The 72,089-nt window shown below is 41.9% G+C and overlaps 2 protein-coding genes across 5 annotated transcripts; one reads left to right on the top strand and one right to left on the bottom strand.

Annotated features, from left to right (window-relative positions):
- Positions 1 to 13,219: 13,219 nt before the first annotated feature.
- LOC139405999 (anterior gradient protein 3-like) lies at positions 13,220 to 18,248 on the bottom strand. Of its 2 annotated transcripts, XM_071148457.1 has the most exons (9): positions 18,200 to 18,237; positions 17,553 to 17,623; positions 17,123 to 17,233; positions 16,703 to 16,766; positions 16,051 to 16,103; positions 14,548 to 14,624; positions 14,272 to 14,335; positions 13,839 to 13,922; positions 13,220 to 13,401 (listed from the first exon to the last, which is right to left on the bottom strand). In XM_071148457.1, exons 3-9 carry the CDS (start codon positions 17,226 to 17,228, stop codon positions 13,352 to 13,354), a joined length of 498 nt encoding a protein of 165 aa, XP_071004558.1. In that variant the 5' UTR covers positions 17,229 to 17,233; positions 17,553 to 17,623; positions 18,200 to 18,237; the 3' UTR covers positions 13,220 to 13,351. The 2 variants fall into 2 exon arrangements, with proteins under 2 accessions (XP_071004558.1, XP_071004557.1); XM_071148456.1 differs by lacking the exon at positions 17,553 to 17,623 and having other exon boundaries at positions 18,200 to 18,248.
- Positions 18,249 to 19,800: 1,552 nt separating this feature from the next.
- On the top strand, positions 19,801 to 56,831 carry LOC139396562 (TRAF3-interacting protein 1-like). Of its 3 annotated transcripts, XM_071143528.1 has the most exons (18): positions 19,819 to 20,027; positions 26,836 to 26,904; positions 31,662 to 31,823; positions 33,458 to 33,586; positions 34,818 to 35,228; positions 35,340 to 35,414; positions 38,456 to 38,476; positions 39,150 to 39,173; positions 39,479 to 39,502; positions 39,652 to 39,730; positions 39,839 to 39,856; positions 40,049 to 40,133; positions 40,927 to 41,013; positions 41,301 to 41,421; positions 43,091 to 43,127; positions 43,503 to 43,579; positions 54,089 to 54,312; positions 54,686 to 56,831. In XM_071143528.1, the coding sequence occupies exons 1-18, from the start codon at positions 19,905 to 19,907 to the stop codon at positions 54,849 to 54,851; spliced, it is 1,932 nt and encodes a 643-aa protein (XP_070999629.1). In that variant the 5' UTR covers positions 19,819 to 19,904; the 3' UTR covers positions 54,852 to 56,831. The 3 variants fall into 3 exon arrangements, 2 of the variants coding, with proteins under 2 accessions (XP_070999630.1, XP_070999629.1); XR_011630790.1 differs by lacking the exons at positions 38,456 to 38,476; positions 39,150 to 39,173; positions 39,479 to 39,502; positions 39,839 to 39,856 and having other exon boundaries at positions 19,806 to 20,027; positions 40,016 to 40,133; positions 54,686 to 54,910; positions 55,532 to 56,831; XM_071143529.1 differs by lacking the exons at positions 38,456 to 38,476; positions 39,150 to 39,173; positions 39,479 to 39,502; positions 39,839 to 39,856 and having other exon boundaries at positions 19,801 to 20,027; positions 40,016 to 40,133.
- Positions 56,832 to 72,089: the final 15,258 nt, after the last annotated feature.

Below are 72,089 nucleotides of genomic sequence, written 5' to 3'. Positions count from 1 at the left end.
AGGTTAGACTGTTAACTCTCCTTCCAGACTCACATTAAGCATCTCCAATACAAAGTTAAATCTAGAATCGGCTTCCTATTTCACAACAAAGCCTACTTCATGCTGCCAAACATACCCTTGTAAAACTGACCATCCTACCGATCATTTACTTGGCGATGTCATTTACAAAATAGCCTCCAACACTCTACTCAGGAAATTGAATGCAGTCTATCACAGTGCCCTCTGTTTTGTCACCAATGCCCAATATACTACCCACCACTGCGACCTGTATGCTCTCGTAGGCTGGTCCTCGCTACATATTCGGCGCCAAACCCACTGGCTCCAGATAATCTACAAGTCTTTGCTAGTTAAAGCCCCTCCTTATCTCAGCTCACTGGTCACCATCGCAACACCCACCCGTAGCACGCGCTCCAGCAGGTATATTTCACTAGTCATCCCCAAAGCCAACACCTGCCTTGGCTGCCTTTCCTTCTAGTTCTCTGCTGCCAATGACTGGAACGTACTGCAATAATCGCTGAAGATGGAGACATATCTCCCTCACTACCCTTCAGCGTCAGCTGTCAGAGCAGCTTTCCGATCCAACCAACTACCTACCTCATCCCAATATTTGTTTTTGTTTTCTGCTCATTTGCACACCAGTATTTGTACTTGCATGTCCTCATCTGCACATTTTTCACTCCAGTGTAAATTGCTAAATTGTAATTACTTCGCCACTATTGGCCTACCTACTTACTATTGGCCTACCTACTTGCCTTACCTCCTTACTTCATTTGCACACACTGTAGACATTTTTTTTATTGTGTTATTGACTGTACGTTTGTTTATCCCATGTGTAACTCTGTTGTTTTTGTCGCACTGCTTTGCTTTATCTTGGCCAGGTCGCAGTTGTAAATGAGAACTTGTTCCCAACTGGCCTACCTGGTGAAATAAAAACGTTGGTCTTGCTCACATCTGCTATGTAGCGCGTGATCACACAGTGGTCTGGAACAACTGATTCTCTCATGCATGCTTCAGTGTTGCTTGCCTCAAAGCGAGCATTAAAGGCATTTAGCCCATCTGGTAGGCTTGCGTCATAATAGTTTGCAAGTTTATAGTTTGCAAGCCCTGCCACATCCGACGAGCATCCGAGCCGGTGAAGTAGGATTCATTCTTAGTCCTGTATTGACGCTTTTCCTCTTTGATGGTTTGTCTGAGGGCATAGCAAGATTTCTTATAAGCTTCTGGATTAGTGTCCCGCTCCTTGAAAGCGGCAGCTCTAGCCTTTAGCTCGGTGTGGATGTTGCCTGTAATCCATGGCTTCTGGTTGGGATATGTACGTATGGTCAATGTGGGGACAACGTTGTCAATGCACTTATTGATAAATCCGGTGACTAATGTGCTATACTTCTCAATGCCATTGGATGAATCCCGGAATATTCCAGTCTGTGTTAGAAAAACAATTCTGTAGCATCCGGGTCATCTGACCACTTCCGTATTGAGTGAGTCACTGGTACATCCTGCTTTAGTTTTTGCTTGTAATCCGGAATCAGGAGGATAGAATTATGGTCAGATTTGCCAAATGGAGGGCGGGGGAGAGCTTGGTACGTGTCTCTGTGTGGCGTAAAGGTGGTCTACAGAGTTTCTTTTCATTTGTTTGCACATGTTACATACGTCTGTCTGAATCTACAACAGGATGCTAAGTAATATGTCTATCTGGTTCCCAATAATAACATTTTGTAACAATAACAATCTGCTAGTTGCAGCAGAGAATGAACCTGTACAACGGATAAAATAAAGATTATATAAACATCTTGGGAACAACACTAGAAGCATTGAGTGCAACTCAAGGGAAAGCAAATGACTTAAAAGCAGAGCTAGAGAGATGGAGAGACTTAATAATTCAATCAATGTCATTGATGGTACATTTTGGGGGGGAAAAATCTCCACAGTATGAAATGTTATTTTCCTATTCCAGGGAGACATTTTCCCTCAGCAACATTTTTATTTCCTCTGCACAGCTAAATGACCCACCAAATGAACGTGATCTGGAAGGCACATTTCCTTATTAAACACATTTTTATGAACACATGTTGATTATCGTGCTTCCTCTGAAAATGTTACTTCCACAAATTTTGATGGCTACCTTTAGTGGTTTTCTATTTATTTTTTGTTTTATTTCACCTTTATTTAACCAGGTAGGCTAGTTGAGAACAAGTTCTCATTTGCAACTGTGACCTGGCCAAGATAAAGCATAGCAATTTGACACATACAACAACACAGAGTTACACATGGAATAAACAAAACATACAGTCAATAATACAGTAGAAAAAAGAAAGCAAAAAGTCTATATACAGTGAGTGCAAATGAGGTAAGATAAGGGAGTTAAGACAATAAATAGACCATGGTGGCGAAGTAATTACAATATAGCAATTAAACACTGGAATGGTAGATGTGCAGAAGATTAAGTGGTTATGTTAATCAAATATAGCTTATTTACCGGTAATATATTTGTAGATCTGTAAATTAGAATTTGTGGCAAGGCTGAGTCTTGTATGGTATAGTATATGTACTGTGTTACAATACTGTGGTTAGGGAGAGCATTACATGTACTACAAACAGTTTTCACAAAAGGCAGAAGAGTGCTTAGCATCAAAGGTGCTTTTCATGGATTGAGAAGTGTAACATTAAAGCTTTTCTAAGTCCTTAAGGGTTTACAAAAGTAAGATACCACTTTAAATGGGAAAATAATCATTTCAAAGTGCATTATATTATTTTTCAATATGATATATCTTGCAAATAATCCCCATATACTGAGGTATCTATGTGAATACACCTAATTCAACCGCAACAATAAAAGTAGCAGTGGAGAGCACTGTCACTTGAGCCTCTTCTTTTGTATCACATTGCCATCTAGCGGATAAAACAGATAATTACATCTAACGAGGTTTTGTATGAGGTTAAACCTTGAATCGTTAATGGTGAAAACTATCACATCCGTTTGCAATATTACAACAACAAAGAGTTATCGCAAACAATGAACACAGTTCACATACTGTATTCACAGAGCTCATTATAATATCTAATCTCTACGACTACATTGCATTTCGTCTGGACAATGATGATTTCTGTTTTTTGATTTAAGATGTGTTAACTTTTTAAAGATGTTTATTTTTTTCTCCCCAATTGGTCATTACAGTCTTGTCCCATTGCTGTAACTCCCATACGGACTCGGGAGAGACGTGCGTCCACTGAAACACAACCCAGCAAAGCCGCAATACGTCTTGACACAATGCTCACTTAACCCGGAAGCCAGCCGCACCAATGTGTCGGAGGAAACACCGTACACCTGGCGACCATGTCCGTGCGCCCGGCCCGCCACAGGAGTTGCTAGAGCGTAATGGGACAAGGACATCCCTGCCCTCCAAACCCTTCCCTAACCTGGACGAGGCACCATGGGTCTCCCGGGTTGAGGCCGGCTGCAAAAGAGCCTGGACTCGAACCAGGATCTCTAGTGGCACGGCGATGCAGTGCCTTAGACCACTTGGGAGGCCTGTTGTGTACTTGTTTGACATTTCTACTGCATCGTTAGGAGTTAGTAACGTAAGCATTTCACTGCACCTACTATAAGATCTGCTAAACTGTGTACGCGACCAACAAACGTTGATTTGAATATGCACTGCTATTTTCTTTTACCACTTTGTGATGCTCCTTAGCTCCCCCTTTGTCAAAACAATGAAACAACAGCGGTGGGGCGGACAGTGGCGCTTTCCTCTACTGGGTATTCAATCTTTAACCATTCCAACCCACTGAACATCAGCGTTTATAGGTTGAAATGTACAGGTCATTACATTTCTGAGAATCACAGATGTTAGAGTGGTCAAAACCTTTTGGACCGGTATATTCTTAGACTTGCACTGTATTTTGAATCAATTGGTTCTAAGTATCAAATCCTAGAAACTTGATTCTTATAGGGAAGCACTGCATTTTTCTTCATGTTGATGTTGTGATTAACCCTCCGCCATGGCACGTCGCTCACACAAAAGTCCGGAGTACATCTCCTCACACTCGCACCCCCTGTCACACAGGCAGTTTCCATGGTTACCGAGGTTTCCATTTAGATCCCGGCAACGGTCCATCTCTGAAGAGCATTCGCATTCAGAACCCATAAACCCCTCCTCAAAAGCACAGTGGTTGCAGTCACACCGCCCGTGACCTGGCAACCAAACAAACAAAACAAATCCTGCAGTTAAAGTGCCTTCAGAAAGTATCAAATTGATTAAATTGAGGTTGTGTCACTGGCTACCTCATCTCTGTACCCCACAAATACAATTCTCTGTAAAGTCATTCAGCCGAGCAGTGAATTTCAAACACAGACTCAACCACAAAGACCAGGGAGGTTTTCCAATGCTTTGCAAAGAAAGGCAACTATTGGTACATTGGTAAAGATAAAAAAGCAGAAACTGAATATCCATTTGAGCATGGTGAAGTTATTAATTACACTTTGGATGGTGTATCAATACACCCAATCCCTATAAAGATACAGGCGTCCTTCCTAACTCAGTTGCCGGAGAGGAAGGAATCCTCTCAGGGAGTTCACCATGGTGGCTTTAAACAATGGTTGCTTTAAAACAGAGTTTAAAGGCTGTGATAGGAGAAAACTGAGGATGGACTAGGCAAGTCATTTAAGTTAAGAACAAATTCTTATTTACAATGATGGCCGACGCTGGACCAATAGCACTGCCCTATGGGACTCCCGATCACGGCCAGTTGTGATACAGCCCAGAATCGTACCAGGGTCTGTAGTGATGCCTCAAGCACTGCAATGAATAGAACATATTTCAAAACATGCATCCTGTTTGCAAGAAGACAGCAAAGTAATACAGCAAACAATGTGGCAGTGGTGAAAGTGCAAGGTGATCTTGATTGTCCTTTCCAATAAATATGAACAATCTTATTCTGGTGACATGATGATCGATGCTTGACTGCCGTTTGACAAATCAAAATCGTCTCGCTCTTACACATGACAATCTCAGAATGTAGACTAGCCTACCTGCGCAGCCTACAAGCACTGTATCTGCGACCTTTTGGCTAGAGCACACGAGCCAAGACCAGAGTAAGGCACATTTGTTATTTAACGCAACAGTTTGTGACAACTATCGGTAGAGTTCAAAATGTGATGGAAACACAGCGAATTTAAGATTTCTATTCAGTACATAAAAATATAAGCGAAAAAGTAAATTTTGTGTGTACTACGTCAGCATGCACAGATGTTTTTCTTCTGCAACAAGTCGGTTTTTAGAATATACTCATTAAAATCTGTCACCAATTGGATGGAAACCTAGCTATTGTCAGCTACCTCACCGATGGGTCAACCTCACACATACAATTAGAGCAGGGCAGTGTGGTGCCAGGACAACAACCTCTCCCTCAATGTGAGCAAGACAAAGGAGCTGATTGTGCACTACAGGAAAAGGCAGGCCGAACAGGCCCCCATTAACATCGACGGGAATGTAGTGGAGCGGGTCGAGAGTTTCAAGTTCCTTAGTGTCCACATCAGCAACAAACTATCATGGTACGAACACACCAAGACAGTCATGAAGAGGGTACAACAAAACCTTTTTCCCCTCAGGAGACTGAAAAAATTTGGCATGGGTCCCCAGATCCTCAAAACGTTCTACAGCTGCACAATCGTGAGCATCCTGACAGGTTGCATCGCTGCCTGGTATGGCAACTGCTCGGCATCTAACCGTAAGGCGCTAAAGAGGGTCCTGCCATCCAGGACCTATATACTAGGCGGTGTAAGAGGAGAGCACAAAAAAATTGCCAAAGACCCCAGTCACCCAAGTCATGGAATGTTTTCTCTGCTACCACACGGCAAGCGGTACCGCAGCGCCAAGTCTAGGATCAAAAGGCTCCTTAATAACAGCTTCTACCCCCAATCCATAAGACTACTGAACAATTAATCAAATGGCCACCTTACTATTTATATTGACACCCCCCCCCCCCCCCCACCCTTCCCTCATTTGTTTGTTACACTGCTGCTACGCTGTTTATTATTTATGCATAGTCACTTCACCCCTACCTACATGTACAAATTACCTGGTCTAACCTGTACCCCCGCATATTGACTCAGTACCGATTCCCCCTGTATATAACCTCGTTATTGTTATTTAATTGTTATTTTTTATAATTTTTTACTTTAGTTTATTTGGTAAATATTTTCTTAACTCTTTCTGGAAGTGCACTGTTGGTTAAAGGGCTTGTGACTAAGCATTTCACGGTAAGGTCTTCTGTACCTACACCTGTATTTGGCGCATGTGACAAAGTTAGATTTGATTTGATGTACTGGCTGGCAATTGGAGTCACACTCATTGGAGTTATAGATATAGATAGGGTAGTATGAGTTGAGCTCTTGGTAGCATGGCTTGGTTGTCGATGGCAGCTTGCTGGGATGTCTCTTGCAATGAACTGGGCCTGCTGGGTTGTAGCGTTGGGTGTAGCCTCTCACAGCTGCGTCATGCGGGTCCCCTGTGTATGTAGTCACCCTGAAGGTAAATTCCAGGTCTTTTATACTCTAGACTAGTTCTTGGGCGTGTTTAGCAATTAGTTTGGAGAAGGAAGAGGTAATAGGGAATTCTCAATAGCTGTCTAAACATCACTTTAGTCTATTTTAATCTGTGGAATCACAGCACACCATACAAGCAAGGAAAATAGTCCATGCGATTCAATTCGAATTCACTCGTGAGAATGTAAGGAGTTAAATGAAAGGAAATCGTTGTAAACTACACACAGCACACATGATTAAAAGGCACTCATACATTACTATGAGTAGGCATTGACTGAAGCTCAATGTTCAATTAAAATCTCCTTATGTCACGTCCTGACCATAGAAAGCCTTTATTTTCTATGGTAGAGTAGGTCAGTGCGTGACTCATATTATGGCAAGAACAGCTCAAGTAAGCAAAGAGAAATGACAGTCCATCATTACTTTAAGACATGAAGGTCAGTCAATATGGACAATTTCAAGAACTTTGAAAGTTTCTTGCAGTCGCAAAAACCATCAAACGCTTTGATGAAACTGGCTCTCATAAGGACCGCCACAGGAATGGAAGACCCAGAGTTACCTCTGCCGCAGACGATAAGTTTATTAGTTACCAGCCTCAGAAATTGCAGCCCCAATAAATTCTTCACAGAGTTAAAGAAACAGACACATCTCAACATCAACTGTTCAGAGGAGACTTTGTGAATCAGGCCTTCATGGTCAAATTGCTGCAAAGAAACCACTACTAAAGGACACCAATAAGAAAAGAGAAATATGAGCAATGGACATTAGACCGGTGGAAATGTGTCCTTTGGTCTGGAGTCCAATTGGGAGATATTTGGTTCCCACTACCATGTCTAGGTGAGATGCGTTGTGGGTGAACAGATGATCTCTGTATGTGTATTTCCCACCGTAAAGCATGGAGGAGGAGGTGTTATGGTGTGGGGGTGCTGTGCCAGTGGAATTCAAGGCACACTTAACCAGCATGGCTACCACATCATTCTGCAGCGATACACCATCCCATCTGGTTTGCGCTTAATGCGACTATCATTTGTTTTCAACGGGACAATGATCCAACACACCTCCAGGCTGTGTAAGGGCTGTTTTACCAAGAAGGAGAGTGATGGAGTGCTGCATCATCTACCTCAACCAAATTGAGATGGTTTAGAATGAGTCGGACCGCAGATTTAAGGAAAAGCAGCCAACAAGTGCTCAGCACATGTGGGAACACCTTCACAACTGTTGGAAAAGCATTCCACGTAAAGCTGGTTGAGAAAATTCCAAGAGTGTGCAAAGCTGTCATCAAGGCAAAGGGGGGCTATTTGAAGAATCTCAAATATAAAATATATTTTGATTTGTTTAACACTTTTTTGGTTACTACATAATTCCATATGTGTTATTTCATAGTTTTGATGTATATACGTTTTACGGACACAGTGTGTTTTACATTAGTTATCTTGTTGTTATTAATCCCATTCAACCCCTCCCATCTATACCTCAACACCATCCATATTGGATTTCTATTTACCATATATTTTTTAACTGTGCTGTGATGTTTCACAAAAATTCTGAACCTTTCTATTCTCGATTGAAAGTTGAAATTAAACATTTTTGCCAAAGGTATAATAAAGTATATCTTATTATACTTTTTCATTTATCACAATTTTCTTTAACCAATTATGGTCTTTAATGCAGGGCCAACAGTTCATTACTTTTCCCCCGTCCACTTTCCTCTTCCATTTTTGCGGTAATGCTGCAATTTTTTGGTTGTAATTTTGGGTAGAGAAGACATTTCCATATGTTTTAGTTAGCTGCATGTATGACATAACTCCACCAGCCGTCTTTGTGATATCATTTACGAAGATTATACCTTTGTTTTTAATGTTTTATTATCCATTAGGTTAACCATAATATTTGTTGTATTATTTGTTCTCTTTTCTGGTGGATTAAATAGAAATTGCAACCAACTTTCTATGGCTTGTTTTAAAAATAGTGATATTTGGGAGATTTCCTTTTCAAATAACTGAAAGTGAGAGGTTTGTAGTCTGAATAAAGGGAAAAAGGCCTTTCTTGAACATAGGGTGAGACATTCAAACTAATTTGCTAGAGAACCAGTTCGGATTTAAGTATACATTTTGCATGACTAAAGCATTTATATATTAATGATATACAGTGGGGCAAAAAAGTATTTAGTCAGCCACCAAGTTCTCCCACTTAAAAAGATGAGAGGCCTGTCATTTTCATCATAGGTACACTTCAACTATGACAGACAAAATTAGGAAAAAAATCCAGAAAATCACATTGTAGGATTTTTTATGAATTTATTTGCAAATTATGGTGGAAAATAAGTATTTGGTCACCTACAAACAAGCAAGATTTCTGGCTCTCACAGACCTGTAACTTCTTCTTTAAGAGGCTCCTCTGTCCTCCACTCGTTACCTGTATTAATGGCACCTGTTTGAACTTGTTATCAGTATTAAAGACACCTGTCCACAACCTCAAACAGTCACACTCCAAACTCCACTATGGCCAAGACCAAAGAGCTGTCAAAGGACACCAGAAACAAAATTGTAGACCTGCACCAGGCTGGGAAGACTGAATCTGCAATAGGTAAGCAGCTTGGTTTGAATAAATCAACTGTGGGAGCAATTATTAGAAAATGGAAGACATACAACACCACTGATAATCTACCTCAATCTGGGGCTCCACGCAAGATATCACCCCGTAGGGTCAAAATTACCACAAGAACGGTGAGCAAAAATCAAAGAACCACACGGGGGGACCTAGTGAATGACCTGCAGAGAGCTGGGACCAAAGTAACAAAGCCTACCATCAGTAACACACTACGCCGCCAGGGACTCAAATCCTGCAGTGCCAGACGTGTCCCCCTGCTTAAGCCAGTACATGTCCAGGCCCGTCTGAAGTTTTCTAGAGAGCAATTGGATGATCCAGAAGAAGATTGGGAGAATGTCATATGGTCAGATGAAACCGAAATATAACTTTTTGGTAAAAACTCAACTTGTCGTGTTTGGAGGACCAAGAATGCTGAGTTGCATCCAAAGAACACCATACCTACTGTGAAGCATGGGGGTGGAAACATCATTATTTGGGGCTGTTTTTCTGCAAAGGGACCAGGACGACTGACCCGCCGTGTAAAGGAAAGAATGAATGGGGCCATGTATCGTGAGATTTTGAGTGACAACCTCCTTCCATCAGCAAGGGCATTGAAGATGAAACGTGGCTGGGTCTTTCAGCATGACAATGATCCCAAACACACCGCCCAGGCAACAAAGGAGTGGCTTCGTAAGAAGCATTTCAAGGTCCTGGAGTGGCCTAGCCAGTCTCCAGGTCTCAACCCCATAGAACATCTTTGGAGGGAGTTGAAAGTCCGTGTTGCCCAGCAACAGCCCCAAAACATCACTGCTCTAGAGGAGATCTGCATGGAGGAATGGGCCAAAATACCAGCAACAGTGTGTGAAAACCTTGTGAAGACTTACAGAAAACGTTTGACCTCTGTCATTGCCAACAAAGGGTATATAACAAAGTATTGAGATAAACTTTCGTTTTTGACCAAATACTTATTTTCCACCATAATTTGCAAATAAATTCATAAAAAATCCTACAATGTGATTTTTTTTCTCATTTTGTCTGTCATAGTTGAAGTGTACCTATGATGAAAATTACAGGCCTCTCATCTTTTTAAGTGGGAGAACTTGCACAATTGGTGGCTGACTAAATATTTTTTTGCCCCACTGTAAATAGGCCCGTTTAATTTTGTCTGGCTTGCCATTCCAAATAATGTTTTTTTTTAAATTCTCATATAATAAAAAAAAAACTGTTCGCTAGGTGTAGGCAAGACCATAAGCAAATAGGTAAACTGCGATATGACTAAAGAGTTAATCAGGATGATTTTTCCACAAATAGAAAGGTATTTACCTTTCCATGGTAGCAAGATCTTATCTTTTTTTGCTAACTATAAGGGCACAAGGCGAGATCAAGACACAGGAGGCAGATGGTTGGAGTTCAAGATGTTTATTAACAATCCAAAAGGGGTAGGCAAGAGAATGGTCGTGAACAGGCAAAAGGTCAAACCCAGTTCAGAGATCCAGGGGTACAGATTGGCAGGCAGGCAGGCTCGAGGTCAGGTCAGGCAGAATGGTCAGGCAGGCGGGAATAGAGTCCAGAAAGCAGGCAAAGGTCAAAACTGGTGTAATGCTCCGGGTGTCGTGGGTGTGGAGTCAAATGCAGGAGACAGAGAGTTCAATGCTGCGCGTCTTTTAATCGCACCAATGCACCACAGGGTGCTCACAAAAACGTTACGTTCCCAAAACACATGTACAATGGGAAACAATCCCGACCGGACACTAACACGTGCCTATACCACAGAGCCGAAGGTTACATAGAAATAATCCCGCACAACAACCAGGCGGGCCGGCTGTCTAATAAAGACAAACTAATTAAACATTCACAGGTGCTACCACTCAACATACAAGGAGGGGAAGGAAAAACAATCAGTGGCAGCTAATAGGCCGGTGACGACAACCGCCGAGCGCCACCTGCCCGGGAAAGGGAAACACCCTCGGTTGGACTCGTGACAACTGGGGGGAACTAGTACAAGAGAATAGAAAAGTAGGCGCACGGGAAAAACTTTCTGAGAAGTATCCATTATTTACTGTTTTACACCTAGAGTTACTATACATTATTTTAACCCATTTTCTCCAAAATTCCCTTCCAGGCATCCCTTCCACAAGCAAACAAAGCAAGAGAAACAAAAACATACATTTAGCCGTCCAATTTTTAAATGTATTTGTAATTTTTTTAACCTTTATTTAACTTGGCAAGTCAGTTAAGAACAAATTCTTATTTTCAATGATGGCCTAGGAACAGTGGGTTAACTGCCTGTTCAGGGGCAGAACGACAGATTTTGTACCTTGTCAGCTCGGGGGTTTGAACTTGCAACCTTCCCGTTACTAGTCCAATGCTCTAACCACTAGGCTACCCTGCCGCCCCATTCATTCATCAGTTGGTGTGTGTAAGTGTGTGTGTTGCGGGGTTAAAGCTACGAACCCATAGGCTTGGCTCTCTCATCCCTTCCAGGCTTTTCGGAGGAAGGGTGAACAATGAGGCAGTCATTCGAATGTAAGCAATGTCCCCACGTGCTCTGGCAGCTTTCATGGCCGGGATAAGTTATTTTCTCTTCTGGCGCACAGCTTCAGGATAGTCCTCAATGAGGAAGATGTACATTCCCCTCAAGTTCTTGACTCATTCCAGAACCACTACCTTGTCCTTGAACCTCAGGAACTTGACGTCACGTGGGCTGGTGGTGGGTTTTCCAGTATTTTGGGCGTGCTCCAACTCAATCTCCATCTTCAGTTTCTTCAAGATCATTTCCCTCACTTTGTCCACCATCCAGGTCTCATGTGGAGTTATTCCCTCAAGATAATCTGATTTATTTGTCGTTGTTATCATGGATTCACATACAGAACTAATGTCCTCTCAATGATTTACAGATTGTCTTCTTGCCGTTTTCCTGTATAAACTCATCGAGCGGACCCTGGGAGAACTGCAAACTGTTCTTCAGGTCCTGGACCTCTCTGGTCAGGTCGTCCATTTTTTAAATTAGTTTATTCCACCAGTATTTGGACACAACAGTTGAAGCTATTTTCTTGTTGTAACAACTGCTTGTAGAACTGCGATAGTGACGTCACTGTCCTCCACGGTACTCCCACCGGCTTTGGTCTTTGTCATGGTAGCAACGTAGGCTACGCTGTTACTCCCCACAATTCCAGACAGGGCAGGTCACAGGGAAGATGGGAACAGCAACAAACAGTATGGATCTAGACAGCCACGAGCCCGGGAAAATCCGCGCTCAAAGCCACAAGGGCTAACTGCGTCTCAGGCTGCATTCAAGCCCTCAAGGAAACCCTGCTTGCTTTATAGACAGCTAACCCTCGGACGGAATGATCCGCGAACAGACCGCAGCGATCCCAGCATCTGATGCCAACGGTGCAGCGGGATCCAAAATCAAAAGGTATCTAGCTAGTAACCAAATTTTTCCAATAGAACACTTTCAGACACTTCCAAAACCGAGCGCTGTCTCATTCCGCATTCAACAGGAAATTATGTGATTAATGGATGGCATCAAGCTTGTGAATGGTAAATAATGTATTGTGTCATTTTGGAGTCACTTTTATTGTAAATAAGAATATAATATGTTTCTAAACACTTCATCATTCATGTGGATGCTACCCTGATTACAGATAATACTGAATTAATCATGAATAATGATTTGTGAGAAAGTTAGACACACAAATATAATATTCCCCCCAAAATGCTAACCTCCCATGTGATTGTAATGGTGAGAGGTCAGCATGTCTTGGTGGTATGATATTTGTGCATCTGTAACTTTCTCACTCATCATTATTCACGATTCATTCACCTCATGGAGTACAGAGCCAAAAGAAAAAATGCTTCACTGTCCATGCCCTCATTGTAAATCTATTAAGCACTGAGCCGATAAGTCTTCAATCTATTAAATTCATATTTGAATATGTTTGTATCCTCTTGCATTCTGCAACAATTAAGTCATGTCAACAACCCTCACAGAGAATGTCCATATAACGTTAAATGTACTGTATATATTTTGTCTGTTTAAGTAAGCTTTTTGAGTCAAAAGCAAATGAACATCAACAAATTCAGTACACTGCACACTGTCATTCATCTTTATTGATCATCTATTGTATACATTTTGTGTAAACAGATGGATGTCCAAGACTCAGTGAACCACTCTGGTTGTTGCTCTATTGGTACAGAGTTTATAAGGCTGTGAGGTCACAGTTCAGTGTGCAGTAGAAGCTTGGCTTTTTTCATGTTCTTGGCCACTATGGAGAGAGGGACAAGAAGCTTGGGTAAGAATCTGTTTACCAGGGAAGTGGTCAATTCCATTTCATGTCAGGAAGAGAATTGGGAATTCAATTCGGGAATTGACTGAAGTTAAATGGCCCAACCTTGCTTTATGTTGTTCTGATAGTAGTGGACCAAGCAATTAATTTTTTTACACTTTGAGCCATTAGCCGCTAAGAACTGTCCTTATACATTCTCATTATTTTGCAGTTGCATCTCCCAAATTTCTCCTCTCAACTAGTTAGTGAATTAGGTGAAGGGGTGGAAGAAAGAGTAGAACCAAGTAAGTGCAGTCTGTGTTATTGGAAAACGTGTGTGTGTGTGTGTGTGTGTGTGTGTGTGTGTGTGTGAAGGAGGCAACAGAATGATATCTGACTCTCATAGGACCTCATTAGGGAAGAAGAGGGACACTCACAGTATGGGATGTCGCTTGGCTTGTAGGTGTACAGGCGATTACTGTACTTCCCAACAAGGTCTAAACGGACAGTCATGGATGGATCTGTGGGCGGAGAGATATTTTGGAGGACTTTGCCAACGCTTCAAAACATAATGCATCATTATGTAGGTATAACAACATTGTAATGCTTTATTCATGCTATTCCATTTCTAACACTATGACGACCCATAAATGACATTGATCCCTTGATCAAGACCCACACATGTACTGTAAGTTATTTGGTGGTTCTTAGGCAAATTGCTACTGATTCAAATAAATGTATGAGAGGCACTGAATACAGTTACATCAAAGATCTCACAGCAAGCGTTGGACCTGAGTGATGTGTTGGGGATTCAGAATAAGTGGTGGTTTATTTCCTAAGTCAGATGGCATGGTAGAAGAAGAGGCCCACCAACAAAGATGATTCTTGGAACATAGTTGCCATCTGCTGCCAGATTCGTGTCTGTAGTCTCGTGCTGAAAAAGAAATCAAAATGACATCAAAATGTGCATTTCTAATCAACTATCATCTATTTAACATCTAAATTCAAACATTTACCTCCAAGTGATGAAATAATGAAATGCATGATGCAATGTACAATATGTGATTGGGATATGGTTACAACTATATAATTTCATTGCTTCCATTGCGTGTATGTTGATTTAGTTTTGTTTTGATGATCAATTACCATCAAATTGAGCATAACAAAATCCTTTTGGGCCATTTTCTGTACGGTTTTATCCACAGCAAACGCCTTCTTCAGAGCTGTGGAGGGAAGTGTGACAGAATGATAATCAGTGAGAACCTCACCTTTAACTTCAACACACTTTATCCTCAGAGTGGAATTTGTATGTATTGCTATTCTTTTGTCATACAAGCCTTGACAAGTGATAATGTCTAAAGAAATGTTGATACCACGAGACCAACTGTAAGGCAACAAAGACCTTGGTTGGTCCCTTGGTTAGATGAAGTACAGTACCAGTCAAGTTTGGACACACCTAGTCATTCAAGGATTTTTCTTTATTTTTACTATTTTCTATGTTGCAGAATAATAGTTCAGACATCAAAACTATGAAATAACACATATGGAAACATTTAGTAACCCCCAAAAATGTTAAACAAATCAAAATATATTTTATATTTGAGATTCTTCAAATAAAAACAGTCTTGAAGGAGTTCCCACATATGCTGAGCACTTGTTGCCTGCTTTTCCTTCACTCTGCGGTCCAACTCATTCCAAATCATCTCAATTTGGTTGAGGTCAGGTGAATGTGGAGACCAGGTCATTTGACGCAGCACTCCATCACTCTCCTTCTTGGTCAAATAGCCCTTACACATCATGAAGGTGTGTTTTGGGTCATTGTCCTGTTGAAAACAAATGATAGTCCCACTACGCACAAAACAGATGGGATAGCGTATCGCTGCAGAATGCTGCGGTAGCCATGCTGATTATGTGTGCCTTGAATTCAAAATAAATCACAAACCGTGTCACCAGCAAAGCAACCCCACACCATCCATGCTTCACGGTGGGAACCACACATGCGGAAATGATCCATTCACCTACTCTACGTCTCACAAAGACATGGCAGTTGGAACAAAAAATCTTACATTTAGACTAATCAGACCAAAGGACAGATTTCCACCGGTCTAATGTCCATTGATCATGTTTCTTGGCCCAAGCAAGTCTCTTCTTATTATTGATGTTCTTTAGTAGTGGTTTCTTTCCAGCAATTTGACCATGAAGGCCTGATTCACTCAGTCTCCTCTGAACAATTTAACCAAATAGGTCTATATTTTGTATACCACCCCTACCTTGTCACAACACAACTGATTGTCTCAAACGCATTAAGAAGGAAAATCATTCTACAAATTAACTTTGAACAAGGCACACCTGTTAATTGAAATGCATTCTAGGTGACTACCTCATGAGGCTGTTTGAGAGAATGCCAAGAGTGTGCAGCTATCATCAAGGAAAAGGGTGGCTACTTTGAAGAATCTCAAATATAAAATATATTTTGATTTGTTTAACACTTTTTTGGTTACTACACGATTCCAAATGTGTTATTTCATAGTTTTGATGTCTTCACTATTATTCTACAATGTAAAAAATAAAGAAAAACCCTTGAATGACTAGGTGTGTGTAAACTTTTGACTGGTACTCTGTGTGAGTATGAAAGCACAGCAGTATTACCTTGGCTATGAGGACAATCCTCCATGTGATGAATGACCATCAGAGGCTTCTTACTGTGGGAACATGAGGACACAGACAAAACAAGAACACATTCCACTGCAGAATAAGTAATGGGTGGATGTGCTTACAGAGAAGTCTCTGGGATTGTACCAAACTTAAGTCCCTAGTGTCATTATGGAGATAAGAAAATAAATAGGTCTGTGTCCCAAATGGCAACCTATTTCCTATTCTGTGCACTACTTTTGATAGCGCCCTGGTCAAAAGTAGTGCACTGTCTAGTGAATATGGTGCTTGCGCCATTTTGGGATGAAACCATATAATAAATATGAGGATTTTCGTTACAGTTTGATTAGTTTAATTGGACATGTTGAATTAATGGGGCGCATTGATATGTGATTCTCACCTAGTTATCTTAAGATGAATGCACCAACTGTAAGTCACTCTGGATAAAAGTGCCTGATAATTGACTGAAATGTCAATTGTAATATAATAATTGTGAGGATATGGCTGTAACATAAGCAGATAGCTTTAATGAAATGTTTCACTCTCAGACATTTGAAAAACTGCTCTAATTGTCAGACATATGCCACTAACCAAATAACACAATTGCAATTTGATGTCTTGTTGTGTATTTTGTCTAATCTTGTTTTACCTTTCTTTCATTGTCATCAGGGCTTCCTCGTAGGTCTTGACCCAGGCAATGTAATCTCCCCATCCTGAGACAAAATTGAGGATGGAAATCAGACCAAAGGATTTGGTGTTAATGTAATGGGGATGGAGAACTGTTTTCGTACACTCAGAAAAAAAGGTGCTTTCTAGAACATGAAAGAGTTATTCAGCTGTCCCCATAGGAGAACCCTTTGAACAATTTTTTTTTTGTTCCAGGTAGAATCCTTTTGGTTCTATGTAGAACCCTTTCCACAGTGGGTTCTATATGGAACTCAAAAGGGTTCTACCTGGAACCAAAAAGGTTCTCCTATGGGGACAGCTGAAGAGCCCTTTTTTTCTGAGTGTAGTAAATTCAAATAGACGTTAGGGGTGGGGCGAGGATACATTGTGACATAATTCTTACCTCTTGAGAGAGTTTGAGGGCCTTTCCTTGTTTTCTTCTGTAGGGAAACGTCCATACAGGTGACAAAGAGCAATGCAAAGAGAGACCAGCGATACATGGTTGTCATCCGTTCTGAGGTAGAGAGAAGAGGAGGCAGTCAAGTCAAACTGCTCAAAAATACTTATATGTAGTACTTATGTTTATTATTTATTTAGTTAACCTTTATTTGACCAAGGAGTCATGCTGAGACCAAGGTCTCTTTTACAGATGAGCCCTGAATTACATGCATTACAGAAAATGCACACATCAAAATAGCAAAATACAAATTGCAAGCAGAAAGAAAAACACAGTCGTAAAATGAATTGCCCTAGAGGCACCAGAACATCAAATTTAAGAACATTTTAAAGATCATTCCTCAAATAAGGTGCAAGAGAACTAAAAGCTGATTTACCTAACTCAGTAGAGACCAAAGGAATGTTCTAAGTTTGCCATCCCTGCGACCGGGTGTGGTAACTCGTATGTCTGAAGATAAGTAATGATGTTAGGTATGGATCGACTTTTTGTAAAAAGGGCTTTATAAATGAAAACGTAGCAATGTATCTCTAGCCTTGACCATATAAAAGCCAAGTGCCATAAAAAGGAACCCCTTCCAAGAAACACCTGCCTTGTGCCATTTATGGGTAGGCCTATTTCAATACAAGTGCCTAAATGAATAGTAGCGATATTCGTCTGCTTACTAAAACAGGCCAAACCTGTTTGGTTATGTGTGCCACATTTCCTCAAACTACTCCTTTTCTCAATTATGGCATTTGTCATTTGTCTATTAGTATTTTTTAAATTCTAAAATAAAACCATGTACAAGTATTTTAGAGTTTGCACAGATCATATTGATGTGTGCGTAACTTCAAACAACCGATTTTGGTGTCAGTCTGTTTCTTCTTCGGCCGAATTGCCAAAGGCAAAATGAAAGTTTAACATGATTGAATGTTGACAGAGATAGGCCTGTACACCAACCAGGTTATTCAAATGCTGCATCAAGACAACACAATAATATTACAAGTTTACACTAAGAAATGTTCAATGATTTTGATATCTTACCTATTGCACAGGCAGAGGAGGAGTGTCTGCAACCTATCTCCAAGCTGACAGTAACTTGGTTTTGATTTGCAGTTATTTTTATAGACAACAGAACTCACCAAACAGGTATGGGGAGCCAGGCCTATCCAATTATTTATTTTTTATTCTCTCTACTTGTCAGTGTAAAAACAGGACATTTTTATTTTTGCCTAAACACTTAAACACCATAAGAATTCATAGAAAGCAGTGCACTGGTTTAGTCATATTTGATAAAATATAACTGAAGAGATGAACTGGAATAACATTCACTCTCATGGAATGGGTTGCCAATAATAATTACCTGAGAGCCACATCCCCAATAAGCCAACCTCTTAAGGATAGGCAGGACGCAAATCTCTGAACTGGCCAATATGACTGCAATGACATGATATGTCACAGTGCTTCTATGGTTATATACTGTACACCATGGCACTGCCTATTTCATTTGTTAATTTAGCAAACAAGACAACTGAAAATCCAGTGCCTTTGTCACAGTCAGCACACCTACATATTTTCCTAGTCGTAGCTCATTTGTCCCGAGTTCGCAGTTGTCTTGAACTCACTAAAGTCAGATATTGCAGTTCCTAGTTAAGTTGTTTTGAGCACGTCACAAATCATGCTTCATTGACAGCATGGCCAATGTTGAATGTTTATAATTTAAACTAGGAAAAGAGACCCTTAATTTTAGACTTGGGACCACACCGCCACAGCCACACCACTGAATAGCAGGCTAGTGATTGCTTTGCAACGCTTGCAGTTAGCCACTTATTCCTTCCAAACCACTCATTGTTGAATTTGCTATTTCCAACTTGTTGTGTAATGTTTATGTCCAATGGCCGATGAGCACCGATACATTTTATCTATACGTTCTCTTCATTATTTCTCTTCACATGACAAGGATTAAAAAGGATTTGCCAGTAGATTGTCGACGTGATTCATGATGATGACTGCTAGCTGAGATTTTGAAAGTATGATGTTGACATGACAGAAAGTGATTTGATATAATTTTATCTGTGGCCAATGACCTTGAGGCTTTTTGTATCAGCACTTCTAATGTAACTCTATGGCAGAACCCAAAGGGATAGAATTTTTTTGGTCTACCCTTCGACTTGTTGGTGAAGTAGTGTCCCCATGAGTGACAGAACACTGAGCCAATCATGACGCAACACTCTGTATTTTCTGCTGGCTTGCCCCACCACAGAAAACACTGTGTTAGGCTGAAACACCTGCATTTTGGAGCTGCCTTACTCAAGAAAGCAAAAAAGAGACCATGTTTGTACGCGGCTTTATTAACTCAATGATATATTCTATATATTTTTTACATTGTTTGCAAACTGATACGTGACATGTATTAATGCCAAAATAACATGCAAAACAGGCAAGCATGCTAAAAATGTGGGGCTCAAAAGCCACACCTGCCCTGAATGACGGGTCGCCACTGCATATGACATTCCGGCAACTTTGAGAAAAAACACTTTATATCGGAGTTGTCCCGCCCCCACTGTTAGGGCTTGGACGCAAGCATCTCGCCATTATATATAGTATCTCTGATTTAGCACAAGCGCATTTCAGATTAATGATGCATTGTGGGATTGGATGCAATTGACATAGCGACAGGATTGTTGATTGAAGAACAGTCTTGTTTTCATCAATAACTTTGGGGAAATTTGTCATTTCAGCAGCTGCCATGAACGGGTCAGTGGCCAAAAAGACCCAAGACACTTTAGGGAGAGTTATAAAGAAACCGCCGCTTACTGAAAAACTGCTCAGCAAACCGCCGTTTAGGTATCTGCACGACATATTCAGTGAGGTGAGTGATTAGCTAACATTGGCTACTAGCTACAAAGAGTTCTTGCTAGTTAGATTGGATTTGATAGTTAGCTAGCATTTATCCCCTGCTAAAACCAGCCAACTAACCTTTCAGCATTGAGACTGAGGCATGATAATTAGCCAATTTACCTAACAGTAGCTAGCCATCAATCAGATTTTTTCGTTGCTAGGCACTCCTGTCTGCTTGTTTTAGTAAACAAAACCAAGTCGCGGCGCCGGGAAATGTGACTTTTCACTGTATCTATGACAAAAATATGAAATTATTTGCTAACTGTTTGGCTATTTACTCATGAAAATGTTAAACATTATCCTCCAACAAATTACATTTCTGCCACAGCACTAGTTAACATTTACTAGTTAGTTAGCAGGTACAGTTACATTTTTTTGTCACCGAAGTTTTGTGAGGGTGTCATCCCTGTTATGAAATGAGACCTCCCAACCTTCTATTCTAGGTGACGGTCAATGAGTTTATCCCTAAATGCAGCTGGATTGCTTGTTTGAATTGGGCTCTTCCCTAACTAACTAGTTAGGATGGCAACATGAAGGCATGGCACTGTGGAAGGGTGGTGCTTGCTTGTTATAGCCAAATAATATAAAAAGGAGGCCACTGATCATGGTTCTAAATCCATTGTAATTTGTATTTGACATAACAAGTATCATGATGGCAGGGCCATGGGGCAGGCAGGGACATGCCCTCATAAATGGTGCCTTCAAAGTATTTACACCCATAGACTTTTCCCAAATGTTGCCTGCATTTCAAATGGATTACACTTTCACTGGTCTACACACCAAACCATATAATCTCCAAGTGTTTTTTTTTTTTCTGTTCTTGATTCATGTATTCAACCCTTTTGTTATGGCAAGCCTAAATATGTTCAAGAGTAAACATTTGCTTAATAAATTGCATGGACTCACTCTGTGTGCAATGATGGTGTTTAACATGATTTTTGAATGACTACCTCTGTATCCCACACACACAATTATTTGTAAGGTCCCTCAGTCAAGCAGTGAATTTAACAGATTCAACCACAAAGACGAGAGGTTTTCAATTGGCTCGCAAAGAAGGGCACCTTTTGGTAGATGGGCTAAAACAAATCTGACATTGAATATCCCTTTCGGCATGGTGAAGTTGTTTATTACATTTTGGATGATCACTACAAAGATCAAGACGTTCTTCCTAAATCAGTTGCCGGAGAGGAAGGAAACCACTCAGGGATTTCACCATGAGGCCAATGGGGACTTTAAAACAGAGTTTAATGGCTGTGATATAAGAAAATTGAGGATGGATCAACAACATTGTAGTTATGTCACAATACTAACCTAATTGACAGAGTGAAAAGAAGGAAGCCTACACAGAATAAAAATATCCCAAAACATGCATCTGGTTTTCAGCAAGGTACTAAAGTAATAATGCAAAAAATGTGGCAAAGCAACTTTTTGTCCTGAATACGAAATGTTTTATGTTTCGGGGAAAACCAATACAACACATTACGGAGTACCACTCTCCATATTTTCAAACATAGTGGTGGCTGCATCATGTTATGGTTATGCTTGTAATCGTTAAGGACTGGGGAGTTTTTCAGGATAAAAATAAACTTAATGGAGCTAAGCACAGGCAAAATCCTATTGGAAATCCAGGTTGTCTGCTTTCCACCAGACACTGGGAGATTAATTCACATTTCCTAAAACACAAGGCCAAATCTACATTTCTTTCTTACCAAGAAGACATTGAATATTCCTGAGTGGCCGAGTTTTAGTTTTGACTTAGATTTTCAAGTAGATTTTAGGCAAAACCTGAAAATGGTTGTCTAGTAATAATCAACAACCAATTTGACAGAGCTTGAAGAAATTTGAAAAGAATAATGGGCAAATGTTGCACACTCCAGGTGTGGAAAACTCTTAGCGACTTACCCAGAAAGACTCCCAGTTGTCAAATGTGCTTCTACAAAGTATTAACCTAGGGGTGTGAATACTTATGTAAATGACATATTTCTGTGTTATATATAAAAAAAAAAAAAATTATGTCTAAAAACATGTTTTCACTTTGCCATTATGGGCGTGTGTGTGTGTGTGTGTGGATGAGAACAAATTTAAATAATTTTGAATTCAGGCTGTAACACATCAAAATGTGGAATAAGTCAAGGGGTATGATTCATTCTGGAAGCACTGTACGAACATAGGGTGTTATGCTTTGAGAATGGCTTCCTCGCTAGAAGGTTTGCCTGTGGCTGGGTCTGTGCCACAGGCTATACCAGGCTCAGCGAAGATTATCCAGGCAGAGCAGACTGACAGATCCACCTGCACAAGACTACAACATCTTCTGGACACAACACACTCTCTGAGCAAGTCTGACTTAAAGGTCATTCAGGTTGCTTTTGGCAACTGCTGTTCCCACGAGCAGCAGAGCTGAGTACAGTCTTAATCCCATTCAATTGGTAGTCTCTCTCTCTCCTCCTCCAGTGAAGTTTCTCACCTTTCAGTATATGCTCATGCATATTTGATATGTGTGGATGACGCAATTGACCCTTCGCTAAGCCCCACCTCAGAATTTAGGGCACCAATCTCAGTGTTCCAATGGATAGCAACTGTTGTTGAGTCCGACGTCTCGGACAAGCTCATGTTTAAATCGCATTAAAGATATTTTAGCGATTCGATTTTGAATTATAGGACCCTTTTAGGGAAATGCAAAAACGTCCCTTTTTCAGGACCCTGTCTTTCAAAGATAATTCGTAAAAATCTAAATAACTTCACAGACCTTCATTGTAAAGGGTTTAAACACTGTTTCCCATGCTTGTTCAATGAACCATAAACAATTAATGAACATGCACGTGTGGAACGGTCTTTAAGACACTAACAGCTTACAGACGATAGGCAATTAGTGTCCTAAGTTTTCATAACTGTGACCTTAAAGAGGCTTTTCTACTGACTCTGAAAAACACAAAAAAAAAGATGCCCAGGGTCCCTGCTCATCTGCGTGAACGTGCCTTTGGCATGCTGCAAGGAGGCATGAGGACTGCAGGTGTGGCCAGGGCAATAAATTGCAAAGTCTGTACTGTGAGACGCCTAAGACTTCGCTACATGGAGACAGGATGGACAGCTGATCGTCCTCGCAGTGGCAGACCACGTGTAACAACACCTGCACAGGATCGGTACATCCGAACATCACACCTGTGGGACAGGTACAGGATGGAAACAATTGCCCGAGTTACACCAGGAATGTACAATCCCTCCATCAGTGCTCAGACTGTCCGCAATAGGCTGAGAGAGGCTGGACTGAGGGCTTGTAGGCCTGTTTTAAGGTAGGTCCTCACCAGACATGACCGGCAACAACGTCGCTTATGGGCACAAACTACTGTCGCTGGACCAGACAGGACTGGCAAAATGTGCTCTTCAGTAATGAGTCGTGTTTTTTTTTGTCTCACCAGGGGTGATGGTTGGATTCACATTTATCGTCGTAGGAATGAGCGTTACACTGAGGCCTGTACTCTGGAGCAGGATCGATTTGGAGGTGGAGGGTCTGTCGTGGTCTGGGGCGGTGTGTCACCGCATCATCGGACTGAGCTTGTTGTCCTTTGCTGTCAATCTCGACCCTGTGCGTTACAGGGAAGACATCCTCTTTCTTCCCTCATGTGGTACCCTTCCTGCAGGCTCATCCTGACATGACCCTCCAGCATGACAATGCCACCAGCCATACTGCTTGTTCTGTGTGTGATTTCCTGCAAGACAGGAATGTCAGTGTTCTGCCATTGCCAGCGAAGAGCCCGGATCTCAATCCCATTGAGCACGTCTGGGACCTGTTGGATCGGAGGTTGAGGGCTAGGTCCATTCCCCCCAGAAATGTCTGGGAACTTGCAGGTGCCTTGATGGAAGACTGTGGTAACATCTAACAGCAAGACCTGGCAAATCTGGTGCAGTCCATGAGGAGGAGATGCACTGCAGTACTTAGTATCTGGTGTGGAACCAGCTGCATTGACTCTTACTTTTGATTTTGACCTCCCCTTTGTTCAGAGACACATTATCCAAATTCTGTTAGTCACATGTCTGTGGAACTTGTTATGTCTCAGTTGTTGAATCTTATGTTCATACAAATATTTAGTTAAATATATTTAGTTAATAGTTAAGTTTGCTGAAAATAAATGCAGATGACAGTGAGGATTTTTCTCTTTTTTTGCTGTTTATAAAACCAATATTTACAAGTCAAATGTTTGGACACCTACTCATTACAGGGTTTTTCTTTATTTTTACTGTTTTCTACATTATAGATACTATTGAAGGCATCAGAAATATTAAATAACGGTGTATGGAATCATGTTGTAACCAAAAAAGTGTTTAACAAATGAAAATATATTTTATGTGTAGATATTTATTTATTTAATCCATTTTTAGAACAAGGCTGTAACTAAACAAAACGTGGGAAAGGGAAGGGGTGTCTCCTATATCTAGGATATATAAGAAAGCTCAGGAAATATATACATATTTTTGACACATTTCACCCCTTATTTTTGTTGCCACAAAACTACCTCCATACTTTCAATTGTTTGTATGGGTTACCTTCAGATGAGTCCCTTGACACTTGTGGCGGTCGTAGAGCAAAACGGAGAACACAATCATGTTAGTTTATAGCTTAAACAGCTTGAACAGACATTTTCGTGAAGAACGATTTTTGGGATGTCTCATGGTCTGACAAACGCCACTATAGCTCACCCGCCTTCCACCGCATATGCGGAAGGCCGACATAGGCGGATGCAATGGATTGAGCCGCAGCCCCTGCAAAACATATACATTTCTAGCTTAAACTGATGGATTTTGGAGATTTTTTAAATTTAGTTACTTAGATTGACGCATGTGTGCGTCAATAGCCTCTTAAGGATTAATGTAACTTGTTTTCTCAATTTATTTTAGCGAGCTAATTTAGCGGTGTTATGACTACAACTCCCATCTGCTGCTGGTTATAGCTTTGACTGCATGCTGACAGTGAATTCAGTCAGCTATTTAGTGGCTAGCTACACTACAAACATTTACCAGGTTCCTGTGAAGCAATGACAAAGGTGCATAAAGATGAGTGTCCCCATGTACTTACCACAAATGCTATGTTTGCTGTATTGTACACTGCTCAAAAAAATAAAGGGAACACTAAAATAACACATCCTAGATCTGAATGAATGAAATATTCTTATTAACTACTTTTTTCTTTACATAGTTGAATGTGCTGACAACAAAATCACACAAATTATCAATGGAAATCAAATGTATCAACCCATGGAGGTCTGGATTTGGAGTCACACTCAAAATTAAAGTGGAAAACCACACTACAGGCTGATCCAACCTTCATGTAATGTTCTTAAAACAAGTCAAAATGAGGCTCAGTAGTGTGTGTGGCCTCCACGTGCCTGTATGACCTCCCTACAACGCCTGGGCATGCTCCTGATGAGGTGGCAGATGGTCTCCTGAGGGATCTCCTCCCAGACCTGGACTAAAGCATCCGCCAACTCCTGGACAGTCTGTGGTGCAACGTGGCGTTGGTGGATGGAGCGAGACATGATGTCCCAGATGTGCTCAATTGGGTTCAGGTCTGGGGAACGGGCGGGCCAGTCCATAGCAGCAATGCCTTCCTCTTGCAGGAACTGCTGACACACTCCAGCCACATGAGGTCTAGCATTGTCTTGCATTAGGAGGAACCCAGGGCCAACCGCACCAGCATATGGTCTCACAAGGGGTCTGAGGATCTCATCTCGGTACCTAATGGCAGTCAGGCTACTTCTGGCGAGCACATGGAGGGCTGTGCGGCCCCCCAAAGAAATGCCCCCAAAGAAATGGTAGCGCCTCCATGCTCTGGACACTACGCTGACAGACACAGAAAACCTTCTTGCCACAGCTCTCATTGATGTCCCATCCTGGATGAGCTGCACTACCTGAGCCACGTGTCTCATGCTCCCACTAGAGTGAAAGCACCGCCAGCATTCAAAAGTGACCAAAACATCAGCCAGGAAGCATAGGAACTGAGAAGTGATCTGTGGTTGCCACCTGCAGAACCACTCCTTTATTGGGGGTGTCTTGCTAAATGCCTATAATTTCCACCTGTTGTCTATTCCATTTGCACAACAGCATGGGAAATTTATTGTCAATCAGTGTTGCTTCCTAAGTGGACAGTTTGATTTCACAGAAGTGTGATTGACTTGGAGTTACATTGTGTTGTTTAAGTGTTCCCTTTATTTTTTTAAGCAATGTTCATTGCTCTCCATTACTCTAGCTCCAAGACGGCGGCAATTTGAAGAAACGCCGATTGTGCTGATTTACTGGCACATTGAGCCATGTTGTGAGCCGTAGTTTAAGATCTCTGTGGGTAGTGTTCAAAAACAATGCCATCTCAGAATTCTTCCGTCTTCATGCACCTTCCCCAATGTAATGACAGCCCACCACATCATACCCAGGAGTTTCCTGATTAGCAAGGGGTCATTTGTGTTTAATAGAAACACAGTTTGAGATCATTGTGAGGGGATTGTTCCAGTGGTTGAATGGGAAATTGAGCTTCCTGTGGAAATGTCAGAGGTTGCAACAGTAAACAAGGGGGCTGGGGCTTAGCAAAGGGTTAGTTACTGACCACTGAATTTAGCATACGTGTATTGAATATAACTTAACTGACTATTTATTTGGTTTTCCCTCCACAAAAAATATGCTCAAAATGAACGGCTTAAAATCAGTCATGCTGTACTGCATTGATAATTACAACCATATAGTGGCTAACCGCTGACTCATTTGGCAATGTATCCTAACCTTTTCTCCTATAGGTGATCCGGACCACTGGCTTCATGAAGGGACTCTATGCAGAGACTGAGATGAAGTCAGACAATGTCAAGGTAAGACATTTTCTCCATTTGATCACTTGGAGGAATTTGTGAAACACCAGAACAGACTGAAATCTTGAAGGCCCCCTGCCTATGAATTTGTTGCTTTGGCCTAATTGTTATACTGCACTGTGACAGATCTAATGAGTAATTGTCATTAGTCATTATAAAATAAATGATACATAGCCTAACTCTTAAGGTGTCCGCGTGCTTCCCAACTAGAACAGTTCGTTCATATATTATGCCAAAATTGTGATGTTTTGGTCTTTGGATTGTGATGTTTTGGTCTTCAGGTGGTCGTGCTCACAACAATTTCGGAGTCGAAGTCTAAGCCCCTTCATTGGTCAACAGTAGGAATTGTTCAATGAAGTGTTGGTTGTCATTCAACAATAGATGACCCGTTTACATGAAGAAAAATAATTACTTGGGAAATACTACATCAAACATCTTAGTTAGATCTCCAATGCAAAAACGTCAACTCAAAGGATCTGTCTTATCTTACATTAATTCTGACTTATTTGAGGAAGTGTGTACTGGCTACGGCGTCTCAAAATGGACAAACAGTGCTATTGCTGCTTTCATTTTCATTTTCATCATCAAGCAAAGGTCTTCTTTAAGTGTGCGAGCAGACTCGTTCGGCTAGCTGAGTTTGACTATGTGCCAGCCAAACCGACGCATGTAGAAACCTTTAGGCCTGTTTCATACAGTGATTGCTCTGATTAGCCGGGGCCTTTTTAACACTAAGTGGATAGATATCATCTCACTGAAGTGTGCTTCTGCCCATACTTATGTGTGTGTGCATCACTTCCAGCACCCTGCCTGGGTGTGGAAAAGCATCCAGCCATTACATGACATGATTAGTGTAACCCAAAACGGCTTGTGTAGTTATATAACCTGTAAGTCAAAAATGCACTCGCACGTCTGAGCTATCTTTTTTTGCAGCTGCATGGTAACAGTTGAATAAAATGAGAGAAATGTTGAAACCCGCACACTGCTCTTGATAGTTTCACTGCTCTTTAATAAGCTTTACGTATCGGCCTCAATTCTCTGAGGAAGGCCGTGAGGCCGACACGTAAAGCTTATTAAAGAGCAGTGATACTATCGAGCAGTGTACAGGTTTCTTCTTTTTTCTCGTAGTTATATAACCTAAAACTCTCAGTACTAGAGTGGGCTGTGACTCAGGCCGTATCAGAGGTGGTGTAACGTCACACTGCTGTGTTATCACACCACTGACTGACCTGGGATCAGTATCAGGGTCAGATTCTTAGCGAGGCAACCATCTTCTCACCCAATAGGGCAGGAGACTGTAAACCCATAGGGTGGCCTCGTCTGTCCTCCTAACTGACCTTAGATCAGTTTGAGAGACCACTTGTAATTTTTGGAGCTGGCACATACAATTTAGAAGAGTAAACCCATACTCACCCACATAATTACAGACACGCAACCTGTGTCGAGATCAGTTTTCAGGCGCTTTTCTCTCCAACTGGCCTTAGGTCAGTATGAGAGTCTGGCCTAAGAACAGTAGAGGAGAATAGAAACCCAGAGAGGGAACAAGGTAGGGCTGTCCCCAACCAAAACAATATGTTGGTCAACTGATTTGGTATTAAAAAAAAACAAACGTCTATTTACCCTATGTGTTTAAATAAAATCAACAATATGCTTTTAGCTTACGTTTTGATGAAATAAGACAAATGCCTCTAGGGCGCCAGAGATCTAGATAACAAGAAGAAAAAAAACTTAACCTGACCCAGCTATTCTCCTCCCACTCGTGCTAGCTTTCACAGTTTCTGCCATTACTCTCCTGAAATTACCAGTAATGGGCTACACGAGTAGTCGGCAACCTTTCTCATGTGGAATGCCAATGTATCTTACCATTTCTTCCAATCTACCAGTTATGATTTTCACATGCAAATTTTCATGAAAGTTTAATTTAAAATAGTTTAAAAAGAAAAACTCTTGAATGAGTAGGTGTGTCCAAACATTTGACTGGTACTGTAAATTGAATAGAAATTGTAACTTCTAATTACTACCGCAAAGATTGCCGCCAGTCCACCCACCGTCGAAATGTCAAATTAATTAAATGGTCATGCATGTTCAAATATCTAAAAATCTATAATACATTTTTTTTTTAACTAGGCAAGTCAGTTAAGAACAAATTCTTATATACAAATTCTTATATACAATGACGGTCTACTTCAATAGACTTCAATAGGTTTCCTATTGGGGATTGACAGTATAATTCAAACTACTGATATTCCCATTTCAAGTCAACATGCTCTGATTCATGGACCTCCAACAGTCTTTGTGATACCATTTGAAAGTTTACATTTCAATCCCATTTCGGTACATTTATCAGCCAAAACATGACACCCACCCTGTATTCAAGATCATGTTGTCTCGATCGATGGCAGGCACAACACAACCTCCGATAGGGTCAAATAGGGTCTAAGCTGCAACATATGTGAATATGAAGACAGAGTTGATGCACTTTTTAAGGATAAATTAACGATTTTACTAAACAATAAATTATAAAATGGTTTAAGTTTTTACATTATATAACCCTCAACCATTTTTTAATTTTCCAGTTATGAAGACATGGATGTCTCATGGTATCGGTTGACTTTGAACACCTATGTGTAGGGAAGGCTTCATTCTAATCAAACCTGGTGCTGTTAAAAAGTTGAAATTTACCTAGCAGCATGCATAATGAAAGGGGACACACACAAAGCCTGTAATTGGCTGGCAGCACCTGAAAGGGACACCTATCAATCAATCACCTTTATTCATAAAGCCCTTTTTACATGGGCAGATGTCACAAAGTGACATTTGGGGCGGCAGGGTAGCCTAGTGGTTAGAGTGTTGGACTAGTAACCGGATGGTTGCAAGTTCAAACCCCCGAGCTGACAAGGTACAAATCTGTCGTTCTGCCCATGAGCAAGGCAGTTAACCCACTGTTCCTAGACCGTCATTGAAAATAAGAATTTGTTCTTAACTAACTTGCCTAGTTAAATAAAGGTTAAAAAAAATAATCATAATCTCCAACACAGGCTTCCAGGGTAGGCAATTTTGGGGTTTCATCGAAATGTAGAGCTGTGTGTTGTCAGTATAGCTGTGAAAGTTGTGTTTCCGAATGACATCACCAAGAGGTAAAATATATATTGAAAACAATAGTGGTCTTAAAACGGAACCATGAGGAACACTGAAACTTACAATTGAATTGTCAGAGAACAAACCATCCACAGAGAAACTGATATCTTTCCGTCAGATAAGATCTAAACCAGGCAAGAACTTGTCCGTATTGACCAATTAGGGTTTCCAGTCTCTGTGGTGATTGATGGTGTCAAAAGCAGCACTAAGGTCTTGGAGCACGGGGACAGATGCAGGCAGACCCATGGTCTGACACCATTAAGGTATTTTACCACATTCACGAGTGCAGTCCCAGTGCTATGATGGGGTCTAAAACCAGACTGAAGCATTTCATATACATTGTGTCTTCTGGAAGGCAATGAGTTGCTGCCCAACAGCTTTTTCAAAAAACAATTGAGAGGAGTAGGAGTTCTTTTTTTGACATTTTCAAGGTCAAAAGTATGGCTTTTTAATGACAGGCTTTATTACTGCCACTTTTAGTGAGTTAGGTACACATACAGAGGATAGGGAGTCATTTACGTTCGACATATGAGGGCCAAGCACAGGAAGCAGCTCTTTCAGTAGTTTAGTTGGAATAAGGTCCAGTATGCAGCTTTTAGGGTCAGAGGCCATGACTATTTTCATGAATATGTTAAGAGAGACAGGATTAAGAAAATTGATAGTCTCTGTTGATCCTAGGTCCTGGCAGTTATGTGCAGACTCAGGACAACTGAGCTTTGGAGAAATACGCAGATTTAAAGAGTCCATAATTTGCTTTCTAATGATCATGATCTTTTCGTCGAAGAAGTTTGTGAATTCATCACTGCTGAAGTGAAAGCCACCCTCTCTTGGGGGAACGCTGCATTTTAGTTAACTTTGCGATAGTGTCAAAAAATACATTTCGGATTGTTCTTATTCTCCTCAATTAGGTTGGAATAATAGGATGATCGAGCAGCCGTGAGGGCTCTTCGATGTTACAAGGTGCTGTCTTTCCAAGCTAGTCGGAAGACTTCGTTTGGTGGAGCGTCTTTCCAGTTTTCTTCAGGGCTCTGGTATTTTCTGTATTCCAGGGAGCTAATTTCTTGTGACAATTGTTTTGTTTTTAGGGGTGCGACTGTACTCTTGGCTCTGGCCCGTTCACCGCTCTTTTCTTTCAGGCCTGAATATCAGCTGTGTTGTGAAATACAGGGCCTGGAGAGCTCAGGGGCTGAATGGATTTAGAGCTTGTTATACGTTAAGTTAGTGGCCAGCTTAATGTTACACTGTTGGCATGGAGCTTAGGTTGTGGTCTCAACTGTGCTTATCTGGAAATGAATAACAGATGAGGACACCGTTTTGGAATGGTGTGTGCAGCGCAACACCCTTAGTTCCATTTGTGCGTTGGCACGTAACTATACAATGTTGAGAATTCCCTCAAGTGCACATGGTGAAGAGGGGTTTCACACAAGCATGTCTGCATAAACTCTCCGGTGGTCATGTGTACTCGACATGGATCCACTCAAGAAAACCGATGCAAAGAAACAGGTCGAAGCAGTTTTGTTATGCTAACCTCAGAGGAAAAAACATTCCCATTAGACGGTCTTCCTACAGTCGTTGTTCTCACTCTTTCTTTCAATCCCTCTCATCCTTCCTCTCTCCTGCAGGATAAGGATGCTAAGATAGCGTTCCTGCAGAAGGCCCTAGATGTGGTGATGTTGGTGAACGGCGAGCCCCTCTCGGTCAAGCCAGCGCGCATTGTAGCCGGCCATGAGCCTGAGAGGACCAACGAGCTGCTACAGGCCATCGCCAAGTGCTGCCTCAACAAGGTCTGTTTACTTGGAAAGACCCATGTACATGTGTAACGGAGTACATGTGTAACGGAGTTACAAATTGGTAACTTTTGTATAGCTCAGTTGGTTCACACGTTGTCAAGGAGGTTGGTCATGTGTGTTGCGACGCAGAGGGTGAGCACGGTATGGGGACAGGGACAGTGGAGGAAGCTAAACTGTACATTGGCATCTGTTTCACATGCGCACGCCTGTAACTACACAACATACACCCTCACAGACAGACAGACAGACAGACGCATGTGCACGCGCACTCTGTCCAGATTGTCATACACATGCAACCAAATTTGCAGACACGTTTGTGTACAATTGTAGCGCAATCTTCAGTCCACAACATCCAAAGTTGCCAAGAAATAAAATATTTTACATAGCCACAGCCGCAAAGAAAAGTGAAAAGGTAGCTCTTGCTGCAAACATTATGAGCATATGTTTCAGTGGCTGTCACCTATCAACACACAAACCAAATGCTCCAGATGAGGCCATGCATGTTTACACACACTAATGATGCTTGTGGGTGAAATCTGAAGAGGATCAATTACAGTATAGCACATTTTAATTGGACCCTGAAGACAGCCAGTTCGAATAAAGGGCTTCGAGCTCAGGGGATCTTTGCCATGCCTCCCGAAGGGTCTCATCATGACAACTGTTCACATGCATGTAAACTAGCTAGCTAGCACAACATTTAATTATAACAAGGACCACAATGGGAATACATTTAGACTTGATTGTGTTTTTAATCCTCTATAATTGATGTATCGTTGTACTCGAATGGCTGCGGCAACTATGTTAGACATTTCTAATAAAATGAATTCAATTCATTATGAACACACAGATGGGCAGGTAATTCTACTCAAAGATTGATGTGTGATAGTGATGTGCACTCCTTCTACAATGAATTACTTTGAACAAAGTTAAAGATATAGATATGGTAGAAAGGACTATCTGCGTTGACCCTGTCTTGCACTGACTCTATGCATACTCAAGTCTATACACACTAAATACACTGAGTGTACAAAACATTAGGAACACCTCTTTCCATGACAGTCTGACCAGGTGAAAGCTATAATCCCTTATTAATGTCACTTGTTATATCCACTTCAATCTGTGTAGATGAAGGTGGAGGAGACAGGTTAAAGAAGGATTTTTAAGACTTGAGACATGGCTTGTGTATGTGTGCCATCCAAAGGGTGAATGGGCAAGATAAAATATTCAAGAACCTTTGAACAGGGTATGGTAGTAGATGCCAGGCTCACCGGTGTCAAGAATTGCAATGATGCATTGGAGTCAACATGGGCCAACATCTGTGTGGAACGCTTTCGACACCTTGTAGAGTCCATGCCCCAATGAATTGAGGCTGTTCTGAGGGCAGAAGTGGATGCCTTTTATGTACATACTGTATCTACCTCAAATACCGCATGTTGGTCTGGTACTGGTAATCTCTGTATATAGCTTACAATTTGTGTTACAATTTTTTTTACTCTGCATCACTGGGTAAGGCTCGTAAGCAAGAATTTCACGGTATCGTCTACACCTGTTGTATTTGGCGCATGTGATAAATTGATTTGAAAGTGAGTTGACAATCACATCTGTCCCCTGTGTCATGTCGTCCCCAGCTGTCCAGTGAGGAGGCGGTGAAGCGGGTGCTGGCCGGGGACAAGCTGGACCCCAAGGGGAAGGCCAGCTCCTCCCGGTCCCAGGACAAGGAGAACAGGGAGGGACGAGAGCGCCAACGAGACCAAGTGGTGAGACCAGGGGCTCCATCCACAAAGCCTCTCGAAGTGAAATGCTGATATAGTATCAGGTCCCAACCTGTCCATATAATCTTATTAATTATGATCTCAAAGGCTAAACTGGTCCTAGATAAGCGATACTACTCTGAGATGCTTTACGAATACGGCCCAGACACACACAATTCAGACTGGACAGGATATCAGATATCAGACTTTATTGGGACAGTGAAGCAAAGATTTTATTTTTTGCTCTCTACTCCATCATTTTGGATTTAAGTATTTCCATAGATATCGGTGTTACTGTTTTAGAAATGAAAGCACTTCATGTATATAGTCCCCTCCATTTGAAGAGGTCATAGGTATTTGGACAAATTCACTTGTGTATTAAAGTAGTCAAAAGTGTAGTGTTTGGTCCCATATTCATAGCACGCAATGACTACATCAAGCTTGTGACTACGAACTCGTTGGATGCATTTCCAGTTTGTTTTGGTTGTTTTGAATAATGATGATCATACCCCACAAAAAACGCTTGACTCCCCATTTCATTGGTAATAATGTTTTATTGTAGCCTCTGAATGGTATCTCACTCATCATTATTCATGGTTTTTCTTAATCATGGCATTATCAGGATTATTTTAGAAGTGTTCAGAAACCTCTTATCTACTCACTTAAAGAAAGTTACTCCAGTCATCATTCACCATTCAGTTACTATTGGGCAAAACATAAAACAAACTGCAAATCCATCCAACGAGTTAGTAGTCACAAGCTTGATGTACTGGGTGCTAGGAATTTGGGACCAAATACACTTTAAGTGAATTTGTCCAAACACTTATGACAAAGCACTTTCGTGAAAATAACCTCAAATAAAAGGTGACATTCTGTACTGTTGCCTCATATGAAACGTTTGATCTCAAATCCAAAATGCTGGCGTGTAGAGAGAGCCACATGTAACATTTTACCTTCACTGTACGTAGGGGAGTGTACATTAGCTTAGTGAAATTCTAGAAATCAGTCACCATCATTAAAAAAAAAAAAAAATTCAATTATTGTTCTGTATGTAACTTCAACCTCTAACGTAAAGGTTTGTCATACAGGGCTAATGTTTGCCTGGTGCCACTGTGTTTTGAGGGTGTCCCTATGGTCACATTAATGTATCTGTGTGTATGTACGCTTTTGTGTGTGTGTGTGTGTGTGTGTGTGTGTGTGTGTATATGCTTTTCTATATATGTGTGTGTTTCTCCAGGAGAAGGCGATCCGAGAGCACAGCGCCGGGGGTTGGGAGCAGAAGGACCCAGACCTGCCCAAAGAGCAAGAGGGCAGACGGGGCGACAAGGAAAAGGAGCGCCACCGCGAGAGAGAAAGGTCAAAAAAGAGCCGCGATCGAGACCGTACCAAAGACCGTGGCAAGGACAAGAGCCGCGACCGAGAGTGGGACAAAGACAATGAAAGAGATAAAGACCGAGAACGAGTCAAGGAGAGTGAGAGGGACAGAGACAGGGAAAAGAGCAAAGACAAGGAGTCGCACAGAGGGAGAGATCGAGAGAGGGATAAGGAGAAAGATTTAGACCGGGATAAACGGCGAGAGAAGGAGAGAGAGCTCCGACACAAACAGGGGGAGGAGAAAACCAAAGTGCCAGAGAAGGGTGACAAAAAGGTAGAGTATGTCTGTCATTCTGTGGCTTTGTGCCAAATGGTCCTCAATATAACAGTGGCCGCAACAATGCTTCTATGAGATCCTGAGGTGTGTGTGTGTGTGTGTGTGTAGGCCAGAGTGTCAGAGGACACAAAACACAGACCACATCAAGAGGAGCCCAGTAAAACTGCCAAACCTGAACCAGCGGTAAGCTTTAAATGACTCCAACCCACTTTCTCTCCAATGAGCAGTATCTACTATTGTCAGTCATATTCAACCAATGCCTACATTTCTCATGCCAGTCCTTTCCATGGTTGTATTTTTGCTACATGTTCATGTTAAGTCTAGTTTGGGAAATGAATGTAATCAGTACATTATGAAAGTGACTGGTCATTCTTTAACATCGTACAGTACATAGCAACAAGTCCCATTGAAGACGAGCAAAACACAACAACATAAATAACGTTTTTACAGTTTGGCAGTTGCAATAGCATATGAATGTGTGATGTCAACCCATGACATTTAAAAATGTCTGATTTTTCATTATATTAATGGAGGATATTAAGGTTAAGACTTGCAGTATGTAGAAGAGTGTTGATAAGGGATTGATTTTAAGGGTTCACCTTATTACCTGGGGCAAGTGAACTAAGCATTCCTGCAAGTTGAGCATGCTCTGAGGTTGCCCCATTGGGCAGGTGATAAAAAATAAATAAAAGTGAAAACAACCAAACTACAAAGAATTATAGTAGCCTAAAACTGATCTTTCCGATTCCTCACCATTGTTTAAGTGAAAGACACAATTTATGCCATTTATGGCAGTCGGGCAAGTTATCCCAGCTATGAGAACTTTTTTACTAATGACGACCCAAATAAAAGAGATTCCTGTACTTATCTTTCTGATTCCTCCACTATGTGTAGGTGAAAGGAAATATGGCACTTCTGTGTGTAAATAGCTCATTTATATTTTCAGTCAAGTGAACATGAACTTTGGCCTCCTGACGTGACGCCCTTTAGAATTTTATTACATTTTTTAAATTTCAAATATAAATTGGTTAAAATTGTGACACGTTTGGGACCAACACCATATTAAAGCCCATGATTTTGGAATGAGATGTTCGACATGCAGGAGTCCACATACTTTTGGTCATGGAGTGTAAGTCTATTTCCGGAAACCGTAGTCCCAAAGTCCATGATATTTCAAAATAGTTCTGATTGATTACATTTTGATCTCAAAATCTATGTCCACATGGTGTGACACATTTTTCTGATTAAAGAACGACCCAGCATTTGGTCACCATTGCACGGGGGAGGGTTCTCGTACAATGAGAAAGAACGGAAGACATTGCTGGAGCACGTGTTCTGGACAGATTGTGAGCTTTATCAAAAATATTTAACAAAATATTGCACTTTTCTGCCATTACCATAAAAGGGGTCAATTCCTTAGTCCTTTGGTGTGACGTCTTTTGAATATATAATTTAAAATAATAATTAATTCTAAGTATAAATAGCAATGAAAATATATGTGGTGAAATCAAATGGTAAGCTTACTGTTAACAATAAAGCCAATCCAGCCTGAGATTTCCACAGGCGTGACAACTTTTTTCCCTTGGTGTGACTTGAAGATGGTGACACACCAGAGGAAATAGCTGTCACCCTGGGGGACATAACCTATTAATAAGCTTCTGTAATTGCCTTTTTGAGATGTATTTCTCATCAAATAACACCTATTTGTATTAGACTTATCCTGTATAAATGTTGATCATTTTAAGTGGTTCTGAGTGCAATATTTACATTTTCATTCTCCCACGTCTGGTTTCTCACACCCTGCAGGTGACCTTTGCTCAGGCAACCTCTGTCTCTCTATGCCGTCTGGGCAGGGTCTGGTTATTTTACCTGGCCCTAGTGATGGTGCAGGCCCATATTAGGGAATGGCTGTGGTGCCTCAAAGTCCTGGTTTTCACTCCCTGCATAAGACCATCCATCCTCTTGATCCCTCTCTGTCAAATCATTTTCACTCCCACTGACCGATTGGCATATGTAGTACCCCTGGGAGGGCCCCCATTGGCAGAGCCTCTTTTTGAAGACTATTCACCCTGCCTCCTATACGCCCCAGTCGGTCTTACTCTGAGTGTCTCAGTTTTCCTCCGATGGTTTTCCGGTGATGGTTCTCCGACGCCAGTGCAGTGATGCCTGGAACGGGGGTCACCCTATTACCCGCCAACATCAGAGATACGTTGTGTTTTTCAAACCCTGTCATTGGCTCCATTGTACGGAATACTCCAAAAACCCTCAAACGGAACACCTATCAAGCCGTGCCTCGGCTCCTATGGCTCCCACTGCATCAGCTGTCAGGGCCTCCCCCTCGGTGCGCATGGATCAGACCCAAAATTAATGTTGGCTACTCTCAGGCACCACAGACGCTTTTGGTGAGTTTATAGCCTCGACTGGTGACGTACTGACATGTAATTCAAATGTCTGCCCTGTCAGCTTTCAATGGTACTTTCTGTGCGTACAATGGTGACCACGTGTAACGGGGAAACAGGGTTTGATTCTGGGTAGGGAGCCTAAGAAACGGCTACCACATCCACGGAAGGCACTAGGTGTGCAAATTACCCATTCCTGACCCTGAGGTAGTGATGACATATAGTAGTGATGACATGAAATAACTATACAGGAGTCCATTTTTTGATATATATATATTTTTATACATTTGAGTCATTTATTATCTCATCCAGAGTGACTTACAGGAGCAATTGGGGTTAAGTGCCTTGCTCAAGCAGCTTGTTCACCAAGTCGGCTCAGGGATTCGAACTAGCGACCTTTCAGTTAATTTGACTGCCTGTTGTATATTGTTCATCGGTGTGATATAATGTCCTATGGAGTGACGCCAATCGATAAAGGGGGAATAAAAGGTGTTTTAAACTAAATGTAAAAATGAAGCATGAGGCAAGCAACGGCTTAATACGCAAGTAAACTAAGGACAAATTCAATGAATGAAATGGTTAATTAAGTTTGATTCAAAAAATTCAATCAAAGGTGGCCACAACACTTTGAATTGTTTAGACATAGTTTATTGCAACTATATGTTTTTACTTTCATTTTAGAATAATAATTTGTTCACTTTTGTTTTGGCCTTAGCAACGACCCTTATGTCAATTCCTTGTTTATGCTCCCATTTATAATCTTGCCCCATCACCGTGTGTGTGTCATGGCCTTAATGCATTTGTACTCTCACCTTCAACCCCAAGGCTGAAGATGATGAACAGGAGGTAGCTACATGCCTAATAGTAATGTAGTTGCGCTGAATGCATTTGTGTTAGCATAGATGCTAATTTGCTCGCTCGCTTCATTTCACTTCAAGGGCTCTTACTCCTTGCTTGTTGCTAGGATAGAACACATTCAGGTTTTTTTCTGCAACTTTGACCAAGACAGCTGTCATCTGCAGCGCTCTGCATTAATTGAGAGATTAGTTATATTTAGCACACGCTTGGTTTGTGAGAGTTTCCAGTCTATTGCTTTATCTTCCGTTTTCAACTCCAGCATTTCAGTAGAATTTCATCATTATTTGTCTATGCTAGCCTATATTTGCTATTAAAAAAAAATAGAAACTTAATTTATACTTGGTAAGACGAACCATGGCACATATTTTAGGTGGTCATAACACTGCTGTTGTTTCTGAGACGGATATAGGCTACTGCTACGTCCATGAGCTGATGTTGAATATGCTTTAGTTGTGTGGCACAGATTTTTTAACTTAGCTCAGATGGAACCCATGTAGTACCACATGGTCATAGGTTAGGACTAGGGTGCCATCCATAGAAATAGAAAAGTGGGCCAATATAACATATTAGACTGGCTAATATAGTCTATTTCTATGCTGCTATTAGTGTGATAATGGTTCATTCTGTGCTTCTGTGCTACCGCTGGAATTATCCACCGAAGCCTATTGAAGATGCATCTGAAGAGGTATTCTTCCTTTGCCTCTATCGCTAGAGCTATTTAGCAGATTCAGAACTGTGTAGAACTCGCTAGTGCAGCATGGCTGCCGGATATAGGTTCACCTACTTTAACATAGCGCTGTGAGCATCTTCAGTAGTTTGTTTGGCTGTCTTAGCATAACTTGTCATTCCATGCTCTAGGAAAAAATTATAATAATCATAGCAGCGTGGTTTTCCTACTGTTTTACTTGCTTTGTAGCCCCCCTCGGTGGAAGGTTTGGACATAGGTCTGCATTCAGATATTTACTCAACGCTGTCTTTCTCTGTTTGTAGACAGCGGAAGTCACATACAAGCAGGTAACCTCTTATTTTTAAAGAGTGGCTGCCTGTGTCCTCCTTTTCCTACGAATGGCCCTGCATGTGTGTATGTTTATAAGTGTGTACGCATGCTCTCCATCTGAAATGGGACACACTTACCCAGTCATCTTCCCCTCCCATCTCCTCAGTCTGACAGTCCAGCCAGAATACCTCGACCTTCATCTGCCAAGGGGCAGAGGCGCTGGCCCAAAGCAGGAGCCCAACAAGGTAACCCCAAGCACCCCTCAACCCTTCCGGCCTTTCGCTAAAGTCATTCTTCTTTTTACACCATAATATGAATAGATACAAATAATTGTTCTGTTTCCTCTTTTCCAGAAGAGTTTGACAGTGAAGGTGAGTATTTTTCTCACTGCACCAACGGTGCTGGAGTTTTTTTCCCCATTTAGTAGTCCAGGTGGACATTTCTATACGTCTCTGTTCTAAAAGCCCTAGCCGTCAGTATTTCTAGTTCTTGCCATCAAGTTCATCGGCTGTTCCAATAAAACGTGTTAGAAGGGGTGTTCTCATGTCAGCATCATGTTGTAGATGGAGACACTCCGTTGGCACAGAGGCCGGTTCCCCTGGAGAACGGAGATGCCACAGACGCAGTGCCAGCCCACATGGCCCACAGGTCTGTACTGTGTGTGTGTGTGTGTGTGTGTGTGTGTGTGTGTCGACAGCTTACTAAGCAAATTAGCAGGGTTTGAGGGCACTGCTCGATTTGCACATTCAGCAACAATGGAAACGGTCTCTCCCGTAACCTCACAACTTTGAACTGTCTTTCTGCCCATTTCCTCTGTGTGCCCGAAAAAGTTGTGTAACATGCAGCAATGTGCGTTTGCATGCTACAGCTCTCCATTCACAGACGCAAATCCTCCACTTTCTCCTTGATCAACAACAAATTGCTCCGCTAGTCCCCACTTATCATTTTCTCAGTGTAACGTCAAACGCGTGACTGTCCCATGGTGGAATAACTGACTGACTGAATGGGAGTGAGTGTTGTCGACTGTTGAGGGCCAGTAGAGCAGCAGGGTTTCTCAACTCTAGTCCTGGGAACCTCTGTATGTTCGGGTTCTCACTACAACCAAATACAGCCATTAGACTCTGGTCTATTTTATTTTATTATTCCAACTAAATACAGTAACTTTGTACCCTGTCCTGTTCCTGTCTACTGGTCTTTGAATATTTGTGATTATTTGAAGATATGATTTGAAGATATGATTCTCAGTGTCTCTTGGTTAAATGGTTGTCTTTAACCATCCAAACAGATGACTAATTATTGGTAATCAATTGGTGAAGAATATAGCGTACATAGCGGGTCCCCGGGATCAGTTTTGAGAAGCACTGTAAATGAGGCTATTGGTGAAAGAGTTGCTTTACTGGCTGGCTGATCATTAGTGTGGACCGTCTTATCTCCCCAACAGGAGGATACCTCGGCCCAGCAGCGCCCGACCCGCCCCTCCTCGGGTCAAGAGGCAGGAGAGCTACACTGACGTGACCCCAGCTGAAAGGTGACTTCCCCTCATACCTTTTTACTTCCTGTGCCACTATGAATTATACAGTAGTCAGCATAGAAGCTCTGTATTTAGCAGTGCACAGCATTTAGTAGCTTTTCTAAATATATGACGTAGAACAAACATGCCTCTCTGACATGTAGATTTAGGAGTCACATCAGCTCTATTTGTGACATTTCTATCTGCTTACGTTCCACAGTGTTTACCTACGGAACCAGGCTGAGAAAATGTTGTACTTTGCTCCATAGCCTCCTTCCTCTAAATTGTGTGTATGTGTGTGTAAGGCTGACCAGTGCCAAGCCCCCGGCGGCCGTCATCACGGAGGGGAAGAAGCTTTCTGAGGATGAAGATGAACAGTTTGTGGTGTTGGAGGCCGCCCCTCTTCCCCCCGACATGCCCGAGATGGTGAGAGAGCACATACGTACAGTACCTTCGGAAAGTATTCAGTCCTCTTAACTTTTTCCACATTTTGTTACGCTACAGCCTTATTCTAAAATTGATTAAATAGTTTTTACCCCATAATGACAAATCCAAACAGGTTTTTAGAATTTGTTGCTAATTTATAAGTAATGTAAAACTATCACATTTACTCAGTACTTTTGTTGAAGCACCCTTCGGCAGCGATTACAGCATCAAGTCTTCATGGGTATGACGCTACAAGCTTGGCACACGTGCATTTGGGGAGTTTCTACCAGTCTTCTCTGCAGATCCTCTCAAGCTCTGTCAGGTTGGATGGGGGCGTTGCTGCACAGATATTTTCAGGTCTCTCCAGAGATGTTCGATCGGGTTCAAGTCCGGGCTCTGGCTGGGCCACTCAAGGACATTCAGAGACTTGTCCCGAAGCCACTCCTGCGTTGTCTTGGCTGTGTGCTTAGGGTCATTTTCCTGTTTGAAGGTGATCCTTCGCCCCAGTCTGAGGTCCTGGGCGCTCTGGAGCAGGTTTTCATCAAGGATCTCTCTGTACTTTACTCCGTTCATTTCTCCCTCGATCCTGACTAGTCTCCCAGTCCCTGCTGCTGAAAAACATCCCCCACAGATGCTGCCACCACCATGCTTCCGTAGGAATGGTGCCAGTTTTCCTCCAGACGTGACGCTTGGCATTCAAGCCAGAGTTCAATCTTGGTTTCATCAGACCAGAGAATCTGCAGGTGCCTTTTGGCAAACTCCAAGTGGGCTGTGCCTTTTACTGAGGAGTGGCTTCCATCTGGCCACTACCATAAAGGACTGATTGGTGGAGTGCTGCAGAGATGGTTGTTTTTCTGGAAAGGTCTCCCATGTCCACAGAGGAACTCTGGAGCTCTGTCAGAGTGGCCATTGGGTTTTTGTTCACCTCCCTGACCAAGGCCCTTCTCCCCTCAATTGCTCAGTTTGGCCGGCCAGCCAGCTCTAGGAAGAGTCTTGGTGGTTCCAAACTTCCATTTTAAGAGTGATTGAGGCCACTGTGTTCTTGGGGACCTTCAATGCTGCAGAAATATTTTGGTACACTTCCCCAGATCTGTGCCTCAACACAATCTGTCTTGGAGCTCTACGGACAATTCCTTCAACCTCATGGCTTGGTTTTTGCTCTGACATGCACTGTCAACTGTGGGACCTTATATAGACAGGTGTGTGCCTTTCCAAATCCAATCAATTGAATTTACCACAGGTGGACTCCAATCAAGTTGTAGAAGCATCTCAAGGATGATCAATGGAAACAGGATGCACCTGAGCTCAATTTCGGGTCTCATAGCAAAGGGTCTGAATACTTATGGTATTTGTATTTTTTTATTTTTTTATGCATTTGCACAAATTTCTAAATTGTTTTTTCTTTGTCATTATGGGGTATTGCGTGTAGATTGATGAGGAATTTTGTTTTATTTAATCCATTTTAGAATAAGGCTGTAACATAACAAAATGTGTAAAAAGGAAAGGGGTCTGAATACTGTCCGACTGCACTGTAGGTTATTCAGGTTGCATTTGGTTGCGCTGTTCCCACAAGCATATACTGCACTGTATCTGTTCAAGAGAAGGCAGCAGCAGTGTTGTTCATTCAGCGTCTTTCTTATGGTTTCTTCACGATTTGGTCCTTCCACAGGAGCCACCAGTGGATCTCCAAGGCGATGAGAATCATGGTGAGCAATCCTATCCTGTAGGTGCTTATAATTCTAGTACAAATTGCAGACCTTTGGTCAGGGTTTGTATCTTAAGGAGCAGTCTGCAGTTGTTTATATCCATTTTCAGACTTTTATATTAATGATATACCGATTTGATTCCTGAAAAATATAACATATAAATAAACTGCAAGTTTGATCTCATGAATGGTCAGTCCTTGCATCTTTACCTCTGTCAATGAATTTGAGTGGTCACATTTCTCAAGCCCCATTCCTCAGCTATTTACCAAAACAGTGGAGGGTTACCCACTTATTTGAACCTCAGATTGCCACTTTAAGGATGGTTAAACATGGCCAACATTTTGAAAAAACAAATGAAAATTTTTTCATCCCCAGGTGGGCTGGTGAAAAAAATCCTTGAAACCAAGAAAGACTTTGAAACATCACCATCATCTCCAAAGTTCCAAGACCAGGTAAAATGTGTCCTACAGATGTAGTGATCTTGATCTCCACTAGAGGGCAATGCAATGACAGCATAACGAACGACTGTGTTCCAAGTATTTGGCTCTCTCATTCCTCTCCCGTGACTCAATTCTAGACATTTTACTACCTCTCACGGAGCGTACACACACCGCTATTTCTCGACATTCAATATCTTACGCATGTGGGTTGCAAAACCCCATAGCATACAGTCTATTAGCTAAAGAAAGAATCTTGCAAATGGAGTGACAAAGTTTGCAAAATTGCAAAAAACATTGAACATTTTGATCTCCTCAGTGGAGCTAGAAAAACAGCATCATGCGGGTTGATTACATCAGCGAGAATGAAGATTAAGTCAGCAAAAAAATCTCCACCTCTTGTTGTAATTTAATGTGGTTGTTTCTCATTTTATGTTTTGTAAGTGTTTTTGGCCTCAGAAAGCGTTGCAAAAAATGCATCCAAATTAGGCTTATCTAGCTCAATGTCTCAACAACCAGTTTGAGAGAAAGTATGTTTTATTTTCTTCTGTCTAGTTCACATGCCTAATGAATACATTTGATCATTATAATGGAAAATAGATTTCAATCGGCTGCATCATTTTAAAGAGACAAAAGCAATAACGTGGATTTGACTAAAACTACTAAACTTAACTACATTTCCTTTCTGGTGTGATTTAAGTCTTCCTCAGAAAAAAATCTTCCTTTTTTGGGGCCATGCTATATCCCACTTTTCTACCTTGGCCTTCTGCCCTACCTCTCCCTGTGATTCAACCATAAACTGTTGTCTCCACATTTCATAGTTGATAGATTTTTCATTACTCTGAACATGTCTTCCAGTCTGATGTAACGCCATTATTGCTGCCCCTCTTCTGTTCCCCCGAGTGTGTTTATTGGCCAGAGAGGGCTCCCACAGTCAATATTTGGATAGGGAATCGGTGTGAAGGCCTCTTTTCATGCTCCAGCAGTGTGGGTTGTACGACGCTGCCTGTTTTGGGTGGTCTTTTCTGCCCAAGCGTGCTGCTTCCTCCGCTCCCTGCCCAGCTGACCACCCGACTCTGATGGATGCCGGGTTTTTGCCTGTTTTTCATGCTAAAAGGCTCTGTCTAGCCCCCCCCCCCCCCCCCCCCCCCCCCCTTTCCTGGCCCCATTCCTCTTCCCCAACGATGTCGCCTGTCCCTGGCCAGCTGCTGATGAGCGGGGAGAATGAGTGCTCCTATCTGCAAGGCGTGCGCCAGGCTCCATCCGTTGTTCCGGCTCCGAGGCGCATTTAGCTCATAGCAACTCAGATGAAGTCCCCCATTCCCAGCTTGCCTTCGGATGGACGGCTCCCCCACCCGCCCCAATAGGTCAGATTTCACTGCGCGCCCCTTGTAGTTTTAATTTCAAAATAATCAGACTGGATTTCCCTTTGGTTTCCAAATAAGTTTCCGGTTCAACTTGAGCACAGCCCACAGGGTTATCGTAATTGACTTAATGAGCTTTGGGATTCCAGGCCCGTTATTATAGGGCATCTAATTGGGGGGGGGGGGGGGGGGGGCGTATTGCTGGGGCATTCTACAGTCTGAATGGAAGGTAGGTGTACTTGTACAAGCCACGCTATGTGCTACCCCCCTCGTTACTGGCCTTGCCTCGTCCGCTGTAGGAAGGACTATAATGGCTTCCTTCCTGACATGAAAGGGTTGACGGTCAGTGTAATAGAGACATTGCTCTCTTGTAATCACGGAGGAACATGGAGGGTTAAAACATGTAAACATTGAGCTTCCCCCATCCCCCGGTGTGAGGTCTGGAATTACAGCAGGACGTGATTCTTTCTTAAATGCTTTATCAAACGTTTTGCCGTATCCCGCCACACAAAAAGTGCACCATAGAGCAAATTCTTCTCTGTTTATAGGTACGACCTTCCACATGACCTTTCAGAACACTTGTATATTATTCTAAGATACTTTTTATTTAGACAGAATCGGGCCCTCGTAGCAGCTGCGTTTTCACACAATGTTTTCGGACTGTCTCTCCCTTTTCTTACCCCATCAAATTAGCCTTGATGAAAGTTTACAATGTATAAATAAACCCCGTGGCACACATGGATGGTTGAGTTAGAGTCACGGAGGAGGAGTGCCAGAATACTTGCGACAGAATCGGCAGGAAAATAAATAGTCCAATACCCACCAGGCCCGTGTCTTCGTAAACATTCACCTTTTTTTGTGGAAACGTAAATGAAATGACCCTGCAGCATTCCATTAGCCATATTGTCCTTGCAAGAGCTGCAATTTGAGATTCCAGTGGAATGAGGAAAGGTTTCTGAAAAATACCTTTCTGAGACTGGACTCCAATGCAGACCGTGGCGTAGTAGGTCCTATTTTTCTTAAGTCGCTTCGATCACACCAATCGAGTCAAACCCCATAACCTTACAAGCTAGAGGTCTTAGCAGTTTCAACCTTTGTGGTGTAGCCCACTTGGTCAAACAATTGAATCAAGCCCTTTTCCCTGTCCCCAGTCTTGTTCAGAGGTAGGGGTTCCCCCCTGTACCCCTGGTTCAGGGCATGGGGCTCAGCTGTGACCCCCTCAGGGGGCTACACACTGATCCTAACATCCTGTAACCCCTCTCGCCCTTAGCCTCACTCTTCACCTCACTGACTCCTAGCTATTATTATGATCTGGCTGGACATTTGGATGATGTCTCCCCCCCCCCCCCAACAACACTGGACTAATCATCATCATGCTGTAATACCTAGCTCCTTGGCCTACCTCTGAAACCCTCTCTGGGGACACAATTCAGGGCCCTTGGGTAGCCTGCATTGTCTCCAACTTAGAGCCAGTAGCCAGGAGGTGGATGGGTCTAAAGTGACGTCATCAACTCCTCGTCTCCTTTCCTTTGCCTGCTCTGTTCTGAACACGACTATGTTTTGAAATCTATCGCAGAAGCTAGAGAGAGCCAGAAGACTTGTTCATCTGTTAAAATGTAAAAAATAAAATAATAATATTTAATAACGTGGGGATGAAGGAAACAAGACGAGACGAGGAAATCCAGTTGACACTATTTGAGGCCGTAGTAATGATCCGAAAATTAGAGGAAACATGCTGTACGTTCACCTGATCGACACTGGAAATTGAATTTGTCATATACCCTAAGTGTGTCATGCCATTCACCACGGAAACGTTGTTACACCGTTGCGGTGTGCAGTTTATATGTTTGTCGCCGGACATTTCAGCTGACCCACAATGGAGGTTGATGAAGTGGCTTATTACATCAGTCTGGAAGCCAATACTCTGCCCTGAAATGGTCCAGTGGTGGGTAAATGAATTATGTAATTAAAGACGCCCAAGAGGTTGGTAGGTCTCTTAACAGGTTTCACGCCGGCAACCCATTCTTCTTTTCAAAAGCCTTACTTTGTTGACAGTTATTCTCCCACCGCCTCTCACCAGCTCCTTATTACCGCTCCATAAATCATGTGCTTTGCATGTGTTCCCTCCTTTAAGCAAATTAGGCATCAGAGATTTCGGGTGAATTCCACATTGCAGCGCAGCAGCCTGCCCTGCCAGCCAGGCCCAGCAGGTCTGTAGAGGAGTTTAGATCCTGCTCTTAGTCGCCGGGATGAGACTAGATGCCCATTAGAGTTTCCACAAGACATAGTAAAACATTCTGGCACGAGTGCACATTTTGGATTGATATACTCAGCAACGCATCGTTTACAATGCGAAACCAGAGGGAACTTTCTCCTGCAAGGAAAAGCAAGATTGCAATTAATGACATATCCCTGACACGCTCTGACCTGTATGGATTGATTAGGGGCTCCTAGGAAAAACCATGAAAAATCGATTAGAAAGGGAATTGATGTTCAACACTCAGCTGTCTCTGGGTGCCACCTGCTCCCAGGAAGGATCATTGGCTCGGGTCTCCACCAGTGGCGGTCGGTGCCGTTTTACGATTTCCTCTTTTTTTTGTGTGTGAGCATGGCCTTATTACAGCATATCGGATGACTTTCATATTCCATTCACCCAGTTCAATGTAACATCGATAGGTTTAGGCCACTACATGATACTCAAATTTGCCCTATACCCATCATGAGGTTGCTACAACCTAGCCTACAAATGAACGTTTTTAACGTAGGTGCACAGGGCGAGAGACAAATTGGAGTAATCAAGGTGACTGACAGTGACCCGTTCAATACCGCCTTGAACACTCTCGCCTGCTTCTCGATGATCTAGGGTGTAATAATTAGTCCAAAACGTTGCAAAACGGTAGTCCATCCCCATTTCGTGCTGTTTGCTTCTGTTAAAAAATGTTTTGCAACATAATTGGTGGAATGAACCCCTTATTACCCGCACACACAGGTCACTTTCATAACAGCCATACACAAACATTACATCTACGTGCTTTCCTCCTATTACGTTGTCCCTTCGCTTGTGGACTTCAGTGCACAACACAACAGCTGTCTGTGATCAGGTGAAAATACCTCTCCAAGCCAAAACGTCATACCATAACCGCTACACACAACCTGCATTGTTGTCACCATAGTTAACATAGTCAACATAGCTACTAGAACTAACGCATTAGTAAACCCACAATCCAATGCATGTGTACAATCCCACAGTAGTGTACAGAAAGCAGTTTAGCAGTTACACTGGAAGGCCCCGCTGGCAATACATTTATAAAATTGAAAGTTTACCTTGAATTGGAAGTGTTGGATAGCCTTAGCCAGCTAGCTAACATTAATATCATTCCTCTCTGTTTGAGTCAGGTTGATGAGTAGGTTAAATTAGCTAGCGTAAGTGAAACTGGAAAAACTAAAAACTAAATATCTCTGTCCTGCTTCTACTTAATTTTTAAAGAAATGAATTTGTTCAAAACTGTCTAACTATTGTCTTTCTCTCTCTTTGAGTCAACTATTCACCATGTTATGCACTGCAGTGTTAACTAGCTGTAGTTTATGCATTTAGTACTAGATTCATGGAAGTTGTTACTGTGTAGGTCTATGGAAGGGGGTGAGAACCTAGGAGGCTCTTGGTTTTGTACTGAAGTCAATGTACCCAGGGGAGGCCGGAAAATATCTGTCCTCCGGCTACACAATGGTACTACCCTACAGAGTGCTGTTGAGGCTACTGTAGACCTTCATTGCAAAACAGTGTGTTTTAATCAGTTATTTGTGCTCCCGAGTGGCGCAGTGGTCTAAGGCACTGCATCTCAGTGCTAGAGGCATCACTACAGACACCATGGTTCGATTCCAGGCTATATCACAACTGGCTGTGATTGGGAGTCCCATAGGGCGGCGCACAATTGGCCCAGTGTCGTTTGGCCAGTGTAGGCCGTCATTGTAAATAAGACTCTGTTCTTAACTGACTTGCCTAGTTAAATAAAGGTTAAATGGTGACGTAAATATATTTTACATAGTTTTATATAAAAAGGACAACTTTAAAATGTTCCACTATTTTGTTTATAAAATTCAGTGAGTAGGATGGTCCTCCCCTTCCTCCTCCGAGGAGCCTCCACTGGTCTCCACGGCCAACGGCACTTCCGTTACTGACTTCATGAGCTAATGGAAGAACCTGCCCCCACACCCTCCTCACCCCTCCTCCAGCCACCGGACTCAAAACAAATCATGTTCTTGGGTCGGGGTGAAAAAGAAGAAAGTAGGAGTGCGCTGGACTTGTAGAGCCTGACTATAAAGTGCTGATATATGCTCGCTGGACAGAGTGCACCTTGCAGACCAGGGACGGGTTTTCTTTATATTTTACTGGTTTTCTGAGGGGTTGAGGCTGTGCAAGAGGACAGAAAACAGCGCGGAGCCCGTCGGAGCTTCCGCAGCGCTCCACCGTGGCCAGCGGACTGACTGAGCCGCGGCGTGTTTGTGTAGCCGCAGTGTTCACGGGGTTGAGGGGAAAGCCACCCACATTGCAGACGACGATTAGACATTTCATTCCTCGCACACTTTGCAAACCACAGAGCGAAGGGAGGGAGGGGGGGGGGGTGAGGCAGCTTGTCAGACATTTTTGATGGCTTCCTGAAGGAAAGGAAGACAGTTGACATTTTTTGCAGTTTAGTTTTATGTAGTTTAGCGTGTTTCTAAGCTGTAATTATTGAGTTGGCTTGTTTTTATAAGCGAAATGATAAGAAGCTAGCTCGTAATGAAAGTTGGATTAGTGGCGCTTAACGTGAAGTTTTGCCCACCTATCTGGCCTAATACCTGAGTCTATGATGGTTGGTCTGTTTTGAAGGGGACGTTATTGGTTAGTTTACACTGTCATGTAGCGGGAATGTGATTTTTTTTTACAGACCCGTGAAAGCAGGTATTTCAATCTCGAGGCCAGAATGACACATTGGCCCAAGAGTTGAACTTGAAAGGGACATAATTGTAGTAGTTGTTACCGAATACTGTAGTAAAATAACTTCACTGCCACAGCCTGTTACTAAAATAAACAAGGGGTTTTAATTCCACAGGAGTGTGGGTGGGTACCATTTAGTGTGTGTGTGTGTGTGTGTGTGCGCGCCTGCAGTGCCACACACACCAGCCTGCAGACCCAGCTGAGTAAACGTCCCTGGCCCTCACTGTGCCAAGGGGAGGCCCTCCACCCCCCTCCCATCCTGGGGCTGAGGGGTGACTGGGGCAGAGCAGGATTTCCTAGCCACATACCATACAGAGGCCTTCACCAGCCAGTCCCCCCACATTAGCCAGCATAATTCAGCCACGCGTTTGATATTTATATACACAGCCTAGGTTTATATAATTCCTGCCTAACATTTTTAGCCTTGAAATCCTAAACCACTAAATGCAGCCCTGCAACTGGCTCTGTACATTTGATACTTTTTATGTGATTCGGTTTAAGTAGCCTCTGGTAGAGTTGAGGAGTGTGTGCATGCACATTTGGTTGAGAATTTTAGCATTATTACAGACATCCAAAAGCTATGAAGAGTTGCTTTGCAGCACATCACAACATATGTGTGACCTTGTACTGAAATTTATTAAAAGTCTATTTTAAAATTAACATGTAATGCTCTGAATTTATAAAATACATCGGCCAATTCAGAAGGGAAGAGAAACTTTGGAGGTAGCTCTCAACTAGTTTCTTTCTGGGATCACTTTCGCAATTACTGGGCTGGCACTGTATCAGTCCCCTGTAGATGGCGCACTCTGCCCATAATAAGTCTGGCACCTGAGACAGCACAGACAGGGAAATAGGCAGTTTCCGTTTTGCCTACTCACAAATTTGATTTAGAACGTCATAATTTGGGATATCAATAAATTGTAGCCTTAAGTTTAGTTAACACAATCATGTTCAACATTCATTCATTGTTTCTATTTATAGTTTTATTGTTTAGGGGTAAGTCAAGTCCTGTACCTTTACCAAAAGTGGATATACGCCAATCTTTGTCTGAGACTCTATTTCCCAGACCCTTTAGACAGTCCTACAATGCTTTAACCTTTTCTTTATCAAATGATCCATAGAGGGACCACTCTGAACATTTCTCAAAATACGTTTTGCACCACTTACGTACTCCTACGTGTGGGTGTGCAAGTTGTTTATTATTTTTCTCCATTGTTACTTTATCAAATCTCTAGTAACCCAGTATACTTCACCAATTCCTCCTTTAGACTAGTGTTCTATTCTTTTCAGGTGTTTAGATATTTACACTAGTTGTTCTCTTTAACAGCATATTCGGGAATAGTACGTTCTCCTTTCATATCTCTCACATACACAGATTCCCTATATAATGTTATAGATCAACGTGAATCCCTACAGACATCACACCACTCATGTGCATCTTCAACGACTCAAAATGCCTACAGTAACACCTTGTGCGATTATCAGTGGTTCTCGGACCACGTAGACTATCGTTACATCCTATGCCATATGTATCTTCAACGGTTCTTTTGCCGCAACATACTATACATATAAAATAACACTGCTGTTAGTAATGGCAGCAGACACACAGAGACACTTCTTCGGTATTTACCATATGTATCTTCAGTGGTTTTCAGACCATGTAGACACTTCTCTTTATAAATGCCAACAATTGTCAGTGGGGCCTCCTGCCCTCACTCTAGCCTTCTCTGAAGACTAGCTTGCCGCCACTTCCTATACATATAAACTTTTTTCAGGACCCTGTCTTTCACAGATAATTCGTACAAATCCAAATAACTTCACAGATCTTCATTGTAAAGGGTTTAAACACTGTTTCCCATGCTTGTTCAATGAACCATAAACAATTATTGAACATGCACCTGTGGGACGGTCGTTAACCTCTCTGGGATATGTGGGACGCTAGCGTCCCACCTGGCCAAAAGCCAGGGAAAATGCAGAGCGCCAAATTCAAATAAAACACTATAAAAATCAAACTATCATGAAATCACACATGTAAGATACCAAATTAAAGCTACACTTGTTGTGAATCCAGCCATGTCAGATTTCAAAAAGGCTTTTCGGCGAAAGCAGACAATGCTATTATCTTAGGATAGCACCTCCGTAAACAAAGAGAGAATGCTTATTTCAACCCTGCAGGCGCGACACAAAACGCAGAAATAAAAATATAATTCATGCCTTACCTTTGACGAGCTTCTTTTGTTGGCACTCCAATATGTCCCATAAACATCACAAATGGTCCTTTTGTTCGATTAATTCTGTCGATATATATCTGTTTGCTGAAAATAAACGTAGTTGACAGGGAGAGGACGTTTCTTTTTTTGCTGAGTTTATATTAACTGTAGATAACGTTATAGATCAAAATACTCAGCTCACAGAACTGGCTGGGTTATCCATTCAGACCTCTTTCACACCGGAGCCAGTCTCCTGACAGCTCTTATTCACTCAGTACTTAATTGTAATAATGTATCTTATTATCCAAATTTCAATCCGTTTAACACGCACTTTCCACACTCCCACAACTCTCACATCCACATTCACTTAGTACTATTTCCAAACACACTCGGTAATCTCCCTAATTACCCCATGTGCATCTCAGCACCAAATGTATCACATACATATATAATAACACCATATGCTACCAGTAGTGGCTGCAGCCCATGTAGACACGTCAGCGGGGCTTTTCATGGTACCGTTACTTGCCCTTCTCTATAAGATTAGCTCTAACCTTCTTCTGTCATATGTATCACCGCCATGGTTCCTCTATAGTCTCTACAGTCGCCATAGTCTCTAATGTCTATCCGTCCCTATAGCATCACAGTCCCTATAGCATCCATAGTATCAATAGTTTATATAGTCATAAATGCTATGTTTTCTATAGACTCTATAGTCTATGCATATAGAATAAAATAACATGCATATAGAATAACACACATACTTTCACACATTCACTCAGTACATATTATCCAAATTTCAACCACCTAACTAATATTTCTTAATATCCAAATTTCAAGCTTTTATTATCCAAATTTAAATCTGCTTAATAGGAACATTTCTATCCTGCTATTGTCCCAATTTTCAATTATCTTAATAGTTTCCACTCTCACAAAGCTTTCACGTTCACTACACTCACACAATTCACATTCACTTCGTGCTGTTACTTGACTTAGGACTAGTGGTACCCTCCTCCAAGTAACAGCACAAAGGGAATGTGAATTGTGTGAGTGTAGTCAATGTAGATGTGAACGTTGTGTGAGAGTGGAAACTGTTAAGCTGATTGAAATTGGGATAATAACAGGATAGAAATTTGCTTATTAAGTAGATTGAAATTTGGATAATAAAAGCATTTTTTTTTTACAAATTCATTTAAATTGACTTACTGAAATCAGAAGACATGTCCCTCAATTGCTCGCGGGGAATGTGTCTCCTCCAGGGCAACTCACAGTAAGGGTCTGGTCTGAGCGGGTCTTTTGGTCAGATGGAAATTTCCCTCCCGCTTCATAAAATGCGCCACCGGTTATCCTCGCAGACCCCCTCTGGAAAGCTCTGCAGGCAGAATCAATCATCCTGTTCGTTGATGCCAAATTGTTGTGAAAATTCTACACAGGGACACTCGAAGTCAATATTAAATGTATCATTATTTATTAGCAGCGCGCTGAAGAGTTTCCAACCAACTCAATGCACCAAGTACACATGTCCATCAGGAGCTCTACCGGGGCAGTCCTGTTAGTTATATTATATACTGCAGACAAGTTATATTTGCATGATTTAGCTTTATTCATTATTCACAATTAATTCATCATTCACGTTCGCTTCATGCATTTGACCGACCAATACTGGTTCATGCATGTGACAGACCAATACCTCACAGGGCTTCTTCTCTAAGTTGAGACCTTGAAACTGAGAGATCTTTTGTTCTTAAAGCAAGGGTCTGGGTGTACTGCCAAATTGCAGATACTGATTGTGAGGATTTGTTCAATCAGTCACTTGCATGAACATGAAAATTATTCATTAGAAAAGCACAAACATCCAAAATCCAGTTTTTCTATATTGTAACAATCTTTCTTGGCTTCTCTCCTACTCCATCCATATATCCACCCCTTCTCTCTATCCCTCCATCTATCCATCATCCCTCCTTTTATCCAGACCCAGAGCCTGGTGTCGGAGGTGTCCAGGAAGAAGGAGCGGGACCTGGTGTCTAGGGAGATTGAGCGGCTGCGCTCGTCCATCCAGACAGTGTGCCGCAGCGCCTTGCCCCTAGGCAAGATCATGGATTACATCCAGGAAGACATGGATGCCATGCAGAACGAGCTGCACACCTGGAGGAGGGAGAACAAGGAACATGGGCAGGCCCTGCTGCATGAACAGAGGTTTGGAGGGCTACACACACACACATCTTACACAAACACACACTAAAGCAGGGTACTCCAACCCTGTTCCTGGAGAGCTACCATCCTGTAGGTTTTTGCTCCAATCCTAATCTAGATACCTGAATCTAATAATTAGTTGGTGGATAAGCTGAATCGGTTTAGTTACAACTGGGGTTGGAGCGAAAACCTACAGGAGGGTAGCTCTTCAGAAACAGGGTTGGAGAGCCCTGCACTAAAGCCTGGAGGTAGGAAAACAAGGAGCACACACAGGCCCTGATGCAGCAACAGATCTGGAAGACCACCAACACACACATTCTCACACACACACGACTTGGCATACATTTATATTTTGGGCTGTTTACATCTTTTCCAGAGTGACGGACAGCGCGGTGGAGCCTCTGAAGGCCGAGCTAGCCGAGCTTGAGCAGCTGATCAAGGAGCAGCAGGACAAGATCTGCGCCGTCAAGTCCAACATCCTGAAGAATGAGGACAAGATCCAGAAGATGGTAACCAGCATCAACTTCTCCTCGCGAATATGAGGGGGAGCCAAGGTCCAAATAAAGGATTATCGCCCTTAAAAAAGGACCGAGCGTTCAGGGTGAGCCTGGTTCTTACTTAGTCTGGTGAAGTCCGAAATGGAGGCCTCAACTGCACTTTTACACACACACGCACACACTGACTGACTGGTTAGGGGAGAGAGGGTTCGAATTCAACCCCCTAGGGAGGGAGAGAGACGCATGTTATTTTGCTAGTGCTCCATCCACTTTAAGGTGATTGACACACCTTTACTACACTGAACAAAAATATAAACCCAACATGTATAGTGTTGAATCCCATGTTTCATTAAATTAAAATATCCATACGAACTAATAGCTTGGTTCTCTCAAATGTTATGCACAAATTTGTTTAGATCCCTGTTAGTGTGCATTTCTTATTTTCTGCTCCATTTCTCCATCCACCTTACAGGTGTGGCATATAAAGAAGCTGATTAAACAGCATGATCATTACACAGGTGCACCTTGTGCTGTGGACAATTAAAAAGCCACTTTAAAATGTGCAGGGTTGTCACCAACACAATGCCACAAATGTCTCTACTTTTAAGGGAGTGTGCAATTGCCATGCTGACTGCAGGAATGTCCACCAGAGCTGTTGCCAGAGAATTTAATGTACATTTCTCTACCATAATCTGCCTCTAACATTTGACAGTTCTTCCAACCAGTCTCACAACTGCAGAACACGTGTAACCACGCCAGCCCAGGACCTGCACATCTGGCTTCTTCACCTGCGGGATTGTCTGAGGAGGGGTGGGAGGGTTGCTGAGAAGTATTACTGTCTGTATTAAAGCCTTTTTATGGGGAAGAATCATTCTGATTCGCTGGGCCTGGCTCCCCGGTGGGTGGGTCTATGCCCCCTCAGTCCCACCCATGGCTGCAACCCTGCCCAGTCATGTGAAATCCATTGATTAGGGGATAATGAATTTCTTTCAATTGACTGATTTCCTTATATGAACTGTAACTTAGTAAAATCTTTGAAATTGTTACATGTTGCGTTTATATTTTTGGTCCGTATAGTTTCGTGTTTTTTGACATTACAATGTATATGCGTTGTGGGAATTAAGGCTTGACAAGGGAGTTATTTTACAGCTTCAAGCAAAGGGCACATGGACTAAGCCAATACCCTCCACATCTACTTGATATACATTTGATACAGACATCTGTAATTTTTTAACATGTCTGTCTATTAACAATTCTGTTTACCTGAAGCTTCTTCAAAGCCTGTACAAAGCGATAGATCTGAGGTTTGCTGAGGAGCTAGGTAAGCCACGAGCAGAAGACATGGCAGTCCTTTGACTCTTCCTTCTGTCAACCACTATGCTTGTCCCAGATCTGTTTGTGCGTTCTGGCCAAGGTCAGCAAGACATCAAAAACAGGCCTGGTATCAGGCTAGTCGAGCACCACTGTGCTTTGAGAAATTGGGTTAGTATAGAACTGTGTCCACTCATTGAAAGAGTAGCGTTGGAGTTCAAAGTAACATGACACTTTCATAGATAAAAAATAAATAAATATACACTGCTCAAAAAACTAAAGGGAACACTAAAATAACACATCCTAGATCTGAATGAATGAAATATTCTTATTAAATACTTTTTTCTTTACATAGTTGAATGTGCTGACAACAAAATCACACACAAATTATCAATGGAAATCTAATTTATCAACCCATGGAGGTCTGGATTTGGAGTGACACTCAAAATTAAAGTGGAAAACCACACTACAGGCTGATCCAACTTTGATGTAATGTCCTTAAAACAAGTCAAAATGAGGCTCAGTAGTGTGTGTGGCCTCCACGTGCCTGTATGACCTCCCTACAACGCCTGGGCATGCTCCTGATGAGGTGGCGGATGGTCTACTGAGGGATCTCCTCCCAGACCTGGACTAAAGCATCCGCCAACTCCTGGACAGTCTGTGGTGCAACGTGGCGTTGGTGGATGGAGCGAGACATGATGTCCCAGATGTGCTCAATTGGATTCAAGTCTGGGGAATGGGTGGGCCAGTCCATAGCATCAATGCCTTCCTCTTGCAGGAACTGCTGACACACTCCAGCCACATGAGGTCTAGCATTGTCATGCATTAGGACGAACCCAGGGCCAACCGCACCAGCATATGGTCTCACAAGGGGTCTGAGGATCTCATCTCGGTACCTAATGGCAGTCAGGCTACCGCTGGCGAGCACATGGAGGGCTGTGCGGCCCCCCAAAGAAATGCCACCCCACACCATGACTGACCCACCGCCAAACCGGTCATGCTGGAGGATGTTGCAGGCAGCAGAACGTTCTCCACGGCGTCTCCAGACTCTGTCACGTGCTCAGTGTGAACCTGCTTTCATCTGTGAAGAGCACAGGGCGCTAGTGGCGAATTTGCCAATCCTGGTGTTCTCTGGCAAATGCCAAACGTCCTGCACTCGTGTTGGGCTGTAAGCACAACCCTCACCTGTGGACGGCGGGCCCTCATACCACCCTCATGGAGTCTGTTTCTGACCGTTTGAGCAGACATATGCACATTTGTGGTCTGTTGACGGTCATTTTGCAGGGTTCTGGCAGTGCTCCTCCTGCTCCTCCTTGCACAAAGGCGGAGGTAGCGGTCCTGCTGCTGGGTTGTTGCCCTCCTACGGCCTCCTCCACGTCTCCTGATGTACTGGCTTGTCTCCTGGTAGCGCCTCCATGCTCTGGACACTACGCTGACAGACACAGCAAACCTTCTTGCCACAGCTCGCATTGATGTGCCATCCTGGATGAGCTGCACTACCTGAGCCACTTGTGTGGGTTCTAGACTCCGTCTCATGCTACCACGAGACTGAAAGCACCGCCAGCATTCAAAAGTGACCAAAACATCAGCCAGGAAGCATAGGAACTGAGAAGTGGTCTGTGGTCACCACCTGCACAACCACTTCTTTATTGGGGGTGTCTTGCTAATTGCCTATAATTTCCACCTGTTGTCTATCCCATTTGCACAACCGCATGTGACATTTATTGTCAATCAGTGTTGCTTCCTAAGTGGACAGTTTGATTTCACAGAAGTGTGATTTACTTGGAGTTACATTGTGTCGTTTAAGTGTTCCCTTTATTTTTTTGAGCAGTGTATATATACACTACCGGTCATACTCATTCAAGGTTTAAAAAAAAAAAAAATGTTAAACCATTTTCTACATTGTAGAATAATAGTGAAGACATCACACTTATGAAATAACACCTATGGAATCATGTAGTAACCAAAAAAGTGTTATAATATATTTGAGATTCTTCAAATAGCCACCCTTTGCCTTGATGAGAGATTTGCACACTCTTGGCATTCTCTCAACCAGCTTCACCTGGAATGTTTTTCCAACATTCTTGAAGGAGTTCCCACATATGTTGAGCTCTTGTTGGCTGCTTTTCCTTCACTCTGCGGTCCAACTCATCCAAAACCATCTCAATTTGGTTGAGCTCGGGGGATTGTGAAGGCCAGGTCACCTGATGCATCACTCTCCTTCTTGGTCAAGTAGCCCTAACACAGCCTGGAGGTGTGTTGGGTTATTGTCCTGTTGATAGTCCCACTAAGCCCAAACCAGATTGGATGGCGTATCGCTGCAGAATGCTGTAGTAGCCATGCTAGTTAAGTGTGCCTTGAATTCTAAATAAATCACAGACAGTTTCACCAGCAAAGCACCCTGTTAAGGTTAGTTTCTTTGTTCCTTGTCAATCATTGTCTCATTGGTTAAATTAGCATTGTGACAATATCTTCAATTACATCATTCAAAAACCTTTATTAATTAAATTGCAGACATAAGTTGACAACAGGAACGTAACGCATGTTTACAAGTAAGTTCTGCATCAAAGAAAATGTCCCAAGTTATTTTAAGTCCAGCCCTAGTGATGTCACTGCCTACGTCATTATCTTCTACAGTCGTGGCCAAAAGTTTTGAGAATGAATATTAATTTTCACAACGTTTGCTGCTTCAGTGTCTTTAGATATTTTTGTCAGATGTTACTATGGAATACTGAAATATAATTACAAGCATTTCATAAGTGTCAAATGCTTTTATTGACAATTACATGAAGTTGATGCAAAGAGTCAATATTTGCAGTGTTGACCCTTCTTTTTCAAGACCTCTGCAATCTGCCCTGGCATGATGTCAATTCACTTCTGGGCCACATCCTGACTGATGGCAGCCCATTCTTGCATAATCAATGCTTGGAGTTTGTCAGAATTTGTGGGTTTTTGTTTGTCCACCCGCCTCTTGAGGATTGACCACAAATTCTCAATGGGATTAAGGTCTGGGGAGATTCCTGGCCATGGACCCAAAATATCAATGTTTTGTTACCCGAGCCACTTATCACTTTTGCCTTATAGCAAGGTGCTCCATCATGCTGGAAAATACATTGTTTGTCACCAAACTGTTCCTGGATGGTTGGGAGAAGTTGCTCTCGGAGGATGTGTTGGTACCATTCTTTATTCATGGCTGTGTTCTTAGGCACAATTGTGAGTGAGCCCACTCCCTTGGCTGAGAAGCAACCCCACACGTGAATGGTCACAGGACTGATGGTAGCGCTCACCTTGTCTTCTCCGGATAAGCTTTTTTCCGGATGCCCCAAACAATCGGAAAAGGGGATTCATCAGAGAAAATGACTTTACCCCAGTCCTCAGCAGTCCAATCCCTGTAACTTTTGCAGAATATCAGTCTGTCCCTGATGTTTTTCCTCGAGAGGTGGCTTCTTTGCTGCCCTTCTTGACACCAGGCCATCCTCAAAGTCTTCGCCTCACTGTGCGTGCAGATGCACTCACACCTGCCTGCTGCCATTTCTGAGCAAGCTCTGTACTGGTGGTGCCCCGATCGCACAGCTGAATCAACTTTAGGAGACGGTCCTGGCGCTTGCTGGACTTTCTTGGGCGCCCTGAAGCCTTCTTCACAACAATTGAACCGCTCTCCTTGAGGTTCTTGATGATCCGATAAATGGTTGATTTAAGTGCAATCTTACTGGCAGCAATATCCTTGCCTGTGAATCCCTTTTTGTGCAAATCAATGATGACGTCACGTGTTTCCTTGCAGGTAACCATGATTGACAGAGAAGGAACAATGATTCCAAGCACCACCCTCCTTTTGAAGCTTCCAGTCTGTCTGAACAATATTAAACCTCATAATGTGTATATATTGTTCATCTGTAGTCTAGGACCCTATAAATGTAAGGAGGGTCTTATAACCCCTCCCCTTCTATTAATACAACATAAGCATAATCAATTATAATAATAATACATCAAACATTTGGTACAGCCCCTATCATGACCCCTAGGTGAACCCCTTTCAACCCCCACACCATAACACCTCCTCCATACTTTACACTGACACGGCAGTTGGAACTAAAAATCTCCAATTTGGACTCCAGACCAAAGGACAAATTTCCACCGGTCTAATGTCCATTGCTTGTGCAAGTCTCTCTTCTTATTGGTGTCCTTTAGTAGTGGTTTCTTTGCAGCATTTCAATCATGAAGGCCTAATTCACACAGTCTCCTCTGAACAGTTGATGTTGAGATGTCTGTTACTTGAACTCTGAAAATGTTTATTTGGGCTGCAATTTCTGAGGCTGGTAACTCGAATGAACTTATCCTCTGCAGCAGAGGTAACTCTGGGTCTTCCATTCCTGCGGCGGTCCTCATAAGAGCTAGGTTCCTCATAGGGCTTGATGGGTTTTGCGACTGCACTTGAAGAACTTTCAAAGTTCTTGAAATTTTCCATATTGACTGACCATTTCTTAGTCATGATGGACTGTCGTTTCTCTTTGCTTATTTGAGATGTTCTTCCCATGATATAGACTTAGCCCTATTTGGTAAAATACCATCTTCTGTATACACAGCTGATTGGCTCAAACGCATTAACTTTTCAGAAGGCACACCTGTTAATTGAAATTCATTCCAGGTGACCAGCTCATGAAGCTGGTTTAGAGAATGCCAACAGTGTGCAAAGCTGTCATCAAGGCGAAGGGTGGCTATTTGAGGAATCTCAAAATATAAAATATATTTAGAGTTGTTTAAAAATGTTGGGTTAATACATGATTCCGTATGTGTTATTTCATAGTATTGATGTCTTTACTATTATTCGACAACGTAGAAAATAGTAAATTAAAGAAAAACCTTTGAATGAGTAGGTGTTCTAAAACTTTTGACCTGTAGTGTATATATATTTTTTTTATTGACTAAATCTAGCAAAACTGAATAAGTTGTCACTTGTGTTTTTATGATGACAATTTGTAGACACTGCCCAAATTGCATGTGAGAAAATACTGTACTTTGATTTCAGAGTTTATAACATGATTGCTATTTCATATGAATTGGTTTTCGGAAAAACGTATCCCCACCTAGTGAATATGACTATATGAATATGTTTTATGGAGTTTAATTTGCATAGATGTTGTTTTTAAAGATTAATAAGCAATGATTTATAAGATAAAGCCATACTATGCTGGTGAAATTGCACTAGAATATACACGATATGGTTAATGAATGAAAATGTGAAGATGAAAAAAACAAAAACAAGTGGATCGCAGTCTAAGTCCCTAACAACCCAACATTTTACACTAACATGTTTATTTGTCCATGCTGAAAATAACAAAGTTTTCATGCTGAACTTGTTTCACGTACGAAGCCAAAACGGTCACTTCAATTGGATACAGAACCAAACTGCACATTTATTACATTTAAATAGTTATTTACCTTCTTACACAAGTGTAAAAAAGTAATACTGTATACATATTTTAATCCATTTCATATCAGTATTATTAGCTAGCACATCAAATGTACATGTTAACATTGTACTGCAAAATAATTAACACTTTAAAATAATGTGCTCTTAAACCTGTGTAGTAACACTCATTTCTTTAGTAAGAGCATTTGCTAGGGTAGTAGGATACATATAGTGCTTGAGCAATTGAATCTTAATTCAATAAACAACTAGGCAAGTCAGTTAAGGACAAATTCTTATTTACAATGAAGGCCTACCCCGGCCAAATCCCGACGACGCTGGGCCAATTGTGCACCGCCCTATGGGACTCCCAATCACTGCCGGATGTGAAGCAGGCTGGATTCGAATCCGATACTGCAGTGATTCCCCTTGCACTGAGATGCAGTGTCTTAGACTGAGTGGCGTTCTGTACAAGGAAACTTTTGACTGAATTTCCTGCAAAGCAAACCCCATTTAGGGAACGCTTAGTATTTCCATGTATTTTTAAGAAAGTTTATAGTGTAAATGGTCCTATTTGTTTCCTACTCACAGTTATGATGTATATTTTGAGTCCGTGTCAGTTCACAAATGAGTATCATTTTTGTTGTGGAGTGAAATGGTTATATTTAAATAAAAGAAATGAATGTCCTTTTGATTATTTTCATTAGAGTACAACCGTATTACACAATAAGCAAGGAGGGTCTGAGATTGAGTATGGTTTGGGGTATACTGTAGACTCTGCTAACATTAGGATGGAAAAGAACGACCGATATTGGCCTTTTATAATCTTGGCCCTTTCTATCGGGATAGGCTATATGGACACGCCTGGTGCCCAAATTGATGATGCATGTCGAGTCGGTTCAGGCTGTCATCCTGAAGATCCCTTCCCAGACCCAGCTGGCAGCAACAGCAGCATGGTACTAGTTAAAACTTGTAAAATAAAGTGATGTTTATTTTTATGGGAGAGGAATAAATAACTTGTATTGGTCACCATCTGGATTTGGTCACTATCTCCAAATTGTTCCATCCCACTTGATTTTATTTTGAATAGGATAGCAGCCTACACAATAAATCACTTGTAATATTGATAGTAACCATCGATGTCACCCTGATACAGTCTACAACTGCTCAATGGGGAGAGTTTAAGCTACATGCCTGCAACACAACACTGGGCAGTGTCTTTCGCTCCCTCTTGCCGCAGTATGAAGTTGCTCTGTAGTGTAGGCAAAGATGTATTGTCTTTTTCGCCGAAAATGTCGAAAGTTACGGCATTAACGTTTAAAATTTTCTTACAAAAAAAATTAGAATCACTGATCAAAACTGAAAAATTCAGAATACTCCCAAATCCCAGTTTCGGCAGACACGTTTCAAATTCTCGCTAAAGTTTCTAGCCACAAGTATAAACTAAAGGATGACTGACTGAAACACATCCGTTCATCTCGACTCGCTGCGCAACAAACGCCATCGATTTGGGCACCAGGCGTGTCCGTCTAGCCTCTCCCTTCTCTATCAATTCACAGCTGTATCCAGCCGTATTGGCCATATACCACAACCCCCCTGGGTGCATTTTTGCTATTATAAACTGGTTACCAACATAATTAGACCAATAAAGCTGCAGATCAGAAGCAGGTGACGCGTGTTCGCACTTCTCAAACTACGGGCAGAAGAGTCATTCAGTGTGGATCATTGTTTTATCATTTTTCCTGCCCTCGCTCCCCTTGTTAGATATTATGCACGTTTATGGCTTGATAGCAAATGCCATTGCCTTTGAGCTAGTTATCATAGCTAGCTAGTAGCAGTAAACAGCTGCAAATTATCTGTGCAGGGTTGCCAGGTCCAGCTAAAATGTCTGACCCAAAGTCCACAAAACGGCCCAAAGCAAGAGAGGAGTTTCTATAGTTATACAATATACCCTTTTTCCATGAGGTTATTGAGCCAATTAAGAAGTAATATCGTAGTAACTTGTAAAGAGGTTAGAAGCTAAATTTGGTTTTCCTCAAAATATTAATTAATGAAAGCTATGACAGGATTTAGCTAATAAAGTAATTTGAAGAAGATCCAAAGTATGTTTCTCTAATAATAGTCATTTAAAAAAAATTATGTTGGGATATTTTCCAGGAATTGTATTGTTATTATGTGCCAGATGTTTGGCAGAAGGTTAGGAAGTGACCTCCTCACTATAGGCTGTCTCATCGTTGTTGGTAATCAGGCCTACCAGTTGTGTCATCTGCAAACTTAATGATGGTGTTGGAGTCGTGCCTGGCCATGCAGTCATGAGTGAACAGGCAGTACAGGAGGGGACTGAGCACGCACCCCTGAGGGGCCCCCGTGTTGTTACCTACCCTAAACACCTGGGGGAGGCCCGTCAGGAAGTCCAGGATCCAGTTGCAAAAGAAGGTGTTTAGTCCCAGGGTCCTTAGCTTAGTGATGAGCTTTGAGGGCAATATGGTGTTGAACACTGTGTTGTAGTCACATACAGTGCCTTGCGAAAGTAACGGACCCCTGAGACTATCACAGTGCAGGTGCATTTATACGGAGACTTGATTACACACAGGTGGATTGTATTTATCATCATTAGTCATTTAGGTCAACATTGGATCATTCAGAGATCCTCACTGAACTTCTGGAGAGAGTTTGCTGCACTGAAAGTAAAGGGGCTGAATAATTTTGCACGCCCAATTTTTCAGTTTTTGATTTGTTAAAAAAGTTTGAAATATCCAATAAATGTCGTTCCACTTCATGATTGTGTCCCACTTGTTGTTGATTCTTCACAAAAAAATAAAAAAAGTTTTAAAAAAGTTTTATATCTTTATGTTTGAAGCCTGAAATGTGGCAAAAGGTCGCAAAGTTCAAGGGGGCCGAATACTTTCGCAAGGCACTGTAGGTGTTCCCTTAGTCAACTCTACCATAACAGCCTGATTAGTGGAGTGCTGCAGAGATGGTTGTTTTTCTGGAAGGTTCTCCCATCTCCACAGAGGATCTCTGGAGCTCTGTCAGAGTGACCATTGGGTTGTTGGTCACCTTCCTGACCAAGGCCTGAAGTCTCACTTTGGCCGGGCAGCCAGCTCTAGGAAGTTTTGGTGGTTCCAAACTTCTTCCATTTAAGAATGATGGAGGCCACGGTGTTCTTAAAACTTTTAATGCTGCAGAAATGTGTTGGTACCCTTCCCCAGATCTGTGCCTCGACACAATCCTGTCTCGGGGCTCCTCGGACAATTTCTACGACCTCATGACTTGTTTTTTGCTCTGACATGCAATGTCAACTGTGGGACCTCATATAGACAGGTCCAATCAATTTAATTTACCACAGGTGGACTCCAATCAAGTTGTAGAAACATCTCAAGGATGATCAATGGAAACAGGATGCACCTGAGCTCAATTTCGAGTCTCATAGCAAAAGATCTGAATACTTATGTAAATAAGGTATTTGTTTTTTATTTGTAATACATTGGCAAGAACGTGTTTCCGCTTAGTCATTATTTGGGTATTGTGTGTAGATTGGTGAGGGAAAAAAAATATTTGATAAATTGTAGAATAAGGCTGTATCCTAACCAAATGTGGAAAAAGTGAAGGGATCTGAACTCTTTCTGAATGCACTGTGTCCTTGAACCGATTATTTTAAAATCGTACACAGAATAAGTTATAAAGTTATTGGTAGCCTGCAGTACCCCAGGCGGCCTTCAATTTGAGAGTGCTCGAATACTCCCTTAAAAGACCTTCGCTTGAAAAATGAGAAAAAAGCGGCAATAGTACCTTTTTTCCATTTTGAGATGCCGCAGCCTCAAAATAGTCCAAATTAATCTAAAATAACTCAATCTGTCATTCATTTTGACGTTGTTGCAGAAGCGATCTTAGTCGTGCAATTTTACATCGAACTGAGATGTTTGGTGCTGTATTTCTCAACCAAAACATGTACATGAAAACGAGTCGTCTCGTTGAATGACAAAACTTTTTTGATAAATTCCTTCTGTTGACCAATCACAGATGAAATGTGTGTGCCCGTACAGATGAAAAAACCCTTACTGAAATCCAAAACAAAAAGGTCACAAAATGTCGTCATAATACAGTATATTCACAAATTCTTCCGAACTGTTTCGGCTGGAAAGCATGCGGACGGACGACTTTACTCAATGAAAGGGGGCAGCACTGAGCTAGCCTGATTGCACTTATTTTTCATTTGCCTGAATGACAGCGAGTCAGCCTGAGTATTTGTGTGCCGAGCCTTTCGCCAAATAGAATTCTTGAGGTGGAGTAACTCTGCCAGATAACGGTTGAACCAGGGGCTGAACCTTGTTTTAATTATCATTTTCTTTATGGGGGCATGTCTGTTATCAATACCACTGAAGATATTAAAAAAAGAAGGTCCAAGCGTCTTTGACAGAGGGGATCAAGCTGATTCTATACCAATTTACAGAGGCTAGGTCATGAAAGTTTTTTAGCAAGCGTCTATGACCAATCAGGACACGTCATTTCACTGAGCAGACATTACGAACACAGGCTGTAAACAGCGATCACTAAGGTCATTACAGAAAACACCAGACTGATACCGATCAGGATTATTTGTGCGGATAACAGTAGCCTTTTCTGGAGTCATACCTTGTGGGATTGGTAATAATCTGAGATATTTAGCGAATCCCATTGCTTTAGGACCTGGTCAGGTGATTTAAGCATGTCCCAGTTTAGGTCACCTAGCAGGACAAATTCAGACTTAGTGTAAGGGGCCAGGAGAGCGCTTAGGGCAGGTAGTGTACAGGCCAGTGCTGATGGTGGACAATAACACTGCAACAGTCAACCAAAAGCTATTTGAAAGTTCAATGCTTAAAACCAGCAAATCAAATTGTTTGGGGACAGACTTGGTAGAGACAACAGAGCACTGAAGGTGTTCCTTGGTTAACATTGCCACTCCACCACCTTTGAAAGATCTGTCTGCCGGAAAAGGTTATAACCAGAAAGGTTAACATCAGTGTTCAAAACACTCTTTCTTAACCATGTCTCAGTAATGACCAACACATCTGGATTGGAGCTGTGAACCCACACGTTGAATTAATCATTTTTAGGTAATAAGCTTAATGTGCAGAAAACCCAGGCTCTTACAAGAGCAGAAATCTGTGAAGCAGAAATCAGAGCACAAGTCAGGATTGGGGTTAGCAACAGTAGATGGGCCAGGGTGTATATACACATTTCCAGGTAACATCAAAAGTAATACAATCAGGGCACGGCAGGACAGGGAGAGCTGTGCAGTGTGGATTTTGTTATGACATTTGAATGTGCATCAGATGATAACACGATCATATTGTACAGCAATTTCATCAGGAAACATGAATACAAAGCCGGCGAGAGATGGATAGAATAGGAGGGGAGGCCAAGAGTCCATGTAACCAATAGAGAGTCAGAGTCGCAAGTGTGGAAACAAACATGGTCTGTCCCACGGTCGGGTTAACAAGCAAGTTCATAATTAACAAAGCATGCAGGAGTCATGGGGTAAATAGAACAAAGCACAAGAAAAAAATAAAACGACTTGGGGCCATTGTAAGTTCAAAGAGTCACTCGCCCCAACAAGATAACTTTAGAGATTAGCTCTCTATGAGTCCAGTAGGCTATAAATGTCTTAGACTAAATAAACAAATAGTAGGCCTATACTAGTTAGTTAAAACTTGTCTGAGTAAGATCACATAATAAGCTTCACAAGTTAATTAGCTTACATAAAATCCAGATCAGTCCAAAGTCTGCGGGTTGTGTGTATGTTCGTGTGTGTGAAAGCTCGGGAGAGAGGGGGGAATGTGGCGGGCCTACCTGTAACAGACAGGGGGAAACAGGCCAGGGCAGATGGGCAACAGATCGCCAGGTGGGATCCAAGTAGCAGGCAACTGGAGTAGTGTAAGGCGTGCGTAACTGGTGGCAGTGAAGTCAAACGCAGGAGAGCAGAACTTGGTAAATAGTCAGAGCCGTTTAATAAACATAACTACCGGCATACAAAAAACAAACACATGGGCACAAAATCCGTATCGCACCAGGTACACAATGCACGTGATAAATAATTCCCGACAAGGATATGGGGGAATCAGAAGGAACATATACAACATGTAATTAGGGAATTGAAACCAGGTGAGTGTGAAAACAAGACAAAACAAATGGAACATGAAAAATGGATCGGCGATGGCTAGAAGACCGGTGACGTCGACCACCAAACACCGCCCGAACAAGGAGAGTAACCGACTTCGGCAGAAGTCGTGACAAGTAGGTTTTACACCCGCTTGGGAGAAGCTTTTTTCGGGAGGCAGAGTAGGAGAGGAGGCGTTTCACCTTACCCGACAGGTGCATGGGAGAACAGATAAAAAACGCCCTAAGCTAAAAGCTTGTTGAAGAACTGTAGTAAAGTTGGCTTGCGTTTCAATATTCACCAGACATTCGGGCCATCAAACATCAATAGTTTGCGAATGATTTCCTGAGTCGTTAGCCAGGCATCTCAATAGCGCTGAGATGTGGGGTTTCCGCCAGTTAGTAATTCTTATGATATGTAACCATAATAAACGTAACATAAGACGAATGGTTACTTTGGTCAGGGTGGATGGGTGGGTGTATAAAGCAAACGTCTATCAGCACAAAAGTTGCGAGTTCGAATATCATCACAGACAACTTTAGGATTTTAGCTAATTAGCAACTTATCAACTACTTGCTACTTTGTAACTACATAGCATGTTAGCTAACCAAAACCTTAACCGTGAGCTAACCTTAACCCCCTATAGTCAATGTCCGTGCCACCGCGTAAATCTAATTAGCATAATAAAACATCCCCATAAACATCTGTCAGAGATATCTGTTTTGCATTGGAGTCTCAATCTACAGCATCCACCAATGTCACATCTGCGGTGAAAGGTGACAGAGCTAGAGCAATGTTTGTCAGATCATGAGACATCCCGAAAATCGTCTGTAGTGTCCGGACAGTTTGGATTACACGCTCATATGTGTGGATATGTGAGACTCATGAAAACATACAGTACCTGTCAAAAGTTTGGACACATCTACTCATTCAAGGATTTTTCTTTATTTTTACTTTTTTTCTACATTGTAGAATAATCGTGAAGACATTAACACTATGAAATAACACATATCTTAGTAAGCAAAAAAGTGTTAAACAAATCAAAATACATTTGTTATTTGAGATTCTTCAAAGTAGCCACCCTTTGCCTTGATGACAGCTTTGCACTCTCTTGGCATTATCTCAACCAGCTTCATGAGGTAGTCACCTGGAATGCATTTCCGTTAACAGGTGTGCCTCATTCAATGTTAATTTGTGGAATTTCTTTCCTTCTTAATTGGTTTGAGCCAATCAGTTGGGCTGGTATAAAGAAGATAGCCCTATTTGGTAAAAGACCAAGTCCATATTATGGCAAGAACAGCTCATATAACAAAAGAGAAACGACAGTACATTATTAAATGTGGAACATTTCAAGAACTTTTAAAGTTTCTTCAAGTGCAGTCGCAAAAACCATCAAGCGCTATGATGAAACTGGCTCTCATGAGGACCGCCACAGGAAAGGAATACCCAGAGTTACTTCTGCTGCAGAAGATTCATTAGAATTGCCAGCTTCAGAAATTGCAGCCCAAATAAATGCTTCACAGACTTCAAGTAACAGACACATCTCAACATCAACTGTTTAGAGGAGACTGCATGAATCAGGCCTTCATGGTCGAATTGCAGCAAAGAAACCACTACTAAAGGACACCAATAAGAAGAAGAGACTTGCTTGGATCAAGAAACGTGAGCACTGGACATTAGACCGGTGGAAACAAGATGTTTTACTACATGATTCCATGTGTTATTTCATAGTTTTGATTAGACTCTGTGTTAACCTAACTCCTAAACTTAACCATAACCCCTAGTCTAGCTAACATTGGCCAGATAGCTAATGTTAACCACCTAGCCGACTAGCTATAACTCGTAACATATCATACATTTTCGAAATCCTTAAATTATTTACGTTTTTGCTAATTCGTAACAATGTACCTTTTACAAAATCTTTAATTATTGTACATTTTGCTAATTTGTAACATATAATACAAACGGTAATATGTAACATATCATCCGAAATGGGTGCTGGAGATCCACAAATTAATACATACAATATGAAACATAACGTATCTGTCACGACTTCCGTTGAAGTCGGTTCCTCTCCTTGTTCGGGCGGCATTCGGTGGTCGACGTCACTGGTCTTCTAGCCATTGCCGATCCACCTTTCATTTTCCATTTGTTTTGTCTTGTTTTCCCACATACCTGGTTTACATTCCCTCATTACTTGTCGTGTATTTAACCCTCTGTTCCCCCCATGTCTCTGTGTGAAATTGTTTGTTGTAAAGTGCTTGTGCACTCTGACTTCTTCTCAGCCAGGTCACCAGTGATACAATTCAATATTCGATGTCCATCAATGTTTGAGGACATCGGGAGATGACATGGAAACCAGTCACAAGCGTCAACAGTGAGGGTGTTGTGGATGGGTGTAAGTGTCCGACTCTGATTCCAAGGGTTGCAAGTTCTATTCCAGCGATAGAAAGCTTCTTCTTTTTTTAAACACACAAAAAAAGCATTGTTGTGTTCTGTTAATAAATATGGATTCCCCTTGAAAAAGTGTAGAATTGCAGGAAATGTTTTTTAAAATTCAAATGATTTTTTGCACCTCAACTTTCAAAGTCAGCAATTCCTGTGGCTACCTTTAGAAGGTGCTATTGAGACTACTGTTGACCATTGCAAAATAGTGTGTTTTAATCAGGTATTTGGTGATGTGAAATTTAGCATTGTTTTATCTAAAAACTTCTTTTTTTTTAAAAGCCTAACATTTTTTTCTGAAATTCACTGAGTAGGAATTTCCTCCCTTCCTCCTCTGAGGAGCCTCCACTGATATGCATTCACTTGTATTATGAGTAGGTCTATGCCATCTTGAGTTACCTATTTTATCAAGAGATACCATCTCACCATTCAAATAAAATATTATCGTTATGTAATTAGTTTGTTAAAAACAAAGTAAAATGTATTGATTGATTTGAAAATGAATGCAATAATGTCTGTCTCTGGGAATATTTATCATCAACATTTAAAAATAAAATGATCGTGAATATCGGCATAATATATTGGCCATCGGCCTCCCAAAAATCTGTATAGTCCCTAAAAAAATCCATATATTTAATTCTCTAATCTTAATGACTGGTCTGGGTAGCTCGTGTTGCATTATGAGCCGAATGACAAACAACCCGAATGTGTGTTTCTGAAGGGTTCACCCAAACTGATCGTGGCACGACCTAGTCACAATTGTGAGGAGACCCTCTCCGTTGAAGTCTAGCCCAACGTGACATAACTAAAACATGTATTAAATAATCTATTAAAACATCAGCCGCTGGACTGTTTTTTGGCAATCCACAAAACAGCTGCGACGCACACACAAGTAATTAAGAAGCCTTAAAATCTCTTAAGTGAGGTTTTTGTCTGGGCGTTTGGGATAGAAGTTAGGATATAGAGGCCCCTTTAGAGGCAAGTGGACACCTGCTTTAAAGCAAAGGCTGGCCTTTGTCTGAAGTTGAACAGTTGGATTAGTGCAGGCTGTTGTAGCACATACAGCCACTACTCCCATTGTCTATCTGTGTTTGCCCTCTTGCTGTAGGACTAAAGTAAACTCTCCTGGAAGACAGGCCTGAAGTCAAATCAAAATCTATTTGTCACATGCGCTGAATACAACAGGTGTAGACTTTAAAGTGAAATGCTTACTCACGAGCCCTTTCCCAACAATGCCCAAGTAAAAAAATACAGAAATATGACTTTTGGAGGATGGGGGTGGTGGAATAGTAACACAATAAGATAACAATAATGAAGCTAGTATTTACAAGGAGAATCGGTACTGAGTCATTGTACAGGGGTATGAGATAATTGAGGTAATATGTACATGTAGGTAAGGGTAAAAGTGACTGGGTAATCTGCCTAGATAATAAACAGAGTATCAGCAGCGTATGTGAAAGTATGTGTGTGACGTCCATGTGCATGTGTCACAGGAGGCTGCTGAGGGGAGGACGGATCATAATAATTGCTGGAATGGCGCGAATGGAATGGCATCAAACACATGGAAACCATGTGCTTTATGTATTTGATACCATTCCACCTATTCCACTCCAGCCATTACCACGAGTCCATCCTCCCCAATTAAGGTGCCACCAACCTCTTGTGGTGTGTATATGTCTGTGTGTGTGTTGGAGTATCAGTGTAGTATATGTGAGTGTGCGTAGAGCCAGTGCAAAAACATAAAAGTGACTTGTGTGGGGTTTAGGAAATGGCTGTCTCTTTACCTTTAGAAAGGTCTGAGTCCATCCAACTCAAATGTTTGGTCCCTGAGCTTCAGAATGGTTTGCTTTGCTAATGAGTGGCTTAATCCGGTGAGTAGGCCTCTAACATACCCATCCCCCACCCTGTCATATCTAAATCTGACTCTGTTTTACACTTTAGATATTGCTTCATGTGACACAGCCATACCAAAATCCATTAT

Source organism: Oncorhynchus clarkii, chromosome 3 (genome assembly GCF_045791955.1).
Source record: "Oncorhynchus clarkii lewisi isolate Uvic-CL-2024 chromosome 3, UVic_Ocla_1.0, whole genome shotgun sequence".
Classification (NCBI taxonomy): domain Eukaryota; kingdom Metazoa; phylum Chordata; class Actinopteri; order Salmoniformes; family Salmonidae; genus Oncorhynchus; species Oncorhynchus clarkii.
Note: the sequence above shows the minus strand (reverse complement) of the source record. Positions and strands in the feature narration are given on the sequence as shown.

What these genes read in the sequence shown, in the direction of transcription:
- LOC139405999 (XM_071148456.1), bottom strand. Translation starts at nt 17,228, where the DNA reads ATGACAACCATGTATCGCTGGTCTCTCTTTGCATTGCTCTTTGTCACC. An exon ending in GGATTGTCCTCATAGCCAAG is followed by an intron (nt 14,625 to 16,050) that starts GTAATACTGCTG and finishes TTCCCTCCACAG; the next exon opens with CTCTGAAGAAGGCGTTTGCT. An exon ending in TTGTTATGCTCAATTTGATG is followed by an intron (nt 14,336 to 14,547) that starts GTAATTGATCAT and finishes TTTCTTTTTCAG; the next exon opens with CACGAGACTACAGACACGAA.
- LOC139396562 (XM_071143528.1), top strand. Translation starts at nt 19,905, where the DNA reads ATGAACGGGTCAGTGGCCAAAAAGACCCAAGACACTTTAGGGAGAGTT. An exon ending in CCCCCGACATGCCCGAGATG is followed by an intron (nt 41,422 to 43,090) that starts GTGAGAGAGCAC and finishes GTCCTTCCACAG; the next exon opens with GAGCCACCAGTGGATCTCCA. An exon ending in CTCCAAAGTTCCAAGACCAG is followed by an intron (nt 43,580 to 54,088) that starts GTAAAATGTGTC and finishes CCTTTTATCCAG; the next exon opens with ACCCAGAGCCTGGTGTCGGA.